This window comes from Erigeron canadensis, chromosome 5 (assembly GCF_010389155.1).
Source record: "Erigeron canadensis isolate Cc75 chromosome 5, C_canadensis_v1, whole genome shotgun sequence".
Classification (NCBI taxonomy): Eukaryota; Viridiplantae; Streptophyta; class Magnoliopsida; order Asterales; family Asteraceae; genus Erigeron; species Erigeron canadensis.
In genome coordinates, this window is record NC_057765.1 from 858,194 (window position 1) to 929,947 (window position 71,754).

Here is a 71,754-nt window from a genome sequence, read left to right on the forward strand (position 1 = left end):
GGAAGTTTAAATCCCCCAACGCCTATCAAGTTAAGAACTTGAAGATTAGGGAAGCACTTATTCAACTCGTTTAGGTCCTCATCATCTAATCTTATAAATTCCAGTGTCAAACTTGTTAGCTTTGGCATTGGATACAAATTCTCCACCGACATCCATGCATTCTTCACCTCTAATTTAACAAGATTGTGACCTGCGTCAGCGAAAAACGAAATTTTGAAATCCCAGCTAAAATAAACAAGCTGAAGAAAACTTCAAATATAACTAACAACGGCAATTAGGAACATTTGGAATTAGGACCAAGACTTTAATACGGTTGAATATCATACATCAGCTAAATAAACTACCAACCCCTCATTCTTTAAGCATAACCGCCAAGTGCACATATATACATCCAAGTAACTGTGTATCCAAGTGTGTGACATGAGCCCACTAATAAACCCTTAACTACAACTCCGTTTACTTATGTTTCTACCTTGAAATTTGACAACAATGTCGGGAAAGGGAAAAACACAAATATCACCTTATTTTAAATCATCAACAGACTTGGTTGGGACAACTATTGATAAGCAGAAACTCGCATCGTCACAGTCAGTATAATTGCATTCGTACAATATAAGTCGTTTGAACCTCACCAATTACCCTTAATCTCTCTTATTATTGTTTCTTACCTTTCTTTCTATAAATCAAATCACTAGCTAAATAAACCTTACTCGTAATTTGACAATTAAAAAAACATGAATATAACATTAATTCATCAAGAGGTTATGGGTTTTGGAGAAGACAAACATAAACAAGCGCCAGGCACAAACTCAAACGCTGACAGTTATGACCAACATTAGTTGGAGCTAATATTTCATCCGAGTAAACCAATTTCGACACCTTCGGTTCATCTAAGTTTGAAGTTTCTAAGGTCGCTAAAAATAGTCCAAGCATACAAAGATAAAGAATAACACAGCTAATATCAATAATTTCTCCTAGGATAGTATCATAGTAGCCTAATAATTTCTCCTAGGATAGTAGCCTATTATTAACAACAGCAATTAGGAACATTTTAACAATTTACTACTGTGTACCAAGACTTTAATACGGTCGAATATCATGTACTTCAATAGCTAAAAAAAATCCATCATTTTCCAAATGCACATAGATACGTACATCCAACTAACTGTGTGTCTTTATTATCTGTATGGCCAATTAGGATTAGGACAGCATGGCGGCTTATATAACTAGTATATCAACAAAATAGAAAGTTTCAGAAAACAATGGATTACGGAGTACTTGATAAAGGGATCACATGACATATGTATACATCTATATAATATCCAAAAAAAAAACGAAGATGATGATGATGCGACAAATTGGTGTGTAACATGAGCCCACTAATAAACCTTCAACTACAAGTCCGTTTACTTATGTTTTTACCTTGAAATATGATACCAATGTCGGGAAAGGGAAAAACACAAATATCTCTCTTATTATTGTTTCTTAAGTTTCTTTCTATATATCAAATCACTAACTAAAAAAACCTTAATCGTAATTTGACAATTTGGAACCATTTTCCGCAAAGAAAAAAAAAACATGAATATAACATTTTTTGCTAATAATTTGAAAAACTTACAATGGGTAGAAACAAGCGGCAAGAGATTGGACCGACGCCAACAAGACTGAACCCAAAAATCCGATATCGAAAGCGAATTCAACGATTCGGAAACCTTACCAATCCATTCCTTAACAAAAACATCATCGGTGAGATACAGGTCATCAGCCTCATCCTCCACGTCATCATACGACACATCCCTGAGAGGCCTATCAGTCCCCAACCATACCGATTCAATAACTCTCAAATTCGATACAAGATTCAAGAATATTCTCTTAAAAGGTGTATTATTATTATTACTATTGGTTTTTGAAGATCTGGAATTGATGTATCTTGTTAATGAGCATTGAAGATTGATTGATCGGAGTTCTGGGTATATTGAATTTATTGTTTTTGAGGTGACTCGGCATCGAGCTACGTCGGCTGAGTCACCGAGTCGACTCAGTATTTCTATTAGTAAAGATTCTGGGAGTTTGTCCATTGTTGGGATGAAAAACACACACAACAACACTGGTGTGAAAAAAGTCAAAGAAAAAAACAAAATGAATATATATATGGGATTTTAAGTGTCTTTGTGACTGGATGTTATATGTTTTAGTTTAACTACCTCATGTTTTGAGTTCAATTAATTGTTACCACTTTTTGTTTTAGCAAAAAAAATGATAAACGTTGGACTAACTTGACAGCTTACAAATATCTATAATGTGTAAAATTTGTATTTATAAGGGTTTATAAGTAAATTAGTATTTGATAAATAACATGATTAATGATTATTAATGGATAAAACTTAGTGGGAGTAAAATAATTATTTTAGTTTGGAGGAGGTTGAAATGATGACAATCTCAGTAACTCCGATAGTATTCTTCGGTCATAAATTAAGCTCCCAGAAACTTTATTTGTCGAAATACTAAGTCAACTCAGCAATTCAATTGACATAACTCGTTGTCGTCTCACTTCGGAGTCACTAAACAAAGCCTCTCACAACCTCTGATCCATCAATCTTTAATGCCCCATTAAATTGGTACCTCAATTCAAGATCATCTTCTTGGGTTTTTTCTTTTGTTACATTTACTGCATATCATACATTTTCAAAACTGAAAACAAAAACTTTCTTGTGTAACAAAATACGTGATTTGGCTACGATATATTATTTAGTATCATATTAAGAACAATGACACACATCTCGCCATGGTTGTGTTGGAAGAGCTGGATACCCTACATGAGAATAGAGAGAATTGTCACACCCCAGTCCCCAACAAAGCGAAAACATGGAATGCAACGATAAGCATACATGCACATGGATGTTACATAAAGTAACTACTTGATTTCATAAGATAAACGATTTTAACTAAAATAATATGGTCATTCTACATTAATCCAATGATGAGTACTGGCATAAATTAACTCCCACACAGGGGATAGTAGACATAATGTCATGGTCTAATCATAAAAGGAACATAAGATAAATGGTTAAAGCAGCAACGAATCCTAAGCTCTGAGTCTCCTACATGGTCACCATGTTACTCTCCTTAGCCACCTCTAACTTGATTCACTTGTGCACCTAAAAAGATAATCAAAAACGTTAACACAAATGTTGATGAGTTCGCAAGTTTTAGCAATCAATAAGTTTTTGTTGGGTCGAATTACCATAAGAAATCACACACAGAAAAAGTACGCTATTAACTTACTTATGATAGCATGAACATGAACAAGTTATCTCAATGTAATCAGCACTTACGGTGAACCAGACCCAAAATTTAAAGTCATCTAAAATAAACCACGATGCATACATATTGTACAACTAAATAGCAATAAAAGTGGTAAATGGAACAACACTAGAAAACGAGTATCCTTTCACCCCAAAAAAATATATAAAAATAGGGTTATAGAAACTCACCTGATTTCTAGAAGTTAAATTTACCCAAAATAACTCAAAGCAAAGTAACCAATATACAAACAAATCTGTTTCAAATTCATAAACAAGAATGTATTCATTATAGAAACGTTGTAGGAAGGACATTTAGGACACGACGACTAATACGCGACCTTAAGAGTCAAGACCTATACGTTGTAGGCTTTGACCAAGTTGACTCTCTTAAGACATTGGGTTTCCATTAAGGACATTGGGCCTAGATGGCCCAATTCTATGACCTTATACGACTATACGTGGTATTTATACCAGATTTTTGTTGTCATGCAATTCTCAAGTTTTCCAACGTTTTATCGAACACTTCTAATTTCTAAACCATTCAAGTCGCGCGTGAGATCATAGTTTCAATTTTAAGTTATCTGAAAACAAATAATTAAGGTTCACAGTAGCACATGAATTTTCAATGATCAAAGTTCTCGACGGATAAACACACTTAAATTATATAAATCACATAAAGAGATTTAGTTTGAAAATGTTGAAAATAGAAACAGCTGCGACTATACAATTGAAAACCTTAAATTAGAAATATAGACTAAAGAAAAACTATATAACAAAATGTATTATAGTATATATTTAGTTATGCTAAATGAACGATTTCTATGTTTACGTTGAAAAAAAATCATGTTTTTTGTTGATGCATATGACTATGCATCCAAGATGGATGCACAAAACAAAAAACGTGATTTTTTTGATTTTGACGAATCAATGTGTTGTTAAACATTTAAAGAATGATAATTAGTTATGCACTATGTTAGTTTAATGGATTTTTAATGCATCAAGATGATGGTTTTAAGTGTTCTCACCGTACTTATTTAAAAGTGTTATCACCGGAGTGTTACCATATATATATATATAGGGAAATGTTATGTAAAACATGCAGTACCTAATTTAGGTAAAGCAGAGGGAGATTATGTAAATTTCAGGAGGGAGGTTATGTAAAATTCAGGGGGCCTATGTATGTTTATCAAATTCAAAGGTTTAATATATAACTTTTTTTAAAGTGGCAGTACAATCTTAAGTAAAGTCTGCAGTACGGATCATTTGTTGAAAATTGAAGAGTTATTTCACGACTCGAACAAGACGGGTCGAGTCGAAAGGTTTAATTCATACGAGATATGTGTGGATAAGTCCTTATTCCCCAATTCCTATCTAAAAGTTGTTAGTAGGAGTTAACTGATTTTTAGGTTGTAGAGATAGAGTCAAACTCTAAGAGTATTTAGAGATTATCTTTACATATGAAGAGTCTATATATTGTATTCGTTGTTTTGAGTTATTTTCAATGAAATACAAGTTTTGGTGGGGATCTCTTTGTGTTCTGATCATTATACTGATTTCATATACTAAAAATTGGCATCAGAGAGACAGGGAGTAATTCCTGTAAATCGATTGAAGTGTTCGACCAATAAGACGAGGGGTTTGACGAGCAATCGAGAAGTTGGCAGCAGATCAGATCGAGACAAGGGATTGCGATGGGAGATACTAACCCGCCGTCGCCGCCACCAACACCACCGCCTCCGCCGCCGTTGTCTATGGCAAAGGAGAACACCAGTTTTTCTCTCCAATGCCCGGTGCTTACACCAACTAACTATACGGCATGGGCGGTGAAGATCAAAGCTATATTTAATGTTCATGGGTTGTGGGATGTAATCGAACCAACCGAGGGAACGAGTACTATAGATGTAAAGAAAAACGCCATGGCTGTGGCGTATCTGTTTCAGGCGATACCCGAGGAGCAGGTGTTGCAGGTTGCTCAACACACTAACGCTAAAGACGTGTGGGCAGCAATCAAATCAAGGTATATAGGAGCTGATCGGGTGAAAGATGCTCGATTGCAAACCTTAAGGGCTGAGATGGAGTCAATTCGTATGAAAGATAACGAGAAGATTGATGAATTTGCAGCAAAATTATCGGGAATTGCATCAACTTCTGCTTCTCTTGGCACCCTGATTGATGACTCTTCCTTAGTGCGAAAGTTCCTAAGTGCCATGCCAAGACGGTTCATCCACATCGTTGCTTCCATAGAACAGATGGTAGATATCAATACCATGAAGTTTGATGAAGTCGTTGGCCGCTTAAAAGCCTATGAAGAGAGAACTCGTGAACATGATTTCCATACAGAACTACAAGAGCAACTACTTCTGAACCAATCAGATACTTCCAGGAATAAAGAAAGAAGTGAAACAAACCGTGGAAGGGGTAGGGGAGGATGTAGTCGGGGAAGAGGTCGTGGAAGAGGTAGGACGAGTCAGAGATCTGAAAGTTCGAGTTCCATGTCCGAGAATCGAAAGAGTTCGAATGGCAAGGACAAGTCAAAAATCCAGTGTTATAGATGTGATAAATATGGGCACTATGCCTCAACCTGTCCTGATCGAACCAATAAAAAAGGGAATGAAGCGAACGTTACTGAAGCCTTCGATGATGAACCAGCCTTGTTCATAAGCTCGGCTAGTAAAGTGTTCTTGGAAGAGAAGAAGGTACACCCGAAAAAGTATGAACAGGACTCAAGCAACAACAATATGTGGTATATGGACAATGGAGCCTCGAATCATATGACAGGTAACAAATCTTTCTTCTCGGAATTGGATGAGTCAATTACGGGTAAAGTTCGGTTTGGAGATGGTTCATATGTAGACATCAAAGGAAAGGGTTCGATATTTTTGGAATGTAATAATGGCACACAAAAGGTACTCACCAATGTTTACTACATACCTAGTTTAAAAACAAATATTATAAGCCTTGGTCAAGCAACTGAAAGTGGGTGCAAGGTACTTATGGAGTATAATTATTTGGTGATGTATGAGAAAAATGGCAAAGTGCTTTTACGTGTGTACAGAAGCAATAATAGGCTATACAAGACACAATTGAAGATAGTTAGTCAAACTTGTTTTAGTCACAAAGTAGTAGAAGACACGTGGACTTGGCATGCACGATTAGGACATTTAAACTTTGATTCTTTGAGTTTAGTGTCTAAAAACTTATTAGTGGAAGGACTGCCAAAGGTGCATTCTGAAAACCGTTTGTGTGATGGTTGCCTTATCGGGAAACAGTCAAGGAACTCGTTCCCTAAATCTTCTTCTTTTAGAGCTACAAAAAGATTGGAACTATTACATGCAGATTTGTCTGGAGCTGTAACTCCCCCCACACTCGTTGGTAATAGGTATATTTTTGTTATTATAGATGACTTTTCTCGCTTTATGTGGACGTTTTTGTTGAAGCACAAAGAAAACACTTTTGATGCTTTTAAGAAGTTCAAGACGAAGATTGAGAAGCAAACAGGTTTGTTCATCAAGTCGTTAAGAACGGACAGGGGAGGAGAGTTCACGTCAAGCGAGTTCAACAAGTTCTGTGATGAGCACGGTATTGAAAGGCAACTTACAGCCCCGTATTCTCCGCAACAAAACGGGGTTGTGGAACGAAGAAATCAGACGCTCATGAATATGACTAGATGCATCATGAAAGATAAGTTTGTGCCAAATTACATGTGGGGTGAAGCAGTGAGGCATTCGACTTATATCCTCAACAGGGTACCGACTCGAGCCTTAGAGAAAAGGACTCCTTATGAGGCCTTCATGAAGTTTAAACCAAAGATCAAACACCTGAGGATTTTCGGTTGTATCGCTTATGCTAAGGTGACTAAACCTCACCCTAGGAAACTTGATGATAGATCAAAAACTTTGATCTACATCGGAGTTGAGCCAAACAGCAAGGCTTACCGTTTGTACAACCCGATAAAACGAAGTCTTGTGATAAGTCGTGTTGTAAAGTTTGATGAAAAAGGGGATTGGAGATGTTTTTTATCTGATGAAGAAAAGAAGAAGGTGACCCCTCCCGGGTCCATTGTAGTTGAAACAGAAGCCTCAACACAACACCAACATGAGCCCATTAATGATAGTTGCAATGATGGTACAACTAGTGAGCCCGAAGAAGATGCAGAAGAAGTAATGGGCGAGGAGCAGGCCCAAAATGAAGACGATACAGAAACAATACCTGAGCTGAGACGTTCTGATCGCCAAACCAGAATGCCTTCCTATTATAATGATTTTATTTTATTGACTGAACAGGAGGAAGAACCCACTTCGGTTAAAGATGCAATAAAGAGAAAAGAGTGGAGAGAAGCTATGAAGACTGAAATGGATTCAATAGTGAAAAACAACACATGGCGGTTGGTTGATTTACCAACAGGAGAAAAATGTATCGGTCTCAAATGGGTATTTAAAATTAAAAGGAATGCGAATGGATCTCTTAACAAGCATAAGGCTCGTTTGGTTGCAAAAGGTTATTTGCAGCAACCCGGGGTGGATTATGAAGATGCATTTGCACCAGTGGCTCGCCTCGAAACAGTCCGACTACTCGTAAGCTTGGCAGCTAAAGAAGGGTGGGAACTTCACCATCTTGATGTGAAGGCCGCGTTTCTCCATGGTGAATTAAAAGAGGACGTGTATGTATCACAGCCCGAGGAGTATATTCAAAAAGGTGAAGAATATAAAGTGTATAAATTATCAAAAGCACTATATGGTTTACGCCAAGCCCCTCGTGCATGGAACTCAAAGCTCGACAAAGTTCTTAAAGCACTCAAGTTTCACAGATGTTCTCAAGAACAAGCAGTGTACCGACTAATTGATAAAAACACCATTATAATTGTTGGTGTATATGTTGATGATATGGTAGTGACAGGGAATAATGTCGAGAAGGTTAAAGAGTTCAAAAACAACATGGCCAAGAATTTTGAAATGACTGATCTTGGGAAACTTTCCTATTATCTCGGTATTGAAGTCCAGCAAAATACAGATGGTATCTTTATTACACAACAAGCCTATGCAAAGAAGATGCTTAAGGAGTTTCAGATGGATACTTGCAACCCAACTCAATTTCCTATGGATCCGGGGTTGCAACTTGTAAAGGATGATGGTACAAAGCCGGTAGATGCAACATTTTACCGAAGACAGGTGGGAAGTCTGAGATATTTGGTACACACGCGTCCTGATATTGCATACTCAGTTGGAGTGGTAAGCAAATATATGCAAAATCCGAGTGAAACTCATGCTACAGCCGTTAAACAGATACTACGTTATGTGCAAGGAACTGTTGGGTACGGGATAAAATATGAACGAAGAGGAGGAGATATGTTGGTTGGATACAGTGATAGTAGCCACAATGTCGATAAAGATGATGGTCGAAGCACAACAGGTCATGTGTTCTACTATGGAGGATCGCCTATCACATGGTGTTCCCAAAAACAGCCTGTAGTGGCATTATCATCTTGTGAAGCTGAGTTCATGGCTGTCAATGCAGCCACATGTCAAGCTTTATGGTTGAGAAGACTGCTTGCTGAAGTAACGGGCAGGAAGGAGAAGAAGGTGCCAATACGGGTTGACCACAAGTCTGCTATAGCTCTGACTAAAAATCCTGTGTTTCATGGTAGAAGCAAACATATACATACTCGTCTTCACTTTATTAGAGAACGAGTCGAAGAAGGGCAAGTCTCAGTTGAATTTGTAGCTGGGAAAGAACAAAGAGCTGATGTGTTGACGAAGGCCTTACCGCGGTTAAAGTTCAAGGAGATGCGAGATCTTATTGGAGTTCAAGAACTCCCTAGTTCGAGTCATGAATTAGGGGGGAGTGTTGAAAATTGAAGAGTTATTTCACGACTCGAACAAGACGGGTCGAGTCGAAAGGTTTAATTCATACGAGATATGTGTGGATAAGTCCTTATTCCCCAATTCCTATCTAAAAGTTGTTAGTAGGAGTTAACTGATTTTTAGGTTGTAGAGATAGAGTCAAACTCTAAGAGTATTTAGAGATTATCTTTACATATGAAGAGTCTATATATTGTATTCGTTGTTTTGAGTTATTTTCAATGAAATACAAGTTTTGGTGGGGATCTCTTTGTGTTCTGATCATTATACTGATTTCATATACTAAAATCATTTTCCATATATATATATATATATATTCTGCAGCAACAAAGCAAGCAAAATAAAATATAAACAATTAATTAAAACGAACTTACGTTTCTTCACTTTCTTGTAAAACTCTTTTAAGTATCGGCTTTGTTTCATGGAAAAGGTTGGCTGACATCATCAATGAAGCCGCTAGCAAGGCAACAACGAGTAAGAATAGTGATACCATCAAAAACACTTGAGATTCTTCTTCGTGACATCTTTTGCTCTCCCTTCCTTGCAAATAAATACATAGATGGTGCAATCTATCAATAATTTCGTCTGCGATGACTGATTCGTTGGTTATCGACTTTTTGATGTCATCTACATGCATATAACATTTGGCACTAGTAATTGAAGCCATTTATTATAAGAAGTGTTTGTTGAGTGAGAAAACAAATTAAACTTTTAATAAGTCGGAACGTATAGATGGAAGATGGTGTTATATACAAGAAGTGGTGAGTAGATATTCAAACTTCAATCGAAGAATGGAATAAAAAGTGAAAGGGTACCAAGGCCGGTCCTCAGTTATCTGATGCTCAGGGCATGATAACTATAATTTGCCCAAATAAAAGTTTGTAGGTGGACGACTAAGTGTTTATAACATTGTCAAACTGAGAAGCTCATCCATACGCTAGTTTTTATGAAATACAAACTTACAACTTTGAGAAAAAGTTTCACACTACAATCACTTAAGATATTGTTTTTGTGTCATTTCGATAAAAAAAAAAAAGAATAACATTTATTATCTTGTAATAGACAAACCATCATAGTTTAATTAAAAATAATATAGTTATCATTTAATGGATTTTAAAGCCAAAACAATCATTAAGATTGTTATCGGAATGCATAATTAGTATAATAATTAATTATAACCTTTTGATTATCAAGTATTAGATTTTTTTAATCATAATTTATTAAACATGTAATAACATGTTGACAATAGTCTTACAACATCAAATCCTTTATTAATAGACAAATCATGAGAATGAAAAAGAAAAATTATAAGTGAAATAAACCATCAGTAGCCTAAAATACGGAACAATGCATAAATTGGAAATATCAAATATGGGCTAGTAAAAATGTAAAATAGCTTTGTTTTCTTCAATAAGAGAGTCACATGGTTTAGGGACTAATATTAACTTTTTGGCTATCATAAAGGGTTTTAGAAAAATAGAAAGAAAAGAGGGAGAGAGAAACGAAAATTGTACTGTGCGTCTTGTTCTTCGCCAAACCCATCTAAGAAACCTCCATTGAAACACAAACTCAAGTTCAATTTTCATTTTAAACTTCACCGTAACAAAATCAAACATATTTATATATTATAAACCATTGTTTAGTTATACTGATAATCCGAAATTTGTTTAATAACAACTCTAGATCTTGAAACATGTTCATATCTAGTTTTGATGGACCTCAAAAACTTATGCCCCTAATTACATTCTGCTCAGGGCTGTCGCCCAGCCTGCCCGTATGCAGGGCTGGCCCTGAAGGGTACCAATTTTTTGCTATATAAGAAATTAAATAAAAAGAAATAGAAAGTGAAAGGGTACCAAATTTTTGCTATATAAGTTAAAAGTAGAAGAGATAATTATGGAGTTCTCTTGTGCTAGAATTAGATAGCAAAGAGAGAAATAACTTTTCTATTATTGTGTAGTTGGTTCGCAATACTTTGTATCTATATTTGTTGGTAAAAACATTTCAAGTTTAGTAATTCTGATCATTGAATTCATATTCCGATTAACAAGCATGCAAATAAAAAATATTGGAGTCATTTGCAGATTTTGAAAAGATGCTTCATTTTAATTAGCTAGAAATTTTATTGTTAGTGTTTACTATTCTCTTTGATCCCCGTGTTTGTTTTGAAATTTTGATCTTGCTTCTTCGGATACAAATTAAATGGTGTGTTTGCTTGTTTGGTAGTGGCTTTTAATACCTTCAAGCTTCGGATTTTAGTGATTAGCTATGCTAGGATACAACATAAGATAAATGGTTAAAGCAGCAACGAGTCCTAAGGTCTGAGTTTGCTACATGGTCACCATGCTACTCTCCTTAGTCACCTCTAACTCGATTCACTTGCGCACCTAAAAAGATACTAAAAAACGTTAACACAATGGTTGGTGAGTTCGCAAGTTTTAGCAATCAATAAGTTTTTGTTGGGTCGAATTACCATAAGAAATCACACGGAAAATATACGCTATTAGCTTACTTATGATAGCATGAACATGAACAAGTTATCTCAATGTAATAAGCACTTAGGTGAACCAGACCTTAAATTTAACAGTAGAATATGTATGCATCGTGGTTTATTTTAGATGACTTGAAATTTAGGGTCTGGTTCACCGTAAGTGTTAATTACATTAAGATAACTTGTTCATGTTCATGCTATCCTAAGTAAATTAATACCGTATTTTTATATTGCTTACATGGCCCAACTCTATGACCTTTTACGTACGTATTGTCGTATAAGTTTCTTCACTTTCTTGCAAAACTTTTTAAGTATCGGCTCTATTGCATGGATAAGGTTGGCTAACATCATCAACAAGAGCACTAGCTAGCAAGGCAACAACGAATAAGAATTGTGATACCATCGAAAGTACTTGAGATTTTTCTTCGTGACATCTTTTGCTCTCCCTTCCTAGCTTGCAAATAAATACATATATGGTACAATCTATCAAGAAGTTCGTCTAAGATGACTGATTCGTTGGTTGACTTTTTAATCGAATCTACATGCATATAACATTCGGCACTAGTAGGAGCCATTAATTAAGAGATAGTGTTTGTTGAATGAAAAAACATAAAACTTAATTAAATTGGAACATATGTATCTAGATGGTGATTTTCAAGTACATAGATCGATTTGTGAACTTTATTTGATATTCAATCTTCAAAGTGTATTATTGAAGTGGGGAATCTCCGACAAAATTTCTTTTACTTTTACTCTATATGGTAAAAGATTTCTTTTACATTTTACAACATTTTGCTATATAAGTTCAAAGGAAACAAAGCTAAAGGGTCTCTTGTGCTAGAATTGAAAAGCAGAGAGAATAACTTTTTTATTGGTGTGTGTTGTTGGTTTGCTTGGAGAGGAAAAAAAGTTGGTTAATTTGTTTACGAGTAGTATGGACATTTTTTAAACTTTAAAATTAAAATACTTTGTATCTATATTTGTCGGTAAAAACATTACAAGTTTAGTAATTCTGATCATTGAATTCATATTCCGTTTAACAAGCATGCAAATAAAAAACATTGGAGTCATTTGCAAATATTGAAAAGATGCTTCATTTTAGCTAGAAATTTTATTGTTAGTGTTTTACTATTCTCTTTGATCCCCATGTTTGTTTTGACATTTTGATCTTGTTTTCTTTTGATACAATATGCAGTGTTTGCTCGTTTGGTAGTGGCTTTTAACACCTTAAATCTTAATCCATCGGATTATAGAGATTAGCTATGCTAGCATACAAAATTTTAGAAAAAACTTAAGGGTGCGTTTGGGTTGGTTGCAGAAAACACCCTCTGTTTTCCACGAAAACATGGAAAACAAAAACTGCATTCTAATCTTAGTTTTCCAAAATTGTTTTCCAAGAAAACACAAAACAATGTTTTTCACCTTTTTATGAAAAACTTGAAAATATCTTTTTCTTGTTTTACATTTTCATTTTCCATTCTTCCCCCTCTCCCCTAACATCTCTAACATGTTTTCTAGTTTTCTAACTAGAACGCCTTTCCTTTTAAAAATTTTTATTTGTTTTTCAGAAAATGAAAACCCTTTTTTTTTCTAAAAAATTAGAAATGAAAAATTTGAAAACATTTTCTGCAACCAAATACACGCTTATAGTTCGAAAAACTCTAAAAGGTTTCAAATAAACTAGTCTTTTAAATATTTGTTCATGATCATATATATATGACAATTTTTTTAGGTCTATTTATCATTACTCTTAAACCTTAACTCTAACATTTTATAGTTGTTTCAAAACATCATATACAAGATAAATAAATAAAGGAAATTGATTAATCAATCTAACTCATATGCCTAAAAATCCACCTAAAACCTTAAGAATTTAACATATGGATTCCACTGATTCTCTTTTCTAATTTTGCTCACTGATTTTTTCACATGTCATCATCTTACTATTAGCCATATTTTTAAGCACACCAATTAGGTTGATTATAAATAAATATAAAAAGTTTGAGCAAAAGGCGAAAGAGGCTTAAAAGGCTTTGGATTGGGTCTTAATCTATCGGGTCAAAACTGAAGGCCCATAAAAATAGAAAAATAAGACCCATAAACCCAAAAGTGAATTAGGGTTTTTATATAATCATAATTATATACTACATATATATTTATCATCAAACCTTTGAGCGCCTCTTCCATCTTCATCTTTCTGCTACAGATTTCAAAACCCAAATCAGGTTCCTTTTTTTTTTTCTCTCATAAATATTTTAAAATATATATACATACAGGATTTGTATATGTCATGTTATTTGTTTTTAAAAATTGTTATAATTTTTGACAGGTAAGGCAAAAAAGAAAAAGAAAATGGTGGAAAAGACTAAGGGAAGAAAGGAAGAAGTTGTGACTAGAGAGTACACCATCAATCTCCACAAGCGTCTTCATGGATGGTAATTTTTTTTACTCCTTTTACTTTACATTTTTTTTTTTTTGTACTTTTTTACAGTGGTGGGTTATGTTATTTGTTTTATAAAGTTTGTTTCTTTATAGTAAATTTTAATAAAGATGTGAAATGTTTTTGATATTTAAAAAGAAAGTAGAGAATTTTTCATTGATGTTTATTATTTGTTTATATGAATTGGTATAGTAGTTGGTTTTAAGATGAATGTAAACAAATTATGGTTTTGTTTTTTTAGGTTATGGAATAACATAGGTTTGTCGAAATTTTCAATGTCTTTTTGTTGCATTGTGTTTTAATACTATGTCACTAGGGTTGTTTGACAATTTGCTTCCTGTCTTGTTTGGACATGTATGTTATGATTCAATGCGTGCTTTGATTCACCTGTTCATTTGATCTTCGTGGATGCGTTTTGAGTTCGGTAGCGAGTTTATATATTACCATTTAATATATAGTAACTATAGTTCTTCCTTTGTATTCTTATAATAATATATATGCATTAAGCTTCCAGTGTCTTCACCAGTTAGACGCTTTGATACTTGTAGTTCTGTAACCAGTTTCAGTCATGCTGAGTACTGACATGTTTGTTTTAGATGAGGTGAAAGCCTGATAGTCTTTACTAAGGCATCTTTACAAAGTTCGAATTTTATTTTAATCTAGTTAATTTTGTAAAATGCAACATCTATTTTCACCTAGTATCCATTAATTTCATGACTTTTTTTGAAATCTGACTTTACTTTTGCATTCTAAAAATGAAAAGTCACTTGTTAGTTCGGTTTTGATTCGTATTTAAGGACTGTCAGCTAGACAAGTTTCCTGATCATGAAGAATTTCGAAGGTGGATGCCATAGTAAGCTAACATGTTATATTCGTAAAAATGGAAATACTTGCATTTCATTGGACTTTGAAATACTGATTTTGTTTCTTTCGTCAAAGTAATCTTGGAGTTTGTTAACACCTGTGGGATAAGTAGCAAGTTATAAACAGTTTTACTCATTTCCTTTTTACCTTCTTTAATCTGAAAAATGATCCATAAAGTATGGCCCTTTTTAACACAAATCAGGGTTAGTATTCATCTGGTTATTCTTATTGGGCTTTGCATCATTCATGTTTGTTATTGTCTATGTTGGAGCTGCATGCTTCGCTTAGTGTTATCCAACTTATATTATTGGAATTGCCATAGTTGGTCAGGAGCTGAATCTATTGGTAAATGGTAAAGACGTTTAGGGTTATCTTTGAATTCTATATATTTGGACTTATAACACCTTCTCCTCTCTTTTGCCCTGTTTCACATTTATGAATACATTGGTAAATGGTGGACATGTTTAGGGTTGTCTTTGAATTTTACATATATGGATGTTACAGCCCTTTTCAAACTGTAATCATAAGTAGTTTTGGATTTGTTATGTGTTTTAATTAACCTTGGACACCTTTTTCCTCCCATTTGACCTGTTTCACATTTATGTTTTATTTTTTAACTTGACCCATATGACCTGGTTGAACGTAACTGTTTTAAAGTTGCAATCTATATGCGTCTAGGGAAAATTATTGTAGTACTAAAATGGTCTAACTTTTAATGTGGCTGTTCTTGTTAACAGCACTTTCAAGAAGAAGGCACCAAAAGCAATCAAGGAGATCAAGAAGTTTGCACAGAAAGCCATGGGAACAACAGATGTGAGAGTGGATGTCAAACTAAACAAACAAATTTGGAGCCGTGGAATCAGAAGTGTCCCAAGAAGAGTCAGAGTTCGCATTGCTCGCAAGAGGAATGATGATGAAGATGCTAAGGAAGAACTCTACTCTCTAGTCACTGTTGCAGAGATTCCAGTAGAAGGTTTGAAGGGTCTTGGCACCAAAATCATTGATGATGAAGATTAGTTCATCAAATCGTATCTTCTTGAAATATGCAGTTGAGATTGCTTTTTCGAGTTTGGTTTTTGATCTTTGGTACCTTTATTATGATTGTAGTGTTTACATTTTCAGTAAGTTCACCTTTTTGGTATCTAGAACCTTCAATATGTTGCATGTGATGAAAGAATTTGATACTCATGTTCATGTTTTGAGAAAAAGATTTATGACGTTGTGTTTATAGCTGTTTGCCTGTTCTTGCTTTTGAATTTCTCACATATACATCTTATTAATCATTTAAAGTAGCTAATTTGATTGCATGTTAAAGTGCTGTAACTGTAGAAGCTTGTTTCTTGAAAGTGTCACTTCTTGAATAATACTTAATGTTTTACTGCAAATCTACCAAATGATATTCCCATCAACATCTTCATTTTTACACATGAAAAACAAAAAGTTGATAGAAATGTTGATCAACAAACATTTGTGTTCATTATAAGGTTGATATTAGAGTTTAATAGCTTTAAAAACTGGTTTATAAGGAAAGACTGGTGAGTGGTGAGCACAAAAACAGAACAGAAAAGAAGTCGGTTTATTTAAGCAAGCTACAGGAAACAAACTCTCGCTCTTTATTTCCATCTACATAGTATACAAAATTGTCTTTCAAACGTGAAACATGATCCTAACAACACTTTCTATTGGAATTTGTGCCTTTAATTAAACAAATTCAACAATCTCAGGTCGACTACCTTGGACTACTGTAAATTGCGAATCATCTCTTTTGCGGATCATAGTTCGAGTCAACGGGCTTTGTAAGCGTACATATAGCCTCTGAGTTTTTTTACTTCCTCGGATGATTCATTTAGAAGAGTGTCCACATAGAGGCAAAACCCAGCTCCACTACATGAGTGAAAATTTGTTCGTTCAGAAATTAAATATTTGCAATTTGTCCTAAAATATGGTATACAAACAAACAGAACACAAAAAAGACGAGAAAACAAGAAGGAAAATGGTACCTCAAGGGACCTAAAGGAAGCCATATAACATCCCATCGAAACTTTGGCAACCTACAAGCCAGACAATAACTTGTGACATTCAAATATAACAAAGACAACGAGGATATGATGTAAAATTGGATATTTAAACCCATTAATTAGTGAATGCACCAATCTGGGTTATATTTTATCGGAAAGGGGTCAAAATGGGGGAAAGGTAATTAGCAAAATCAGAAACGCATTAAATAGGTTGAATTGCTGAGCATACAAAAGTATCCCAACATGTATACAACATTTAAAGAATATCCTAAATTAATGCATCGAAAGAAAGATTATAATTGTACAACGACCGTTTCTATATAGTGGAATGAACTTTGACCATCTAAAATATTTTTCAAAAAAAGTATGGGGGAATTGGCCCGACAAGACCCATTTTGACCTGTTATCCAACATTCCAACCCAACCAACCAACTTCCCACATCTGGTGTAGTGTCTTTGTAGTTCTTGATAGTGTGTAAACTATAAAGAGTGCATAAGTGAAAAATGTGCAAGGCGTTCATACTTGAGCATATTATATAACCAGAAAACCGCTAGCAAAACACCAATGCAGCAGGAGGACCAAAGCCATTGTCGATGAGATCGTGAGCTATGAAGCAAGCCAGCAATGGCCAATGAACAAACTAAAACTGCCACCCAGTCTATCAAAAAGTGGATGGTGAGAATGTGAGATATCGATCGTAACAAATTACAAAATGCAATCTAATGGTTGCAATTGAAAGAAAAACATAAAAAAAAAACGTTTTACTACTTTCTAAGATATCTAGAATACCCTCAGAAAAAAGAAAAGAAAAAGATACATGCAGAGTTGCAGGCTCGCAGACCCATTTTTTAATTTAGTTGTACTAATACCAATGTGCAAATAGGTAAGTAGGTAACTTCAAGGGGGAACTTTTCTTAATATGATCTATCATAACCTCATGGGGCAAGAGTAAGTTAGTTGCGGATCAAGTGATTCAAAATGGATTATAAATTAAGAGAAGATAGATTTGGTGGTTAAATTGACCAGATTTGACAGACAGTTAAATATAATAAATTTTGTTACTTCTCTGCTCAAAGCATCAACTGGTGAAATCTACTGTGACCATGTAATGTACTACGTGACTACTCTAGTCAACATACTTTAGAATAAGACTAGAGGGACTGGTTTGTGCAGAGGGTCAAAACTAGTTTGGGTATAGATAGGTGAACTTCACAACAGAAAAAACGGGCCGTGTTGGGTTGGGTTGGGTGGACACATACACAAAATTTTGTCCATTTCCAAAAGAAAATAGCAGCATATCTTATTATAAGTATGATAACATATATATTACTATTAATATAATAGTAATCAATATATTCGTATGAAGAGAATTAGAAGGTCGTATACATTAATAAGAAGCTTCAAGGGCCATTCAACCCATTTGGCCCGTCTCATTTGTAGCTTAATCAACTGATTTGGCCCATTTGAAATTGATCCTAACCGAAGCTGACACATTCATAAATAAATGGCCAATGGGTCTAAAGTCTAAACTACCCACCTTTAAACAGAACTCATAAGAGAATGGGGATGGTGGCATCGTTTAAAGAAAGAAGGGACAACTTGGAACTTTATATACTGTTCTTTGGTCATCATATTCAGTTCAAAGTTTCAATTGTATGGTCGGTGAAAAGAAAGGGTGTGATAATTATGCAAGTATTTGTACCTGTTATCATAAATGGTGAGATGTGATCTGTACTCTTTACAAATGTAAATTTAATAAAACGTTAATTTCTACTAATTTTCCTTAAGACATTATAACCCATAAAATGTTGACTATGCAGATCTAAAAAACAAAAGAATAGCAAAAATATAAATTGTGGTTCTAGTTCAATGGTCTGGAATATAACAGGTTGGCTATGAAGATAAAACAAAAGTTAGAAGCATGGCAATACCTGCAGCAATCACAATCCATGACTCAATCTCGTTCATGAAGTAGGCATGGTAACGCTGTCATAATATAATGTCATTATTGCACAAAATATTTACATAATATTCATAGATAGTTGCAAAATCCAGTTTCCTAAAGAAGTTAAGGGTTGCAGAAAACAAAAAGCAGTGTTGTAAAAATCTGATTCCAAAAAAAATCTCCCTCCCCCTTGACTTGAGGGACAAAGGGGTTTGAGACTTTGAGCACTGGACTAGAAATCTTTGCTTTACTAAAGAGTATCTGATTACAAGGCCGAATACTCACTAGTAGGTCAGTGACCGAACGAGTTGAGTAATATCAGAGTAAGCGCTACACGGTTCAAAATTTAGTGAGTTGGTATCAAACTTGGTCAGCTCGGACCAAAATAGGCTAATTTAGTCGAAACTCGAGGTTAACTCGGTCAAAAATGGGTCCAAAAACTGTTAGAAGGATCTAGCACATTTTGTTAATGCTTCTATTCAATTCCTAGGATCCTATATTCCTATGAAGAATTCTATGTTCCTACGAACATGTTCTACATATACTCTTAAAAGTAATAAATAAAAGTTATAATCTGAGTACTCTCTGCCTATCCCGATTAATCGCTTCAAGGTCCCTGAACGGACCAGCCGCATATTGGTTAGTGAGTTTTACAACCTTTAAAAAAGTGTAAAGCGTTTTTTATATTTCTATGAATTTCTTTCTTTTTAATTTTCCTAATTAAAAAAGTGCAAATTGAACATGATTTTCCAGTCTTCCTGGAATTCCTTTCATAAAAAGATGTCCTTTTTTGGCACCTAAAGAGTTTAAGTGAATTTAAGCTCAACGTAATATACGAAACATACATATATATAAATATATTTGTATATGCTTCAGTGAAGATTCATCTAAACCTAAGTCTATATACATATGTTTGATGAAAGATTTAGTAATAATGCATACCAATTCCCATGGCATAGTTGTTTGTCCATGTATAGAGAAAACAAGAAACGCCGCGAAACAAAAAAGCAATCCCGCAAACACTCTCTACAAAAAAAAAAAAAAAAAAAAAACATATACATATACATATCAATACATAACATGTGTGTGTGTGTGATGTTTGCGTAAAATACTAAAATAATGTGCATAAATAATCATACCCTCCAAAGACGAGATTGTTGAGCTTGAGATCTTTCTAATGACCTAACAAGCTCCTCTTGCTCTGCCACCCAACATTCTTTCAATCAATCAGTAATTCAATATATACATACATATAGAAAAGATGAAAAATAAAGGCTAAAATTAAATAGATTTGGAAATGAAAGATAAATAAAAAAAGAAAAGACCTGACCTTGGGTATCAAGTGGATGAAAATCGGAGCTGGTTGGGAGAGATAAATTGTCGTCGCTATCGTCATCGTCGGAATTAAATTTCTTGTTCTTTCTCTTCTTCCATTTTCTTGCAAGCCTCTTCATCCTCCCTCTGAATTCAGTTCTTGTTTGTTTGTTTGCCTGCCTCTTTTGTGTTCCAACTGTTTTAAGAAAATTTGCACAACATGTCCTCCTACTTTGTAACATTTGTCATTTACCACACAATCTCATAAGACAACTCCTATACAGGCATACAGTGCTATTGCCTATTTGGGTGTCCCGATTGGAGGCGGAACCACAGGAAGTTAGAGGATGCTTGAGGCCATCCAACTAACACAACTTCTTATACAAATTTTTTTCTGTAAAGGTTAACTCGATGTTAATTTTTCTATTTGGTCTCTGCCGATAAGCAACCGATCCCTTTTAAGCAACTCCGCCACTGTATGGAATTAATATATAGTGGCGGATGTAGCCAACTAAGGTGGGTAAAGAGGCGCCTACTCGCACACAAAAGTCCGAAGTGATTTATTTCTTTTTACTAATACGCATCAATTCAAAATATATCAAGCCCCTCACCAAAACCCCGAAATACAAAATAGAACTGGGTCAGAAAACTTTTAGTCAAATTTTAGGCGTCTGTCATCTTGAATTCTTGGATCCGCCACTTATGTCCAAAGATAAGTAGGTCAATAAGATCAACTAAGCTGTTTTCAATCAATGAGCCTTTGTCACAGGATTAAATAGGATCTATCGGTATCGTTATGGTGGTATGTCCATGTAGCTAAAACGAAGCCAATTGTTCAAATACGTGTTCTCTTTAATGACGTGACGCTACAAACTCAATTCAAATGCACACATGACACAACACAATAGTAAACTACGAAGTTGCAAATATCAAACTTCTACACTTCAACGCGACAATTTATAGGAAAACAAGACTTAAGGAATGAAAAGTTTCAAATTTTATTGTTTGTCATGAAAACCTTCGTTGAATCTTTTTAGATAAAGTAGACAGAGTAAAGTTAATATCAAGAAAATATGTTCAATTCATCAGGTTTTAACACCAGGCCAAATCATTGTCAAAAGAAAAATCCCAAAAGGAACAGATCAAACGAGCAGAACGAAGAGGGGATAGTAAATGGCTTGTTGAAATAACCTTACATTATATGCAAAGGAAACACTTACAATAATGTTTGGGCATAAATCCATTCCAAATTTTCATTGATACAAATATTTGTATATTATTGTGATTTCAAAACATAAGCTCAAGTGACAACTAAAGAACATTATATAATCTCATAGTTTCAGTTTCTTAAAAATTTCATTTTTTTTTTACCTTTCAAAAATTTAGAGTAATTTTTTTACTTGTTTCGTTGCCTGGTAGCATTTCTCATTGACTTTCTAGCATTTTGTTACTTAAAAGGGAATGTCATTAAACTGACAAGTATTGAATTCGATATTAGATCGACGATCTTAGGAAACGGTGCTTGGTTGGGATAGAATGCAAGATTGGGAACAGATGCAGATGGTCGTCGTTCCCATAAACGAATGAACGAGATGCTTGGTCATGATCGAATCAGAGATTCTGACAACCCAGAGAATCGGCAATTTTATGTGACAAACATTGTATTAATAATTACTGTAGTTTACCCTTAACATAAAACGAAACGATATGAATTTCAATAAAGAATAATAATTAGGAAGTACAGATGATAACAAATCTGAATTTGAGAAATGAACCAATGGCTAGAAATGGGAAATGAGAATGAATGAATCTTTACAATACAAAAGAATAAATTAAGTTGACTCTTAAAAGAACATCAAAATACAACCCAATAAATAAAAAGATGGGAAATATAAGAAGAATGGAAAAGCTAGTGCATAATGTATGTCAAGGCCAAAGCAACCATCATGAGCACATAAGCCACCCCTTGATCAATTGTTGCCCCTATACATTATCACAACAACATTAGACAAATGTTTTTATGGAAACCGAAGATTTCATATAAATGAAATAGAAACTAAAAACTAAATAAATAAAAGGGTTTTGTTAATGACAGCCCTTAGGGTTGTCGGTAAAAACTAATTGGATGCATTAAAATTTGTACCTTGCTGTTGTTAGTGACAGACCTAAGGGCTGTCATTATCATTTTCCCAAATAAAATACGCCTAATGAAATCTGTATATATCTATCGGCTATTCTTATTGATAACCGTATATGCGTCCTAAAGATACAAATGCCAGGACAAGTCGAGAAAAAAAGAAGCCCATTTCATATATACAAACAAAAAACTTGGTGAATAATGACTGAGGTGATCAACAAATTTATTTATTTTTTCCTCAAAAATTGGGCCTAGGACACAGGTCGGGTTTGCCCCTTTCAAGGTTTGTCTGTGCATATATATATATACTAGATTTATGTCTGTGTCATATACAACATGACACGATTTATTGCCTAAATGCACGTAATTAATATATAGTTCTGACAAATTAAAAACAAAAGGAGGAAAAGTACCATCACTTGTAGGGGCTGGAGCTGGAGCTGGAGCGGGAGATTGAGCATTGATAGTTGGAAGAATCAAGGACAAAAACATGGCAAACATAACGATAAGAAAGCTCATTTTCACACTCTCCATTTCGAAATAAATATTTTTTTTTCTTCTAAATAAGAAACAAAAAAAATAAAAGTAAAAACTTGAAACTACTCAAAAATCTCTAACGTTTAAAAGAATTTCATGTAAGGCCATAAATGTGTCACAAGAGGCATATATAGTGGGAGAAAAAGAGGACAAATAATAATTGATTTTTTATTTTGAAACTTGAAAGGTAACGGCCACTCTGGATTCATTGTGGTTGTTGATTAATTTTGAATTTAGATTTAAGGTTGGCCGTTGATTTGGTGCCACGTGGAGGGTGGAAAGTGGCTGCACGTTAAGATGGCCAAGCTTTGTTGCTAGAATTGAGCTGTTTTAGCACATGCAAAATGATTTGGATGCCACTTTGTCGAATATTCTTTGTTTTCTTGTTCATGTAGTTGGTGTTTCTTTCTTCAAAAATAATTAAAGAAAAAAACCAATAGAGTTTAGAGAATATAAATAGTTTTTAGAAACATTTATTCTATGATGAGTTCAATTTGTGCGTAATCAATAATAGATACACGAATTAAAAACTTTAATTCGAGAAAAATGAATCTTTAATTCTATATAGGTTAATAATCTAATATCGTGTAATTATTTCCGAACCATTGTCTAGACGTTTCAAAATGCTTACATAGGAAAATTCAAAACTAACAATTTTTTGTCAGTAGAGAAAACATTGTCTAAGAATTATGCTTTCATTTTATTGTCCTTATTATCATTTGTGTACACATTTACAGATGGGTATACAAAATTTCATAAGATTTACCATATGCAAAACTTATAATTTGTTGAAAGAGCTTATGGTTACATCTTTATTTCATGTTTTGTTTTTTTTGAACGGGAATTGCATGTTTTGTTGAAAGCACTCAAAGCACTTATATAGTTACATATTTTATAACAGGCCCTTTCAATTATAATTTAAAGGTTTATGAATATTATCATATAATATGACTCGATAATCTTTTGTTGTTAAAATTAGCTAGCTATATGGGTTTCGTCATTTTGAGGAACATCTTTTGGCTGATAATCTTTTTTCTTTCATGTTTTATTTAGAAGGAATGGAATAGACATTTGAATAAAACATGTTACATCTTTGAAATCTTTACATGCGATCTATTTTTCTCTACAAATTTCACTAAACAAAAATTCCACGCAACAATAGATTAATCAAGTTTCTACGTATATATACATACTGAAACTAGCTGGTATCAAAGGAGGAAAAATTATGATTCAAAGATCTAATATTTATCAGTTTAGATTTGAGACGACAATGAAATGACTACCACAACAATATTCAATGCCATAAAAATTAGGGTATGGAGGGTGGAGATGTAAACAACTTTATATATCTACTCAAATAATAACAGAAAGAGAGTAGAGGCTAAAGTGATTACATCCAGATTTGAGACAACAACTTAATAATGAATTTGATTGAGGTTTATGAATATGATTTATTTATCTTTCATATATGACCTTTATTTTAAGAACCCATAGTTTTTTGTAAAAACTGTGAAAACTCCTAAATGTCATATTAGATTACATGTTTTTTTTTGTTCATTCACATGTGAAACGTAATAAAAACATATATTGTAGAAGATTTTTTTTTCCAAAACCTTATATATAGCCGTTTGTCACATGTGGAAAAAAAAAGGTGAACAAATTCATTCACGAGTTCACAAAAAGGCTATTTTAAAGGTTTCTTAAAAAAATTTTCTTCCATAACATACATTTTTATATCATTTCATATATGAATGAAAAAAAAAACATATAAATAAATATATATTTAAAAGTTCTCACAGTTTTTAAAAAAAATGGTTTTCTAAAATAAGAAAACTTTCGATCATATAATATATCATCCAAAATAAGTACATGATTTATAAACACCAAGTAGAGCCGTAGAGGTATGTGAAAGCCTTGTTTTCATATTTTGTTACATGATTATATCAGTTTAAAATAAATTAACATCAAATAATTCCATTGTCGTCCAGCGGTTAGGATATCTGGCTTTCACCCAGGAGACCCGGGTTCGATTCCCGGCAATGGAAATTTTTTGTTTCTATTTCATTTTGTAAATTGAGAGAGTTTAAGCAAACTAGGATTTTAGCCCCTTTGGTATCTCACTTATATCTTGGAAATGGAAATTGGAATGCCTGTTTAGTTCCAAAACCTTACACCATGGTCCCTACTTTCAAAGTTTTCTTTCGAGAATTTGGTCCATGGTTTCGACACCTTCACCGGCCTCTTGTCCCCTAAGTCACATCACATGGAACGCAAACAATACATACATCATTTATCCATTTTTCTATTCATGAAGTTAAACGCGACATTTCCGAAACATTCATCCCTAGATAAACGAAATGGATAACTTGAGTTACTGTTGAGTCATTTACCTGTTTTCTATAAACGAAGTTAAACATGTAGAACATTTTCGAAACAACCAATTTTGTAATAATACCTGATTTTCTACATAAGAGGTATAGTTTGGGAATAATACAACCAATTTTGTAATTTTTAAACTTATATCATAGATAGAATAACTTAACATGTAAATTACCCAAATGTGTACTTCAAACTTTTTGTTGATATAGATAGTTTTCTTCAATTCCCACTATTGTTGGCTGACTTGTTCCATTTTTAGGATAACTATCTTTCAACCAATTAATAATATAACAGAAAGTTGATTAAGTTGGTGGGTATCGACTTTCTTTGAGTTGAATTTTGGTTGCCTCATTGACACAAATATATTATTATTATTTTGATTTTCAGAAGATTATACAAATAGAAAAATGATTGAAGTTAGGCTAAAGTTGCCACTATTACCTTCAATTTTATATCAAGTGGTGAATTCAAAAATACACACAATTATTATAAGTGTGTATACAATGGGTGAAAACACTTCAATGAGAGATCATGCTAGCTAGTAACTACAATGTGTGTGTGTGTATAATATCATGTATGTCATTTTCATGGTCGGCTGCTTGGCTTAGGATAAGTTAATTTGACTATAAGTTGTTCCATACCATGCACTAAACATGTTTTAATTAGCATCATCTAATTAGTAGTTAGTTTGGATTGGCTGGCATTTTTAACAACTTCAACTTTTTTGACTTGTTATCTGTTTGATAGTATAGCAACTTTGCAAGACTCTGAATCATAAACTAATTAAGAACAAGTCTATGTCACCTAATTAAAGTGCTCAAAACATAAAGAGAGAGAGAGAGAGAGGTTAATTAGTAGCAAATCATGACATTCTTTCTTCATCTGCTTCTTTTCGGCGTTGCTGCGTGGTTTGTTCATGTTGATGCACAGGTTCAAACAGGTTAGCCATATCCAAATAATACTTTCACTTTCCTTGTTGTGGACTATTAGATGATATACTTATGTACAGCTGGCTGATCCGGTGATCCTAAATGTATATACAGCCTTAGCCAGACGGGCTTAGGGTCCAGTAGCGTTTAACTAGCTAATATAGCATTGTATTGTATTATGATATGATCAATAATATAGTTATTCATATGGTTCACTGACTAAATAACTTGTTGAATGTAATATGTGGTTTAGGTTACATAAGCATTGATTGTGGATCACCGGAAAATTTCAACTATGTGGATCTTGATACGGGCATAAGTTATACTTCTGATGGATCGTTTGTAAGCACGGGAGTGAATAGGAACATTTCTTTAGAATATGCATACCCGAACAACCCAATGCTCCCACAGCCTCTTTCAGATCTTAGAACCTTTCCTCAAGGGAACAAAAACTGTTACACGTTAAGACCCAATGGTGGGAAAACCAGCTTAAATCTGATTCGGGCTACTTTCATGTATGGAAACTATGATGGAGAAAATAAACTACCAGAGTTTGATCTTTACCTCGGTGTAAACCTTTGGCTATCAGTTAAATTTGTAAACGCTTCTGATGTTGTTACCACGGAAATCATTGGAGTTGCATTACAAGATACTTTTAGTGTTTGTCTTGTGAATGTAGGACAAGGTGTTCCGTTCATATCAGCATTGGAGTTAAGGCCACTTCATGGGTCAATTTACAACATTGAACCTGGGATTTATGGGTCATTAGTTTTGTTCGAAAGATTGGACATTGGCTATACTAATGGGACGGGTCGATATGCAGATGATATATATGACCGAATCTGGTCTCCTTATAATTCTCCATTATGGGATTCTTTGCGCACGTCTGTAGCTATAGATATAAGTGGAAATGGTTATAGTGCACCAAATGAAGTCATGCAAACGGGCTCCACACCCAAAAATGGAACCGAGTCTTTAGAGTTTAGCTGGAACGTTTCTGACCCAAAATCAAAGTTTTACATCTATATGTACTTTGCTGACTTAGTAGTGCCAGGTAGGAATCAGACACGACAGTTTAATATTTCTTGGAACGAAATTCAACTCTTTGGAAATGTGAGTCCTCGTGCTTACTATGCATCTACATTTTACAATTCTAGAGCGTTGGTGGGAAATGATCACAAGATTTCCATTCAAAGAAGTGGTTCTGAAAATGTGTTGCCCATTCTTAATGCTATCGAGATTTATAGGCTTCAGGAGTTCACAGAACTGGCAACAATTAGTAATGATGGTATGCTTTCTCATTTTCTTTGCCAAAATATTTTGTTCTAGCAATCACAATTCTATAATCCTTGTAAAATCAAGAACGGTTCATGTTCTGCCAACGAATTGCTAATCTCACTTTTGGTTGTTTCTATTTAAACAGTTGATGCAATACACAATATTAGAACAGCTTACAAAGTAAACAAAAATTGGGTAGGAGATCCCTGTGGCCCTAAAAACTACTCATGGGAAGGTGTAATTTGCAACTATACTAATTCGAGTCCCCCTCAAATCATATCCATGTAAGTTAGTTATTTATACTATAAGATCTTCACCATTTTATAAAAAAAAACTTATATAAAGCATTTACTAGCCTTTGCAATCTGAAACCAGAAATCTTTCTACAAGTGATTTAACCGGCCATATAGCTGCCTCCTTTGCGAATCTTTCATCACTTGAAACATTGTAAGTATTCATACATGTATACATTGATTTCTATTATATTTCCTTCCCTTGTAATTTGTAGTGAAATTTTGCATGTTGTGTTATCAGAGATCTATCGAACAACAGTTTGACTGGGCCAATACCCGACTTTCTGGAAAAGCTTTCATCTTTGAAGTTTTTGTAAGTTCTTTAACGTGATGATTGTTCAAATATATTTGGTTCATTCAAATTATGCAGTTCATGTAATGGTTGCAAAATGGTCGGTTGGGTAATGGGTAATTTAGTGTGCATTTGAAACTTGCTGGGCTGGGTTGACCTCAAACACCTTTAATTTCATGAGCCCTCTGTCTAAGGTGTGATACACATTCAATACTTGACCGGGCTCTTGCAGAGAATATAGATGGGATCCACAGGAAGCCGTTATACAAGTATTAACCTGAAGTTACATTAACATATATTATTTTTTTACTTTTAGGGACTTACGGGGAAATCAACTATCAGGCTATGTATCACGGTCTCTTTTGGAGAGATCAAGAGCTGGGTTACTCATATTAAGGTTCGGTCCATTCTAGATCTAGTTATAATTGGAATTGAGCATTATGTTAACTAAACTTAACTTAGTACAGTGTGGATAGCCAAAACCTTTGTGACTCGGGCTCTTGCCAAAGTAAGAAGAAAAAGGTTGCAGTTCCTATTATTGCATCACTGCTATCGTCTTTGGGGCTCTTACTTCTATTATTCATCATCTGGAGATACAGAAGCAAAAGAAAAACCAGTAATTTGTTTTCCTTTCTAATTGCAGTAATTTATGCGTCATCTAACAGGATTTGCAATTTTTATTTTCTTTTCTTGTTGCCAAATTGCAGTAAAATTTGTAAAATTTAATAAAGCCAGTACCAAAACTAATTTGGAAAATTTGGTTACTTTAGGTATATTTGAATGAGAAACTTGTAAAATGCTGCCTGAATACCTTTTATAGCCTTTTTTTTGAAGATTAAATGGTTTTTAAAACACCACTAAAGTCCAGTGACCAAATTAGAAATGAGATGAAAATCATTCTGTATTCTTTTTCATACATAGTTTTCGAGTACAATTCACCTATTTTTCTGTTCTGTTACTTATATATTAGTCAATCTTGTTTCTGGATATAGTAAAAGGAAACACAAATGAAGAAGGTAGAGCTTTGGAATCCAATAACAAGCAATTTACGTACACTGAGGTGGCTAACATGACTAATAACTTTCAAACGGCTATTGGAAAGGGAGGATTTGGAACTGTTTATCTTGGTCGCTTGAAAAATGGCAGTCAGGTTGCAGTGAAGTTACTCTCTGCATCATCGTCTCAAGGATACAAAGAATTTCAAAATGAGGTATTCTAAACTGGCTCAAACTCTATACGATGAAACAGATTTGATACAGTTTGAGGGATATATACACTTTGATGCAAAATGTACGGTTTGATAATTGAAGATTATCTGACAAAGTAAAGGCCCTTATTTCTTGTGTGCTTGTCATGCTCTTCAATGAATGTGTGCAAACTGCTAAATCTACTGTGTAATATAATTCTATATGTGAAATCTATTTTGAAATCTATGGGTCTAATGCAGGCTGAGCTCTTGATGAGGGTTCATCACAGGAATTTAGCCTCTTTTGTGGGGTATTCTCACGATGATAACAAGATGGCGCTTATCTATGAGTACATGGCTAATGGAAACCTCAAAAGTTATATATCGGGTATTGTATATAAAGTAAATTTTGATATTTTATGGTTTTGAATTGTTGATTTCATGCTATAATAGCGTTGATATGTTTTATCGCAGACAGAAATCTTCACCCACTGAGTTGGGAAATGAGACTCAAGATAGCAATAGATGCTGCACAAGGTTCATAGTTATTCAACTTGACTCTAAACTATTGAAAACCGATGGACTTTTTTTTTCATTTTATGGTGTAAAGATTCTATTTCTTTTATGGTCAAATCTGGATATAATTTTATTCCATTCAAAGTAGTCATATAATATAAATAAATTTGCAACTGGTGTAAACGTTGATTGCAGGACTGGAATATTTACACCATGGTTGCAGACCGGCTATAATTCACAGGGATGTGAAGTCAGCCAACATCCTTCTTAGCGAAAATTTGAATGCTAAGATAGCAGATTTCGGTCTTTCCAAGGGTCTTCCCGATGATCAAACTACTCACATCTTAACAGACGTTACAGGCACCACCGGCTATCTTGATCCAGAGTAAGTTTGTTTTTTCTGCCATAAATTCCTAAATTTTTTGAATTTTATGCTAACCACACATATTAGAGGGATACCTTCTTCTCATTGCCATCCATGGTCCATTGTTGTTTACATATGACACTGGTTTGTTATATGTGGGCAATTTCTGTGAATGGATCACTTTGGGTTAGGTTATATCTTAACAACTGAAACGGATTGAAGTTTTTATAGCTAAATGGTAGGGGGGACAAAGCCCAAACAATGCGACCTACTTTGCAAGCCGGCTAATCCCATAGCGATCATCCACTTTGCGAGTAGCCTAGAGTGTGACCTTGTGGTCACAAAGGGGTATATTTATTTGATGCTTGAAATAGAACCTAGGAGTTCCATGTATTTTCACCCTTACAAAGTAAGCCTTTACCACTAAGTCACTAACCTTGTGGTTAAAAGAAAAGGTATGTAAGGGTGTATCCAAAAGTTCCTAAGTTTTTACTGTAACCTTCTATAGTGTTATCCAAAAGTCCACAAGTTTTCGTTGTAAGCCTAATAATATTCTCCTTTTGTTTGGTCTAGCCGAATCGATCAGACTCAGACCTATCGTAGTATGGTGGATAATATATATAGAGGTCCTAAGTTCAAATTTTAAGAGCAAAAAATTATACCCTTTTATGACCACGAGGTTCATATGACTCTGGGCTACTTGCAAAATGGGTGGTCCCCCTGAGATTATTTTGGTTTGTAGAACCAGGTTAAAAAATAACCCACATCTTTAATTCATGTAATTTTCTATAGTATGTATCCAAAAGTCTTTTTATTGTAAGCTTAATAAAATAAAAGTAACTCCCAATGCCGTCTTTCACGGGTTTTGGGTCCCAATACCGTCTTCGACGGTGTATGGGGATGTTAATATGTAGACAGCCTTACCCCTAACAAAGGTAGAAAAAGACCTCCAGCCTTGCTGGGCATGAGGATCGAACCCATGGCCTCTGTTTTCAGATGTATGAGTTCCAACCACTGATCCAACCCAGTTGGTTTTTTTATATACTGTTAACTATTTATATGAAAAAAAGTGGTAAGTGATTGGATAAAAAAAGATATAAGTGATTGGGTCCATCCCGTTGGTCGAGGTTAGATCCTCCTATGTAGCCACTCTCGTCACTGTGCGTTTTCACCCTGACCCAATGGTTCCAACCAGTAAAAATTTACCTCTTTTGACACTATCCATTATGCTACATCTAGTGGTTGTTTTATAGCTGAGCTTATCATTTTCTGGTACTAAATTTCATCTGTCGTATCCATATAGGTATCGAAAATCTCACAATCTCAACGAAAAGAGCGATGTATACAGTTTTGGGATAGTTCTTTTAGAGCTGATCACAGGCCAACCTGCAATAATAAAGACCACGTATCATACACACATCTTGCAATATGTTAGCCCGTACCTTGAGCATGGCGATATCACAGGTATCATAGATGAACAAATGGAAGGTGATTTCAATTTAGATTCTGTATGGAAAGCTATTGAATTATCGGTTGCATGCACACGAGCCAAGTCTACCCAAAGGGTGACAATGAGTGAAGTTTTGACTGGGCTAAAGTCATGTTTGGAGATGGAGTTGGCTTGCGTTCCCAAAATTCTGGTGAACCATGGGAGCCAGAAGATTGTTGGGTTAAGAATGGACCATTCGCCCGAGGTCTGTTCAATGGATTTTGAGCTAATGACTGCCCCCTCCGGAAGATAAGGAATCAAAAAACCTTATTGTAAACTATAAACAAATAAAGTGAAAAGACCATTTTTGTTCAAATGGATTAAATATTTTTGCACTTTTGTTCTTTTCCTTTTTATTTTTATGTTTATGTTGGATGTAATCACTACTAGGAGCTACCATCAGTGGAATTATTTAATAAGCCACAATCGTCTTCATCTATACAATTTCAAGTCATTTTATAATAATGATAATTGATAATCCTAACTTTGCATTTGAGAATAAATTATAAAGTTTGGTTCATCCATTTTAAGATCAAGTTCAAAAATGAAAAGTAATGGTAATCGTATTAAACTCGAAATTAGTATCATCACTTGCGAATTAACTAATTGGATGACTCAAATGCAGGAGTTTCATTTGTTATTAACTAAACTAATTCAATGGCTAGAAAGTAGGAGTTTAATTGTTGAAATCTCTCTGTTAATGATTCATACAGTTAGGATTGAAATTTGATACAAATGAGGTATTCTAAATTGGCTCAAACGCTATACCATGAAAACAAATTTGATAAAGTTTGGGGATATATACAATTTGATGAATACTGTACGGTTTGATGAATGAAGATTAACTGACAAAGTAAAGGCCCTTATTTCTTGTGTGCTTGTCATGCTCTTCAATGAATGTGTGCAAACTCTTGAATCTACTCTGTATCATTATTCTACATGTAGAGTTTTCGAAATCTATTGTATAAGAAATCTACTCCGTATCATTAATCTAATGTAGAGTTTTCGAAATCTACTCCATATCAGTATTCAAATGCAGGCTGAACTCTTGATGAGGGTTCATCACAGGAATTTAGCCTCTTTTGTGGGGTATTCTCACAATGATAACAAGATGGCGCTTGTCTATGAGTACATGGCTAATGGAAACCTCAAAAGTTATATCTCAGGTATTGTAATGTTGATAATTATGGTTTTGAAGTGTCGGTTTCATGCTATAATGGCATTGATATATTCCATCGGTGATAGAAATGTTCATCCGTTGAGCTGGGAAATGAGACTCGATAGAGCAATAGATGGCAACTTGGACAACTTATAATGATGTTTACATGTTCATAGTTATGGTTTTGGAGTGTCGAGTTCATGCTATAATGGCATTGATATGTTTTATCGGTGATAGAAGTGATAAAATCATAGAAATGTTCATCCGTTGAGCTAGGAAATGAGACTCAATATAGCAATAAATGCTCCACAACGTTCATAATTAACTTAATTTTAAACTACTTAAAATCTCTGGATATATATTAGTCCTATCCTATCTTTAGAAATAAAGTAGAACCCACAATATAAATAAATAAAGTTGGATAGAAACATAATCATACACTGCCTGACTGTCATACTACTTACAATTCAGCAAAAAATTTGCAAGTTATACACATTACTCAAAAGGGTTTGAAGTATGTTATAAGAACCATTTGTCTCCCTAACATAAACTTGCTCTTTAGTTCCTTGTCCAGTTCATATCCACTACAAAAAGTGCCCCGTGTTCTTTGTCCACCCAACTTTCCATCTTTGCGTTTGCATAATCTCTCTTGGACAACTTCCTTTTCATCTTCTTTGGTCCATAACCTTCCAAGACGTAAGCTACCTTGAGTTTGGAGTGCTTATGGATCGTAACACTAACGTCTCCCACTACTTTTCCCTTCTCCAACGCAAACAAGTATCTCACGTGATCCTCTTCATTAGAAATTCTAAAGGAAGACGGGATCAAGGAGATAAGGAAGCCTCCAATTGCCAAGGCCACCATCAATGCCTTTAGTATCTTACGAGTCCATGAAAACGAATTATATTTCTTCACATTGTTTGCATGAAATTGATACACTTTCTCAAACTCTTCTTCGGTTGAGATAGTTGTTTCGAAGATTCTATTGTCATCATTCTATCTTGATGATGTCTTGGCACCTTCTTTTGTAGAAGTCTAGAATATAATCAAAAATAGAAGTTAAAACATATAAGAGAATAATTGAATACAATAACTATATTAATTAAGAAAACAAAACATCCCAATTCGTAAAAGCGGGATCTAACGCAATGAATATCAAAATGGATGGTAATGATAACATACTCAAATATTTACTTTTCATACGGAACTATAAAGTGTGTTGTTGGTTATGTTGTTGTTTTCTTTCACACATTTCACTTTGAAAACACAAAAGCTTCACCTTCTTACTCACATATACCTATCATTCAATCATAACTTTTCTGTTCTACCAATCCATCAGCCCCTTCTATGCATCAAAACCAAATTATTTTTGCATTTAAGTACACTGTTTATATAATTCAGTGGAGCGCATCATTGAGATGGTGTTAGATGTGGTTATTGAGGAGGATGGAAGTTGCAACGTGCACAATACATTCAGACCGTCAAACACATCTAATCTAGAGTCAATATATAATTGTTGAAGTTAGTTCGATTCTTCATAACGAATGACACGATGGAGCGCATCATTAGTTGTTTTATTTCTAAATCACAATATAAGGAACAAAATGTAACCAATTATTAGATAAATGTTTTTGTTAAACAAACCTTACGGGTTGTAGTTAACGTGTATTAAATAGTTGTACACTTCTAAAAAAATTTAGGGGTTGACTTTTGGTATTGTAAAATATGCTAAATTGTGTAATGAACCTTTAAGATGAAATAGAATGTAGGTATATAAGGAGAATGTAGGTATTAGAACATGCAATAATAAGTTGGTCAAAAGGTTATTATTTCATTCCATGTGAGGGTTTATATATGCTTATAATTTGCATATAAACCCCTTAACTAATTACAAGCAAATACATGGCTAATTACATGATAAACCATCACCAAATCTTAATAAACATAAAGGACAAGACAAATGTTAATATACAAAACACGCACTACAAAATATAAAGCTAACAGGTATGTAAGGTATAATTTTTATTCACATAAGTACAGTCCTAAATGCTTCAAACACTTGTGCTAAATTTTTGTGTAGCATTTGAAAATGGATGATCATATTAATAACTCATAACAAGATAGAAAGAAAGACCTACTTTGATACCATTTTATTTGTGCCATTTGAAGTCGACCACCAAGAACATTCTGGAATCTTTATCTAGCCATGCTCTACACTCGGCATCGGTGTATCTTCTATCGGGCAACTTCCTTTTGAGGGTCTGTCGAGGCTGATCTTTAGACTTCTAAATGACCTCGAGCATGTTGTCAACGATGACAACTCGAACCGTCTCAGTCTCAACCTCCTCTTTCTGAAGGATGAAGGCATACCTCACATGATGAGGATCATCAAAAACTTGTATTGAAGATGGGATAGTTGAGATAGCAAGACTTCCGATTGCTAGACAGGCTATGGGCACTATTTAAAAATTTTTACATAACTGATTAGTATATATATAGAAACAACTAGTTACAAATTTTAATGAAACTAGATAGAAATGTACCTTATTTCATTTTTTAAACGGGGAAATCATGATCGAAACTTGATGATAGATCGATTATAAAGAAATCAAATGCCATCAATTCTTGTTGTTATATATGGTTTAGACCGAAGAAGGCTTTCTTGGTTTTATGGAATCCAATATCCGACGAACTTTAAAGCTTCATCAGCCCTACAAGAAGAATAAAATATATGAAGTTTCAATGATAAACCGTTTACATTATTTCTTAGCTATTCCGACCTGATATAAAATGTTATTTTTAATCTGTAGCTAAAATATTCAAGAAAAGACTAGTTTATTTGGCTAAAACAACATATATTAAAATGTTTATTTAGTTTATAAATTATAATCCACTAATAATACAATACAAATGCCCCACTATAACTCATCGTTCCAGTACACAATCAATACGTATATACAACAAATCTTACGGTCTTACCTTAGTGTCGTTACTGTGTGGTGTCTTTCTATTCACGCTGATAGAAGGTGGGGTGGTTGGGTTCGTTTGTTTTATTTCTATTTTGTAATATTTTGTATGTGTATGGGTAATGGGTGTGTGCTATGATTGATTTTTGAGGTTGTAGAAGATAGTCAAATACATATCTGAATTTTGTGGCTGTGAGAAAAGAGAAGGAATAATCTTTTCAATAGGTATATACATTGTATATACATTTTTGAGGTTGAAGAAGCAAGTCCTCTAACTCAAATTTACAATTATCTGTTAATATCTCACACTTCAATTTCATTTTTTTATATTTAATTCTTGATCATAATGCATTAGTTTAATTCTACTATATTTTGAGTTATACTTTCCTGATTAAACTTGTTACTGTATTTCTAAAGTTTCAAATTACACTCAAAATCGATTTAAGATCTCCATTCTTTATTTTACCATGGCTGTATTTCTCATATCTCATTATACATATACAATTTATCATCCTTATATTCTATACATCTTAAATGAACTTATTCATATCTATCACCATCCTATTGTATTAATTTGTTACCACTATATGTTTTTGCATTTCAATATTTATTACTCGTATTTTATGCTCTTTTAAGTATTTATAAGTTTGATCTTCACACGATAGGTGACTAATCAAATTCAGTAAATTACTTTGCTTACATTTTACCATTTCATTATAAATATTTAACATTAGACAATTTCTTTAAACTTCATTCCTTTAATTCGCATAATACCCGTACTTAACTTTTAGCTCGAAGCTTTAGTCACATTTATCATTTTGCACTTACATATTTCACTCCCTGAAAGTTTACTTCTTGATTTTAATAATTAAAAATTATTTCCACTCACTTCGTTACCTATCCTTATATCTTTGTCTTAATTGGTATATCTATCATTTCACAATTTTGATTAATGTCATCCACCTCTTTAAATTAATTTTCATCCACCTCTTTCAAGGTCCTCTGGTCTTTGTAGATTTATATAGTGTTTGGCCCAAAATCACATTTATCATTCAATTAACTCGTTTTTCAACCATATGACCAACTTCTAATAGTTTCTTTTAAAAATCTTGTCAACCCAAAATAAAACCCCCAACAAATTAAATATGAAGAACCTAAACTTTATTTATAATAACAAAATGGATTAAGAATCATACCTCAAATTAAATAGGGAAATTGTTAGGTTAACTTAGAATATCACCAACACCTCTTTTCTTTTTTTTTTGTTGCCGCCACACATACACCGCTTTATTTGCTAGACTATGAAAACTATAAACATGATTATTATCAAGTTAGATAACAATCTTCTCTTTTTTATTTTTTTACCTCATTTAATCGGCACCACCTCACCACTCAATCTTACTTGCTAAAATAAACTTTAATGTTATCTTATTATTATAAGTAGATAGAGATTCTTTGAATTGCTATTGCTAGAATCGGTTTTTGAGAAGAGAAAGAGAAGAATAAATGATGTGATAAGTGAAGAATAAATACGACAGGTGAGAAAATCTAGCACCGATTAAATAGTTCAATTTGTACCAAAAAAAATATATATATATAGAAAAATAGTAAGAAGATATGATAAACCAAGCCACATTCTTTTTATTGTATGTTTTTAAAAAATTTCACACTATCTAGTTTTTCTAAAAAAATAAAAAGTAACATAATTGTTAAAAAACCTATATTAGTGTTTGTGTGACAAAAATACAACATATAATTAACTTACAAAAGTAAAGATGACATATATGGTTATAGAACTTACAGATTTTTGTAATTCTTGGTTTGTGAAAATTCGATCCGGTATATAGCTAGGACCGGAACGAATGGCAACGGAAAACCACTAGCTTTCAAGTGAGTGAGTAAAAGGAGTGGTTTTCAGGCAGAGTGTAATTTTAGTGATGATCTCCAGATTTATTAAGGAGAGAAAGAGAAGAGAGAGGATGGAAAAAGGAATTGAAGAGGTTGGAGCATTGAATTGAAGAGATGCCAGCCAAAGAAGAAAGGAGTTAATGCAGAGAGGATGTGCATATGTATGCATTTATGAAAGGATTACATTGAAGCTTTTATTGCTTGCTAGCTTATTTTCCTTATCATTATTATTCTGAAATTGAAATACATACATATGGGGAGAAATATTATTAATTATATTATTGGTATCTAACTTTCGTATAACATAAAATATGAGATTACATGTACATATATAATGTTTGTTCTAGCTAGCTAGCTAATATAAAACCAGGTTAATTAATTTATTCATTGATCGATGGCATTAAACAAAGGTCATGCATCCTGGTATATATGAAATTATTAAAAGAGATCGAGACAATAGATAGATATATAGAGTTAATAACTAGTATTAAGTAGAAGATATGATTTGGTTGACCGTCCCCACATACACACATGTGAATATTATTTTTTCCACCAATCATATAATTCCAGCTCTATATAACCACTTAAAAACTTTAAGGGTAATGCTAATAAAAGCCCTTTAGGCTCTAGATAACAATTTTATTTACGTTAACTTTAGTTAAATATTGATCAAGAATTTCATTCAATAATTGCTTATAACTAATAAATTATTTGTTTTCATTTTTGAATCATGTTTAGCCGTAGACTTCAAATTAACCCTCCTGAATGTTTTTTTTTTTCTTCCAACTTCTAGTTTTTAATCATATAGTACATGTTGTCGACTACTTCTTTTACAAACTAGCAAAATCATATCATTTATAAACTATCATAACTAGAATAGATTAAAAACATAATCTGTGATATGATTAGCGGTATTTGTGTACACTACTGCATAAAAAAATGAAACAAAGTTTTAACATGTAAATAAAAAAAAGTGTATAAAACAAAGTATAAACCGTAATACAAAATAAATGAAAAGACGAAATAAGAGCAACATGAAATGGATATGTAACAATTTTTTATGACACAAAATAAATAAGAGATGCAAAGTAACATTTATTAATGACACAAAAGTCAAATGGATATGTACATCGAGTATAACAAAAATAATGGATATATTACATTGAGTTGCAGATATAGCAATACACACAGAATAGATTTACAATGAAATTAAATATTAGAGAAATAATAATGTAATATATTGTTTTAAGATTTTTAATTGTTTGACTTGTTAATTAATAATTAATAATGGAATAAAATATGAGAGTAAATTAAAATAGGAGTTAATTGTTGATGAGTCATAAGCAATTAATGAACGATATCCTTGATTTATATTTAATAAAAGTTAACATAATTAGGATTGTTATTTAGAGCCCAAAGGACTTCCATTAGCATTACCCTAACTTTAAATATTAAAAAGTTTTACTAAAAGTAAAATCATATAAAATACCCATTTATCTATCTTTTAAAAATTGGGATGTTACAATATTTTACTTGTGTAGGTTGGGTTGTTAAGACTAAAGGAATAGCCCTTTCTTGTAATGCCTTTTATCCATTTAAAATATGCCTTTGTGTAGGTTGGGTTGTTAATGTTAATGTAAAATTAAGTTTAGCTGGGTCGGATAAAAATACTATTTCGTAAAAAGAAATTAGCTTTTTAATGGATAATATAATTGGGTTGGGTTGTAATAGGGATGATCCTAGGTGCTTTTATACACTATAGACTGAGGTATGTTGTGATTGGTAGATATAATTCACACGAATTTAGGCCGTTGGATGTAATATGAGTGAATATTGGATTGCTTTGTTTTCTTTAAAAAAAAATTAATGCAAAAGAAATAAGGTTTTTTAGATTTTTATCTACCATGTGTATATATAATATGTCACAAGAAGATTCATAAATATTTTTGTTAGACAATTCTTTTATATACTCTTTTATAAAAAACTTGACTCTCTCCCATAATTTTAAAAACTTGAAATGATAAATTTACCCTCCATTTTCTTAGTTCCTATTTTTATTATATATGCTGAGACAAAAAATGCTCTTGCAAAAAATCAATCTTCTATACTCCCTAATTAATAAACTTTCATGTTTTTTGTTGACGATATATCATTGTAACTCTACGGATTAACATAAGTGTTTGTTTTTTAATTATCGTCGTCGCCTCATCTCACATGTTCTATATTGTGATCACCTTTTAAGTCGCAGCAATGCATAGACACCAGCTCGTCATATGATATTCATTTGACAACCAAGCAGCCACTTAAGACTTAGAAAGGGCCACGACCCATCCCAAAGTGCTAGCACATTTAGTAATATATAGAACTTATATTATATTTTTATCCACTGAAATAGAATGAAAATAATTGTTTATCAATTTACTGACAATAATTGGTATTTGTTGCTATATAGGCTATTTGTGGATGGCTTATTAGAGTATTTTTTTTATATTTAATCTTACTATTTTTTTTATTAGCTTGTTTCTACTGTAATAAATAGATTATAACAGTTTAACCTTATTATCAATTATGTTAGTCTTGTAGTATATTATATATTTTCATAGATTGTTGTCTTATAAACCTATGATTTTATTTTGACATATTTCTTGTCTTATGAATCTATGATTTTATTTTAACACTAACTTATTCATCGTTAATTATTGATTAATGAAGTTGATAAGTTCTCATTATCCTCAATACCTTATATAGTTTAGTGTAAGGATATTATTGGTTTGCTAGAAATGTATTGCGTTACTCTATAACTGTTATTTTAATTCAGAATCCTGTGAATTATACGTCTTTTGTTTATGAGCTAAATTGGTGTTATTTCCCTGTTATTTTCTAACTACTGTTTATGCAAAAAGAAATTTCTTTTGGCCCTTCCTAAATTAATTTTCTGACTTCGCCACTGCAAGTTTGTGTTTTGCTAGTCTAATATTGTAACATTGCTATTCTACTTTAATATTGTATGGGTATAAGACTAACACCTTACATAAACTTAAAAGAATGAAACATTCTATAAAAATCACTAATTAGAACCGAAATTTTTCGATTGAAAATTCAGTTGAAGAATCATTTGTATTTATGCAAATTATTTAATCTCTTTATTATGTCTAACGTATTTTGAATTCCTTGGTATTATTAGTCTTACACAATCATAGCTCACCATAAATTTCTCGATCATATCCTTTTGTAATTATGTCATATATATTCTTGTATATATGTAATTTCATTCATTGTAACAAACATGCAATTGACAGTCAACATTAATATCTCTTCCGCCCTCTTCTATCACTCTCTTCTTCGTACATTGCTACCTGCAAAAAATTAATGAAAGCATTTAATTAAATCAACCATACACTGACTCCAAACTGATGCATGCAGACATTTATGAAAACATTGAATGACTCCAACCATTGAGTGAAAAACAAAATTTGAAATGAAATACAATATGCATATATATCATACACTCTAAAAATGAACAAAAAATAAAACAACAAATGACTTTCAAACGTACATATATAACTATGTCTTCGAACCAACTAACCAGCTTTATTTATGGAAAGAGAAGAATTAATAAACCATAAACTCATTCTTCATGTCCTCTATCCATTGACCCAAGTAATTAGTACGGATTATACTATTATGAAATAGAATAGGTCTCATGTTCGAGTCCTACCCTAAATATGTTTAGGGTGCTATACATGTATTCAATTCTCACCTCTGATGGATTCAGGTGAGTTTTCTCTTCGATCTTCTGAATGATAAGGGTTTAGTTTTTCATTGAAAGATGTAAACCGGGGATTTATAGAAACTTGCATTACATAAACTTCGTGTCGCGATTCGACAGCAAGAGGTCTAGCATACGTTGTCTTTCAACGTAATAAAAGTAAACCCTGCCCCTTCAGACTTAAACCTAGGTAAACTCAAGCCAAGCCCTCATGAAAAAACTTCTTTATGTCCTCCCCAAGGTTTGAACACAAAATCTCGTGCATGGAGATGGTCTTTCAACCATTGAACAATTGCTCAAGGACTCCATCCAAACCCTTGCTTTTCCAAATCCACCCCGCCAATCCGCCATGAGTCTTGCATTATAAATAAATTATAGTTACATATAACTATTCAATAAACATAGCAACTTCTAAACAATCGAAAAATATAAAACCAATGAGTGAACTAAATATGCAAAATAACAAGATACGTTTGTATTATTTACTCATTGACGAAATAGTCATGATTCATCTTAAACAATTAATGGGTAACTTAAAAAAAATACCAAAACTCTGGTTTACCGATGCAAAGCTATGCGCCTATGCCAAATAACAAACTAAAAATGTTTCTTTAATACTTACCCATATTTCGTTTGCCTCGCCTAATAGTGGAAATATAAAAAATTCTTGAAATAAAAAAACTTTTATAATAAAAAACAAAAAAAATCTGTAACAAGCATTATAAACAATTATAGAAAGAAAAATTCCCCAATCATTAATACAATAAAAAATAACTAAAATTCTGATACTAACCTTTAAAGATTAAAAAAAATGGGAAATGAAACATCTTGAAACAAGCATTGGCATTCTTAAAATAAACATCAAAAACAAAATTAATGAATGATCCTAAAACATTCTTTGAAATAAAAAGTTTTTTGAGACAAGTTTTGTTATATAGAAAATACAGTTCCATTCTATTCGAGTTCTAGAGATAAACATTTACAAGAAAAAATAATAAAGTATTTTCCAAAAGAAATAACAGTTACGTAGATAGAAAGGTAAAGAAATGAATCAGGTATATTTACCTCAAATCTTATCAAAGGTTACTGGTATATTCTTCGGTGTTTTTGGCCCGCCAAAACTCTGAATAACCTGTGGCCAGATGATTCCAGATCTTGAAGTGTTTGTTTTTCTTTCAGATCAACATCAGATTCGGTAAGAGGTTTACATACCTCTTTTTTTTTTACCTCTGACTCTCTTATTATTGGAAAAAAAAAATGAAAAAAAAAAAAAAAAACTCAATCCCCTCAGCTTCTTAGCACCTTTTGATTATTGTTCAAATGATTATGGGAGAAAGCAAAACATAGACTTGAAAAATCGGAAAAATGATTACTGTTCAAGCGATTATTGATGGTGAATTTGTGATTGACGGAAAAAGAAAAGAAAAGTTAAAAGAAAGTGATAATAGAGAAAGGGTAGCTGTAATTTGGATAGGGTAAAAGTCATGACCGTTCATTTTATTGAAGTGTTTTGGATTTGGATGGGGTAAAAGCAAGTTGGGTAACTCGTGACTTAGATTCGACTTGGCGAGGGACGAGGGAGGAGGGAGTTTTTGAAGACCCGGACTCGACTCGTGGAGAACTAGGATGGTAAGTTTATATGCAAAGATAAATATTTTTGAAATTATATGTAATATCACTTTAAAAATATATTCCAAACTTCAAATATAAACATAATTGTTCAAAAACATTAAAATAATAATTCAAACTTGAAGATTAAACGCTAGATTAGTTGTTAGATTCGCATTTCATCATCATTTTTCCGTATAAAAGATGGATAATTTATGACTTGGACTCGGCTCGACGAGGTGGGGAGTCAGCAGTTTATTTTGGGTACTCGGCCAACTCGAGAGAGTTTTATAACCTTGGGTAAAAGTAGTTGTGATTTCTACATTAATGCAGTACTATATTGTTTTATTATCAAGAGCATGGTATACGCATAATGGAGCGGCGATGGTAAAGAACGCTGTCTAGTAATGACGGTGATGTTACTATTGGTGGTGGCGGTGTCAAATGGTGTAGATTGATGTAATTGTAATAGTGAAAATTTTTAAAAGATAAAACTTAAATTGTTAATTATTAAAATAGAGGTATAGAGTGTAAATTAATTCATTACGAGCACATTTGGTATTTTATAATTTTTTTTTTCATATTGGGTGTTTATTAAGGGTAATTTGGTAATTTCATATTTAACAATTGTGTAACTATTTCTAAAAATGGAGGGTGTGATAATTTTTATAAAGGAGTATAGATTATTGACAATTACCATTATTATTCTTATTATTTTGAATGAAAATTATTATTATTATTATTATTATTATTATTATTATTATTACTTGTATATAAAAACAACACTTTTATTAAATTTTTATAGAAGTTACAAGAAATTAGTGGGGAGCCGCGATACTATCTGGGCTCCCACACCTCTAGCTATAGCAAAGCTAATTCTATTAAAAATATGAGAAGAAGCATGTGCCCCAATGTCTTGAGTCACAGATAACTTTCGGATTCGTTTCAGTAAGGCTACTGCATCCTTCTCAAGTTCTTTAAAGAAAGAGAAGGAGAGAAACTTAAGTACAACATAGGTGAAAAACGCATCACATATCAATTTTTAGTACATAAAAGTTGGAGCTCAATCATTTATTCAAAATATAAAAAAAATTAGCGTGTGAGGAGTTTTTCACCAAAATTGGATACATAAGAGTCTCATACTCATTTTTCCCTTATGCTTTATTCTTGAGTTTTTATTAAAAGAAAAAAAAAAGGGAAGATTGGATAGGGAAGAAAGGATAGAAAATTATATGAGAAAAATGTATTCTTGAGTTGAAAAGAAAAATTAAAGAAAAAAAAAGCTCAACAATCAGATTGGATGAAACCACCACCTTCCACCACGCAACCACCACCTGCAACCACCCCTTCCACCACGCAACCACCACCTGCAACCACCCGTTCCAAAATAAGGTAGTAGTCTAGGATAAAGGTTTAAGTCTCCATCACGCACGCAACCATGTTAACAGCATGTTCATCCACTACTACAATCAGTATTGCATCATCATCATGGGTTTTGTGTGTGAGCTTGGTTTAAAGGGTGAGAAGATAATCATAGAACTTTTCCATTCAAATCAGGCCAAAAATGGCCAGAAAGTTTTTTGATGAAAAAACCCTAACTTTTCTATTAAGAAAAAATCTCAAGAATGCAAAAAGATAAGATTTCTTATATTTTCTTTTCCTTTCCTTAAAAAAAAAAAAAATCTCAAAAATGCCGTGTTAGTATCATTATTATTATTATTGAATGATAATTTGATATTATATAATTAATAGTGTTTATAAGAATAATATTAATAATTTAACTAATTATAAATTGATAAAAGAAAAAAATTATCAACAAACATATAACTTATTTTTTTATTAGCTGACATAATTTAATTGGTGTATATAAGCATTCAGACGTTTTATAAAAACAAACAATAATTTTTATCAGGATTTCAGACTTTTGAATCACCTATTAATATCCAGAAGTGATATTCAGATTCAAATATCAAATTATTAAGATAAATTAATATGGCCTATTTTTGTTTGTGTTTTTCCGTGGAATACAAAACGATTATATGGGATTGTTGATTTTTTTTTTTTTTTTTTTTTTTAATGTATTGCTTTTGGTTGCTTTTTGTGTGTTGCAGTGATACTTCTTCAATTGAGTGAACAAAGGGGCAAGGGTGTTGGAGTGATAAGTCTACAATTGAGTGAACTAAGGGGCAAGGTGTAGTCGGCTTGTTTTATCGGCAAAAAGCATCGGTAAATATCGGTAAATCAGCAAGCCTATAACACTTGTATCGGCTACTTTTGGCAAGTTCAATTGGCTAGTTTTTGGCAATTTCTATCGGCATGTTTTGACCGATGCTAGTGAACGTTGAGAACAATTTTCATAACCTTTTTTTTTGTTTTTTTGTGCATGGCAAGTTTTTCATGGCAAATTTAATCAGCAAGTTTTGGCAGATTGGCAAAGCTACACCACATTTTTTGCCAACAAATTGGCAAAAATTGGCTTGTTTTTAGTTTGGATACATGGCTCTTTCTCATTGGCTTAAAATTTGCCAAACTTACCAATTTGCTAAACTATTGGCACTACACCCTTGTCATTAAGGGATAAGGGTGTAGTCGCTGATCTATCAATTGTTGGCAAAAATGTACCCAATCAAACTTTGACATGTGTGAAGGTTAAAATGTGTCAATACTTATTCAATCAAATGAAGTAGTTACCAAGTGACGCCTAATGTTGCCACAAACACGAGATAACAAAAAAAAGACAAAAACAAAAAAAAAAAAAAAAGGGAATTCCTACTTTTTTTTTTTTTTTTTTTAAATAATTGAATGGTAACAAGTAGTTAAATGTCACTAAATCCAAAGTTCCAAACTAATATGGTAGACTGGTAGTATTTTGATAAAAAAATCTTCATGCTGCGAAATGTCTGTTTCTATCATTCTATTAGGTAAAATACATGAAAACAATGACTTAAAAAGATTGTAACATCTTAAACATTAATTTATTGATAATGATAACTAAGTTATCCTTTGAAAACGATATTGAGTTAAATGGATGTAATATATTCTATTTGGGTCAACTATATATAACTAGGAGGAACCAAGTGAACAATTGACTAGTTTTGAGCCAATTAACACACTGAATAAATGAATAATTGATCAATTGATACGACGGACACCATATAACTTCTGGAAGTAAACGAACACAAAATGCACATTGATACAAGTTTTAATAATTTGACAAATAAAGATGTTAAGCTTGTCTACATCTAATTGATAATAATCGTAAAACTAGTTTTTTTTATGGGATATTCTTACGATGATAACAAGATAGCACTTGTCTATAAGTACATTGCTAACAGAAATCTAAAAAGCTACATCTCCAAGTATTTAAAACGTTACATTTTGGTACCAGTAAAAAAAAAAATTACATTTTGGTGGTTAATGGTTTTTATTCTTTTTACCATATGCCAGTTGGATTAAGTAACCGTCAGTAATCACAATTTTTAGTAATTATGAAAAACATGTAGTTATTATCAATAATTTTGTATTTTGGTTATAAAGTCTAGATTGCAATGAAATTTGTAAAAATATAGTTATTGCAATCATATATTACACACTAACTATATAGGGAGTGCTAAATATACAACATTATTTGGACATCTATAACAATGTATGTTCTATACAGTTGTACACTACGAAAATACGAAGTATAATATGTATATTTGTTGTAGATGACCAAAATATGTTACAGATATCACTTCCCTAACTATATATATTATATCCGTTTTGACCCGACATGTTTCTTGAGAAAGGTGATATCACAAGTATCATAGATGAAAGAATTGGAAGGGGATTTCAACTTAGATTCTATTTGAAAAGCTATTGAATATTTGAATTATAAGTTGCAGTCTTCATTTTTCCTTGTTATTTTTTTTTTTTTTTGAACTTTATGGTTAAAAAAACCCATTAGTAGTGATTGATTGACCAATACACATCCAACATGAGATAAAGTATAAAGATGGTACTAAACATATCATTTGACAGTTAGTTTCTGTATATAACTTCTAAGGTTGTAAGAGTTGGCACGAAGAAGTCTAGTCCTGCAAATCAACTAACCCCAAAATTTTATCACATGATGTTATCAACCATAGGTATAATCTGCCAATAAAAGAAACAGATCATTAAGATATTATGTTTATAGGTTAGAAAATTCATAGTTTTAAAATTCTACTCGTTAAAAAAGAAAAAGAATTATACATATCAACTAATAGATTTTGTTCACAACTAGTACTAGCTTCCTTGTCGTCTTGAGAGGCCGGAATGAACTTCTCTGTTTGTTGCTTGTGCCCAAAAGTGAAAAATGCAATGGCTCTATAATTACCAAGTTGTAGACACTATTAATGAAGTTATAACATTGAATGTTATAAAACAATAAGTCGGTTTTAAATTTGGTATTCTTCATTGATATTTCGGTTGTAAATTTGGTATACCAACTTGTTGTTTTATTATGTTCAACTTAATGATCTGTTTCTTCTTGTGGCAGACTATGCCTGTGGTAGATAAATCTGATTATTTTTGGCGGGTTTGTATATTTGCAGGACTAGACTTGTTCGTGCCAACCTCTTGCAACCTTTGAACCATATAGAAACTGTCAAAGCTCGACTAGATTGGCTGGACAGTTTTTTTTTATTGCTTGTCATGTATGTCAAAATTTCATTGGACTTCATGACAATCCAGTGAATTTGGTACTAGATGGGAAAATACTGAAATCCCGATCCCAATACCAGTACCTATAAGGTGTTTTTGGTTTGGTGTTCAGTTCCAACTTTGGCTTACTTCGGTTTTGATTTGACTGTAACTTTTTTCATCCCATGCACTAACCATGTTCAGTTAGCATCTTGTAATTAGTACTTAGTTTAGATTGGCTGTCATTTTAACAACTTCCACTTTTTTCAGTTGTTAACTGTTTAATAGTCTACGTCCCATATAGTGCTCAAAACCTAAAGGGAGAGAGGTTGGTAGCGAAGAATGGCATTCTTTCTCCATTTGTTCGTTTTCAGTGTTGCTGCGTGGTTTGCTCATGTTCATGCACAGCTTCAAACAGGTTAGCCATATCCAAACAATGTTTTCGCTTTTCTGTTTTTTAGATTCTCCGTAATATACTTTTGTATAGTTGGCTCAGCTAAAATGTATAGACAGGCTTAGTGTCCAGTAGGGTTTAACCTAGCTAATGTAGCACTGTATTATGATTTGATTAATAACATAGTTATCCATAAGGTTCATTGACTAAATAACTTGTTCAATGTATCTTTAACGTCACTAGTGAAATTTTGACTATGATGATGTAAACATGTGTTATCGACTAAACTAATTAAGTTATAGTCTGTATGCCAACTTTTTTATATCTTATATGGTTGAATTGTCATATTGTATAGGTTTTATAAGCATTGATTGTGGCTCACCGGAGGATATGAACTTTGTGGATCTTGAAACGGGTATAAGTTATACTTCTGATGGACCATTTATAAGCACAGGAGAGAATAGGAACATGTCCTTAGAATATAGATACCCGAACAACCCAATGCTCCCACGGGCTTTTTCAGATCTTAGGACCTTTCCTCAAGGGAACAAAAACTGTTACACCTTAAGACCCATTGGTGGGAAAACCAGCTTAAATCTGATTCGCGCTACTTTCATGTATGGAAACTATGATGGAGAAAATAAACTCCCTGAGTTTGATCTTTACCTCGGTGTAAACCTTTGGGAATCAGTCAAATTTGTAAACGCTTCTGATGTTGTTATCACAGAAATCATTGGAGTTGCGTTCGAAGATACTTTAAGCGTTTGTCTTGTGAACATAGGACAAGGTGTTCCCTTTATTTCAGTATTGGAGCTAAGGCCACTTAATAGGTCAATTTACAATATTGAACCTGGAATTTCTGGGTCATTAGTTGTGTTTCAAAGATTGGACATTGGCTACACTAATGGGACAGGTCGATATGCAGATGATATGTATGACCGAATTTGGTCTCCTTACAATTCTCCAGCATGGGATTCGTTGCACACATCTGTAGATATAGATATAAGTGGAAATGGTTATAGAGCACCCAATGAAGTCATGCAAACGGGGGCCACACCCAAAAATGGAACCGAGTCTTTAGAGTTTAGCTGGAACGTTTCTGACCCAAAATCGAAGTTCTACATCTACATGTACTTTGCCGACTTAGTAATGCCAGGAAGGAACCAGACACGACAGTTTAATGTTTCTTGGAACAAAGTTCAACTATTTGGAAATGTGAGTCCTCATGCTTACTATGCATCTACATTTTACAGTTCCAGAGCGTTGGTGGGAAACGAGCACAAGATTTCCATTCAAAGAAGTGGTAGTGAAAATGCGGTACCCATTCTAAATGCTATCGAGATTTATCGGGTTCAGGAGTTCACAGACCTGGCGACAATTAGTAGAGACGGTATGCTTTCTTCTCTAGTCTTCCTGAAATCTGTTGCAATACTTATATGAAAGTGAAATTGGCTTTTTGAGACCTGTTTTTTCTCATATATGTTCAAACTTCAAAAAGACCGAAATGTGTATTAAACTTCAAAAATACCGAAATGTGCTAATCTCACTTTTGGTTGTTGCTATTTAAACAGTTGATGCAATTCACAACTTTAGAACAACCTACAAAGTGAACAGAAATTGGGTAGGAGATCCCTGTGGCCCTAAAAAATACTCATGGGAAGGTGTATTGTGCAACTATACTAATTCGAGTCCCCCTCAAATCATATCCATGTAAGTTGGTAATTGGTTCTTTGATAATCAAACATCTTCACCATCTTTTAAAAAACGCATGTAAAGTATTTACTAGCCTTTTCAATGTGATATCAGAAATCTTTCCACAAGTGATTTAACCGGCCAAGTAGCTGCTTCCTTAGCAAATCTTTCATCACTAGAAACATTGTAAGTGCCCATACTTCTATAGCATATATGTATTTTCTTTCCTTGTGTTTTGTAGTGATATTTTGCATGTTGTGTTATCAGGGATCTATCGAACAACAGTTTGACTGGGCCAATACCAGACTTCCTGGAAAAGCTTTCATTTTTGAAGTTTTTGTAAGTTCATTAATGTGATGATTGCTCAAATATATGCCTTCAGAATATAGGATCGTCGTTTGTTTCATTCAAAGTATGTATTTGATGTAATTTACATACATGTAATGGTGGCAAAATGGTTGCGTGGGTAATGGGTAATTTAGTGTGCATATGAAACTTGCTGAGCTGCTTTGACCTCAAACACCTTTAGTGTGACATAACTTGAATATATCAATCCATTCATAAGTAAACGGGCCAAATCCCACATGAGTTTCATGAGCCCTCTGTCTATGGTGTGATACACATTCAATACTTGACAGGGCTCCATAATTTTGCGAAGAATATAGATGAGATCATCCACAGGAAGACGTTATATAGGCATTAACCTGAAGTTACATTAACACATTGTTTCTTTTACTTTCAGGAACTTACGGGGAAATCAACTATCAGGCTATGTATCGCGGTCTCTTTTGGAGAGATCAAAAGCTGGATTGCTCATATTAAGGTTTGGTCCTTTCTAGATTTAGTTATAATTGGAATCGAGCATTAGTTACAGAATAAAGTTTCCTTCAAAAAGAAGTTACAGAATACCGACAAACTGTTTATCTTAACTAACCTTAACTTGTGAGTTTTAACGTGTTCTTTTCTTCCAAATGCGCAATTTACTACAGTGTGGATAGCCAAAACCTTTGTGACTCGGGCTCTTGCCAAAGTAAGAAGAAAAAGATTGCAGTTCCTATTATTGTATCAGTACTAACGTCTTTGATCCTGTTACTTCTATTATTCATCATTTTGAGATACAGAAGCAAAAGAAAAACCAGTAATTTGTTCTCCTTTATCTTATAATTATGTATTCATGCAAGATAAACAGCAATTTTATTTTATTTTCTTGTTGCCAAATAACAGTAAATAGCAACATTTTACTCATTATATCTACACATCATCACTGGACTTTAAAATACCGGTACTAAAACTACCTCATTTGTAAAAATTAATTACTTTAGGTATATTTCAACAGAAACTTGTAAAATGTTGCCATTTTACAGCCTTTTTGATTACTTTGAAGATTGAATGGTTTTAGAAACACTACTGAAGTCCAGTGACCAAATTAGAAATGAGATGAAAAGGGTTTCGTGTTCTTTTTCAAGATACTTTTCGAGCAAATCTTGTTTTTGGATATAGTAAAGGGTAACTCAAATGAAGAAGGTAGAGCTTTGGAATCCAACAACAGGCAATTTACGTATGCTGAAGTGGCTAACATGACTAATAACTTTCAAACGGCTATTGGGAAGGGAGGATTTGGAACTGTTTATCTTGGTCGCTTGAAAAATGGCAGCCAAGTTGCAGTTAAATTACTCTCTGCATCATCGTCTCAAGGATACAAAGAATTTCAAAATGAGGTATGCTATTTGTTGACTTCCCTTGAAAACTAGTAACTTATATTAAGACGCAAAGGCCCTTATCTCTCGCGATCATGTAAGCAATTCTAATTGTATAAATGCAGGCGGAGCTCTTAATGAGGGTTCACCATAGAAATTTGGCCTCTTTTGTGGGTTATTCTCACGACAATAACAAGATGGCGCTAGTCTATGAGTACATGGCTAATGGAAACCTCAAAAGCTATATCTCAGGTACTTATAACATTACATTCTGGGTTTTCAAACTTTTTATGTTATGCTAACAACTGAATTGTTATGTTTTATTGCAGATAGAAATCTTCACCCATTGAGTTGGGAAATGAGACTCAAGATAGCAATAGATGCTGCACAAGGTTCATATTTATTCAACTTAACTCTAAACTGTTGTAAAGCTACTCATTTATACTTTTCTTTTATTTGATGGTGAAAAAGGTATAACCCACAATATTAATTGTAGGATTGGAATATTTACACCATGGTTGCAGACCGGCAATAATTCATAGAGACGTGAAGTCAGCCAACATCCTTCTTAATGAAAATTTGGTTGCTAAAATAGCAGATTTCGGTCTTTCCAAAGGTCTTCCTGATGATCAAACTACTCACATCTTTGCAGAGGTTACTGGCACGCCGGGTTATCTTGATCCTGAGTAAGTTTTTGACCTGACACAGATTTAGTTTACAGTTGAATTAGATTACTATGGGATATGGTTTACATTCAGTGACAAAGTTGGAAACTATACACACGAAAGGGCAAATAGTAATTGCTAGTATTCTAAATTTTTTAGCATTTACATTAATTAGAGGGATGTCTTCACCTCCCCGTCCTCCATGATTCGATTCTGTTTACAATGCCATCAAATGTAACAATTCTGGCCCGTTTACCTGTAAGCGATCATTTTGGGTTACATTTTATCTTTACATATGAAATGAGTCAAATGATTTTTTCTTTTATAAACGTCAAATAGGAGAAAGGGACCGAGACATGCCAAAAGTTCATCTTTTAGGCATATAAATATCTATATTGGCCATAAAGTTTAGATTGTATTGAAATTGTAAAAACAATCATACTTTACACACTAACTATCTATAGAGGTTTTAAGTAATTCGGTAACAAATTAGAAAGTATTTCGGGCTCACCTGACTCTACTCCATCCGTTAATAGATTTATCTGTATAACATGTTTCAAGTTAAAGCATAGGCATCACGTTGCATTATTAATAACATATGATATCTTTGTATTCATTTAGGTATCGTGAATCTCGCAATCTGAATGAAAAGAGTGATGTATACAGTTTTGGTATAGTTCTTTTAGAGCTCATTACAGGCCAACCTGCAATAATAAAGACCACTTATCATACACACATTATACAATATGTTACACCGTATCTTGAGCATGGCGATATCACAAGTATCGTAGATGAACAAATGGAAGGTGATTTTAACTTAGACTCTGTATGGAAAGCCATTGAATTATCGGTTGCATGCACACGAGCCAAGTCTACCCAAAGGGTGACAATGAGTGAGGTTTTGACTGGGTTAAAGTCATGTTTGGAGATGGAATTGGCCCGTGGTCCCAAAAATCAGGTGAACCATGGGAGCCAAAAGATGGTTGGGTTAAGAATGGACCATTCGCCCGAGGTCTTTTCAATGGATTTTGACCTAATGACCGCTCCATCCGGTAGATAGGGAAACCATATTGTAAACTGTGAACAAAGAAAGTGAAATGACTATTGTACGTTGTCCAAAAAAAAAAGAATAAATGTATTTTAATCTTATCTGAGTGAAGAATAGATAAAGAATAAATGTATATTAATGATAATGATATATATCGAGTGATTTTTGGAACAAAGTTTCTGTCGTAATATCTTCATAATGTACTCGAGTTTTTCACCAGAACACAAGGTTGTTTATTTATATTGAAAAAGTGTAAATGGGCCTCACACAGCTAGTAGGCCTTAGTCATAAGGTTTCAGGTGTTAAGAATGGCCTTGGCTACGCTTTGCAAGCCGTTGACAAATGACAACTATCTACAATAAACTAAAACAGGATTAACCTATTATTTATATTAATTATAATAAGTAATTAACATGAAGACTTGAAAATTTTGAGTTTACGATCCGGAATCACAAGGATATTTGTCATCATCCACTATGTTTACAAGTTTCGATTTTGATGTGGTTGTAAAAATTCAAGGTAAATCCAAAATTCTAACTACACATACATTATATTTATCATTAGTGTGTATTATAATTTAATTACCTTCGATCATCAATTTACTTTAACTATAAAATTTATTTCATACTCACGAATCATGTATAAGGCATATTCGAGTTTATTTATGATACAATCTATATAGTTACCGTACATCGTACGAGTATTAGCATTAATGATTTTATATATATTTACTTTTGCTGTAAATTATATCGACTTAAAAATCGTCTAGGTTATCATATCGCGAAATCTTTAAATACGATAGAAAAATGTCATATAGTTCAATTCTATCTCAAGATAAAGAAGTTCGAGTCTAAACGAAAATTACAGGTTGCATATTTTAGTCACGTAGTATAGGTTTTACCTTTTGGCTAGCGTATTGTTAGATGTACGTACATTTAAAGTAACAACTTGGCTAGTGAGAAACCAAAAAACACAACATACAACAAACCACAAAAATCGAACTTATTTTGATCCTAACTAATATAAAATACAAAATAAGAGGGGTGGCCATTGACGGAGGCAAACCCAATTAACACCCGTCCTCATTTTTTTGGAGAAGTAACAAAAAAAAAAAGCAATAAGTTTGGTCGTCATATATAAAAGTTCACTAAAGGTTAGAGACTTTTAATGAGGATCAAGAACACATTAACCAACAATTGCAGAAGTTGCTACAGAATTTTTTGTAGCAACCCGCATATATTTAAACATGGGCATACGTACACATTAATAGATTACACCTATTTCAATTGTGATCATTTTTAGATGGATATTTACTTCTTGAAGACTACTAAAAGATCGGCAAGACACATGCATTACGTTTGTATGGGCCGGGGATTGTAACTTCCACAGTTGATATACGGGCGATCGAAAGACTATCGAATTGGACTCAACTAGACATCTCGTCAAATCGAGCACCTTGATGTAGCGATCAAATAATGGATCCATGGTCTCCATGTTACGACATAATAATCAAATGGTGGTCGGTTCTCTGTTTTAAATTAATGGTGGTCTTTTTGGAAATTTCGAAATAAGAATCAAATTAATTCCTAGCAGTAATAATATTGTGTTTTCTTCAATTGTATCAAATGTCTTAATTATACATGGAAATCTAGTACTCGTAATTAAATTGTCATTTCATATATGACCTTTATATATGACAAGCTAGCTAGTACTGTATTTTTTTTTATTATTTTTTTTGTCTCGAATTAAAATTTTTATCTTTGTCACACGGAGAATCAAATATTGTAGCAGAATAGCATGCATGTCTCCATATAGACATATGTTATTGTACCTTTCAGTAGGGCTGTAAACGGTTCGGTTCGGTTAGTTAGAAATTTCAAACTGTTAATTTCGATTACCCGAAAAATCGGTTAATTTTGGTTTCATTTTCGGTTAACCATTTATTAAAGTTGTACTAATATAAAGTTTAAGTTTTCAATTATAATAGTCAATTTACATTGTATTACTTAATATTTTGATGTAAAATAGTTATTTAAATATTTTGTTTTATAAATAGTATACATTATATCTAACTTTGAATTACTTTTTTTCTAACGTTATATTTATGTAATACAAGTTTCTATTCAAGAGTATTATGATTTACTACTTAAAATGTCTTCTATATGATATTACTAATATTTTTGATAAATATTTTAAACAAAGTTAACAACTTTTTATTAAAAGGAGTACGTATACATATAACAAAATTACTTAGATTATCCAAAACTAATCATAGATTGTGAAAAAAAGTTAGTAAAAATTGTTAATATTTTAGGCAACAAATACAAAAGATTAACTAAATAGATATGTAAATAATGTATTCATATAATACATATGTGTAAATATACATATATATGATTATATGTAGACATATATAAAAATTTGGTTCGGTTCGGTTAACCGCAAGAATATTGAAAACATCGGTTTTTTTGTTTTCGGTTTTTTCGGGTTTCGTTTTTTTTAGTTTTGAATTTTTCAGTTTCGGATCACGCGGTTTGAACCGGTTTTTCGGTTTTCCGGTTCATTTCTTACCCCATACCTTTCATATTAATAAAAATATAATTACAAATAATTTTTTTGTACAATAGTACAAAACCGCATGTGGGACCTTGAGGGAGTAAATCTTGATATTATGTAGTTTGTAGTACATGGTTTTTCATCGGAAAATCTTTGAATATTTCTAGTAAATATTGGACCACTTTGACTGGTCTAAAAGAGTAAAGAAATAACTTTTCTCATTGGTCATCCATCTCTGGCCCCACAACTTTTTTTTTTTCAATATATATGTTTCGTTAATCTTTACTATTTAGAAAAATTATATGTATATGTTCCTTAGGCTCCTTGTCTCTATATTATTTTTTTTATGAGTGAATTTTATCTCAGATGTGTATTATGTGTGTTAATTGTATAACGAAAGGGTCCCGCACTTATTAAATAACCTTTCTTATCATACCACATTTTTTATTGGAAAATACCGTCGAGAAGAACCTACCAAGGCTTGAACTTGAGACCTTGAAGTAAACTCCCCCGGGGCCCCGCATAGCAGGTTTAGTGAAACATTCTTGGCCACTCGAGACTAAAACTCTATTTTATTTCAACATCTTTATATCATCATATGGTTTTCTTACTATGTAAATAAAATCTCATTTCATTATGTTAGGAAATGCTGTTTAAATAACAGGAGCAATTAATTTGTTAAATCTAGAGTGAAAATTAAAAATGATAAATATTACACGAGGTTAAATAATTTAATTACGAAATACAATTTTTTGTACATAGAATATATTTAATAAATTAGTTCTTTTAAATTTCCTTAATTTCAGTCGAGTTTTTATTGAGTCATTTGAGCTTAGATCGAGCTCAAACTCAATCGGGCTGAGTTTTTATCATTTTCGAGCTCAACCTCGAGCTTATAAGCCGAACTTCAACTAATACCAACATCAACAACCATTTCACATCAAAGCTGACACGTTTCTACAAGAACTTTTGTAAAAAATAATTGCAAGAATTCATTTTGAACCTCGTCTCTAGTACAATGACAATCAATATCAAGACATTATTTAGTTTAATCATGACAACAAGGAATAGCTGCAAGCCTACAACTAATTTGTTTGGTAACTTTTGTTTCTATATATATATATCACAAAAAAAAGAAATAGGCACTTGGTATTTAGTGTAAATTCCCTAAGGATGTTTGAAGCTAGCTAGGTAACAATTCGATCGGCGGGGTTAAGTTCTCGAGCAAATTTTTTAGAACTAGTCACCAGTAAAAAATCATTTTATATGTTCATTTCAAATATTTAAAGGGAGGAGAAAAAATCATTTTACCTTCACGTTAAATGCACGTGAGAAAGTTGACAAAGGCCATTTAACGACAAATAGACGGAGATCGATATATACCAGGACGACTGATATATAAAAGTAAAATTTAGGGATTAACTACACGTATTAAAAGTGAGAAAATAAGTGTATACGATTACAAGTGAGAAAATGATAACCACAAAATTAAACGATTTGTCATATACGATTACACTCAACTTTATCTATATAAATACTACTCCTATATATACATTGGTATATATAATCAAAGCTTATAATATAAATATAAAACAGTAATACTACAGAATTAAAGCTGTAAAAATGCCTAGTGGTCTCATATATATATATATAACACTACGTATAAGTGTCCATCTAATTAAACATATTTTATCCAATTTGAGATGAATAGTTAAAATTAGCAACTTCACCAAGCAGTTGTCTGAAATCAAATCCTGTAAAAATATCATCAATGGAGTCCGTCGTCGTCGCTTCACCACTATTTTCAGACCAAGTAGCATATTCATTTTCCATCAAGAATGCACTAGGAGATGACAGACCGTGATTCTCTTGAGAAGACGATGAATTAACATTAATTAAACCACAACTATATGAACTTGATATCATCGGTTGTTGATAATCCGTTGTCATGTAGTAATCCACAATGTGGTTATTATTATTTACAATGTGTGGAATGTGATCGACTACTTCTTGTTTTGGTAGAAACGTTGGAGTTGAGCCGAATTGCATTGGATTGATGGAGGTAACGCTACTTGTAGTAGTAGTAGTGATGGTAGAGTTATGTGATGCCATTAGTTTCTTCTTTAATTTGGTGTTCCAGTGATTCTTGACATCGTTATCGGTCCTTCCTTCTAAATGAGACGCTATGACAGACCACCTAAAAATTTAAATGAAATCTTCAATATATAATAATAATCTTAACATAATACTCCGTATGTAAGATATATATAAAGTTAAGGGAGAATTTCATACGTCTTTTCCTTATAAAGGCATATCATGCATCAACATTAATATTATGTATATATAGCCAAACATGTTTATTATTTGTGTCTAGCTAGCTACTTATGCCTTTCCATAAGGTAGACATATAGAAAGCAGAAACTTTGTCACCAAGTGATTTAGTGTTATTTCTTACAAACCGGAAAAACATGTCTACTACTTACGGTGAGCGGTGAGTTTATTTGCTTATTAATTAGGATGAATTCACAAATTTGTGAAATGTATTGATTTTTTAACATTAATTCTTGATTTTCTGCTTTTACATAACTTTTTGTGTAAATTGTTTTCTTTATATGTTATATGCCAATTAATATAAGTTTTCTTACAAGGTACGTAAGATACATTGTAATCCTATTATTGTCTTAGTCAAATGTAAAGTACAATTGTTTGTTTCAACATTTGCAATTCCTAGCTAGATTGTCAATACCAAGCAATCATTTTTCTAAATTTTAATAGTATTACGAAGAAAACAAACAGTAACTAGTAATCTAAAAAGTCTCCCCTTAAACTAACAGTCTGACGAGACTATAATTATAAGAAACAAACACCAACCTGCTTCCAATATTCGCATAGAGAGATGAGATAATATCGTCTTCTTCTTCGGTAAATCCTCCTAGCTTTATATCGGGTCTTAGATAGTTTAGCCATCTCAACCGACAGCTTTTCCCACATCGTTTAAGCCCTAACACGTCAAAAAAAAAAAACCATTTTACTTGGGAGCAGTAGAAGGCAAGCAGACAACAAGTTTCGCCACTAGCTATAATTAATAGGATTAAAAAATGGATGAAAAATATAGAAATGACAACTTTATACATAAGACTAGCTTAGCGTAGCTATAAAAGAGGTACAAGATATATCCACATTAATAATTCAATCAAAGTATGAAAAAAACAAATTGGACTTTATAAAACTTCATCATCAAGAACAAAGAAATTAATTAAGGATTTTGTGTGTGTTTGAGAAAGAAATCGATAGAGTTCGAGAGATATATCACCTGCTTTATGAGGCAAGGAAATCCAATTGCCACCAGTGCCATGGTTTTGAATATGATTTCTAAGGATGGAATCTTCTTCAGGTGACCATGGTCCTCTCTTCAGTTTTGTTTTATCACAACATGGAGACCTACCCATCTTGTATATTATAAGCCCTAAAATCTAGCTAGCTTATATGGAACTTTTTCTTCAAGATGAAGTTATAGACTTATATAGTTACCACTTCCTATATATATGGCCTTGATAGTTGATACCACTGTATATATATATATATATATATGTGTGTGTGTGTGAATGTGAGAAAATATTTTATCTATATAATATGTTAGAAAATGAACAAGTGAACTTGGTCTAACCTTTTTAAAAATGAAGTAAAAATAAGATATGGTGATTGGTGACTTTGTCCAATTACTAAAGTGATATTACTGGTTGACTTTTTGAAACGTTATACTTTGTCTTTGTTTTAGGTGGGTCATCTTTCGTAAAAATTAGAAAAAATAAAAGGTAGGGATATTGTTATAACAATAGTTAATCTACGACCAGTAAGAAATTTATTTTACGACTGTATAATGCAGATATCGGTGTGTAGATCGCAGCAATATCATTCCACAAGTAGTCATATATCCCAAAAGGTGATATCAGTTTCTTAAGTAACTTTTCATCTCATAACTCAATTTTACAAAGGACTTCTAATCGGTACATCAAGCAACCATTAAGCTAGCTATATCAAGAAAATAAAAAATAAAAAGACAATAACAAACAAGTTTAAATCTTAATGACCATAATTATTCGTTGCTCTACATAAATGGGCATAGTAATAGGAAATAACAAACGGGAAAACTTGAAAATCCATGTAATATAAAATTCAAAATGGAAAAAACTTAATTATTTTTGGCAAACGACTTTCGAATAAATACATATCGATCACTGTTGTATGGTGAGTTTCTAACCCAACAACGGTTGCGGTCAGTTATCTAAACAGGATGCCGCTTAACAACAGTGTCAAATGAAAAAAAAACCACAAACTCCCGCCTAAACACAACTTGATGATTTGTAGGAATAAAGCTCGTACTTGGCATGTAACAATCGTCTTAAAAATGTTCTAAATAAGTTCCTCGAATCGTACTTTCGCCATTAGAACGGCTAGACAGTTCAATTTATTTAAGTTCTTGACGTACTTTAGACCCAATTATGTGCTTATATGAATGTCAAATTGATCTTAAATCTTGATTTATATGACGAGTTTACAATTAAATACTATGAGATACTAAAGTTTGGTTCGTAAATGTTTGTGTTCATGAAAGTTCTAGTTTAAAATGTTCATAAGTAGTCCTTGCACTTATTAAGTTCATTTATTATGGGAAGACTATAAATAGATGAGTTTAGAGAAAGAAAACCCTAATTCATCATCTTCTCCATCTCTCCACTCTCTCACTAAAGCACACACCAAAACACCATAAAACACACACTAGAGCATCTTTTGATTTTGAAACGTTTAATCAAAATCGTTTGTACTTTTAGCATCCTTGTGTTAATCAAAACACACTTCTTGAATCATTTCTCAAGTAACAACAACATTTGATGGGTTTTTAAGCAAATTAAAAATGTACTTTTTCAAGTTCATGTTCTTGATGATTTGGTCCAATTTTTGAATGAAAATCTTGTTAAAAGTTAATGGGTTTGTGTCTAAATGTATTTAATAACATTTGTATGAACAAATTTGGGTCATAACATGCTTTAATCTACAAAATCCATTTTTGAAAATGAAAGTACAACTTGTTCTTGAAGGCCACGAATTGTTCATGTTATATTTGATCTTGAAATCATTAAAAGTGTTATTGGTTAGTGTTATTGAGTATATTGTACTAGTTCTATGTCCCAACAAATCCTGAAAATCGATGTAGACATTCATTATTGTGCTTGTACTTATTAAGGTTGTTCTTGAGCTAGGACGATCTCCCTAAGATCGTCCCAGGCTCTTGGTGTGTTTGGTTGTTCATTCGAAATTGTTGTGTTTGGGGAACACACACTTCTTGGGTAACTAATCTTCTAGATTAGTTTTGCTCAAACAATTGATCTTGGCGCCAAGAAGATCTTGGCGCTAGGAAGATCTTGGCACCAGGAAGATCTTGTCCCTAGGACGATCTTGGTCCTAGTGTTCCTAGGACGATCTTGGTCTAGCGTTCCTAAGACGATCTTGGTCCTAGTGTTCCTAGGACGATCTTGGTTCAGTGTTCCTAAAACGATCTTGTTCTATAGCTTGGCATTCACGAACTTAAATCAACTAGATGTTGTACTTAACCACTAAACCAGTTCTTAGCTTCATTACATTGCAATAATATACGCCAAAGGCTGTATAAACATCATTGCTCAATCCTTGACCAAAGTACATTAAAGTCATGATTCATCTTAATCATTAAAGTGCAAGTTCTATGAACAATCAAACTAAGTTCTTAAGGCTAAAGATCGTTATTAAAGACATGTTCAACTAATTAACATTATAATTACATATGTGTGAGTTCAAAGACGTTCAGATCAAGTCCAGTTCAAGTACCTAAGTTCATTCAAACTCATTTTGAGTCAAAACGTTCAAAGATCATCGTGGGCCAAATCATCAGTTCATCAAGGACATTTCAATGAATAATTAATCACATGAACTAATATGCGTACTTATTTATGATCAATGACTTATACTTAGGCTTCCATCAAGACGTACTTGGATTTTGATAGATATAACTTATCTATCTCTGTGCTTGTTCTCTGTGCTTATAAACTGTGCTTGTACCAAATCACTGTGAGTTCACTAATCCCCCTTTCGTACATTTTAAGTTCTTTTATCGGTGACTGAAAAGCATGAAAACTATTTTGTACTTATATATATGTTCTTAAACTATGTTACGTACTATCTTATGATCTTAAGGGATATGTATGATATGATTCTTAACTATTTAAAAAGGGGTATTTAAGTCTTGAATGGGCAAGATCCATAAATACATTTATAATACTGTACTTGTTCTTTACCATGTTCTAGTTCTTAATTGTTCTTGTTCAGTTCTTATTCACTACTATCAATTCATATCCCAAAGTTCAGGGATTGAACTGTAGATAATTATGGACAGCGCTGTTTAGGGTAGGCCCACTCTCATTCTCCGTAGTTCTGGAGGATGCATATTATCTGTTCTTGTTCTGATCTAGATCTTACTTGATTTACTTGATTATTATGAGCATATCTACACATTACAGTTCAGTTCTGGCCAATCGGGTTAGTAGTGAAAATACATTTACAGTTATTATTTGTTCTTGTACTGTTCTTACTATTACAAAGTACTTTTGTTAAACGTACAGATCTTATGACCTTGTTCTTACTCTACGTATTATTTATATGTATACCAAATAGTACTTTATGTGAATCTCACCAACTACTTTCGTAGTTGACCTTTTGAACTTACATGCTTTTCAGGCTAGACTAGTAGATCTTTTAGCATAGGAGTCTTCCTCTTGTAAGCTCATCTCATTTGGCGACTGTTCGAGCATGCAAGACCAGGAGCTGTGAAGACTTTCCTTTGCTTATTCAATTCCAGACTCGGTACTTTAAAACAATTGTTCTGTCTTTTGAATATTATCTATTCTGGGTATACCCCATGTTCTGTAATAACTATTATACTTCTTATCTTCTTAATGTTATTGGCTGTGTTGGAACTTGTACTGTGTACAATTATGCTTATCTGTACATCCCGTATATTCCGCTTTAGCGGAGTGTTACATGACAAGACTCGAACTCGCACTTTGATATAATTCCAGGTACCTTAGCATTAGGCCAGTGGGTCATGGGATGAAAAAAAAAAACAAAATGAAAGTTATAAAAATTCATAACAAAATTTAAATTTTCAAAAGGATGCATGGATGATACGTACCACCCGTGTCTATATCTATTTCGACGATTTCTACACAAGCTATTATTGTCTATAATATGTTACTCGTTATTGACAATCTATTATATCTTGTCTTAATCTTAATATATATTATAAGACAGTTGAACTAATGACTTATTAACCAATCAAATCACTCAATTTCATCAAATTGACTCTCACTTATGTTATCATTTAGATTAACTATAACTTAAAAATCATAATAATCATTATCCAAATATATTATTATATTAGTATTTATATTAACTTGTAGAAAAAGTCTCATTAATTTACACATTTTTGTTTTTCATCAATAATTTATACTTTTTAGCCCTGAATACTTAATTTACAATCATTTAAATAATTAATTGTCTAAAAAAACTATTTCAAAACCTAATGACTTATTAGCAAATATTAGATTAGATTTTTATAAATTATAAATATTAATATTTAGTTTAATATTTAATATAAACACAATTTGAACTCTAGATACATATCCCAAACATAATAACAGATGACGATATACAACATTCTTCTCCTAAACACAATAAGAATTACAAAACATGGGACGATCACAGAAGAAAACATGATTTACAACAGAAGGATACTTGAATACTAAATCTTAATCAATATGAACTCCATGCAAGATTCATTCTATCTCTGGATCAAAAAGGTACATTATTTTCTCCTTTTTTAAATATTAGTTTTGCGTAAAGTTACAATTTTCACTCAAATCAAGAGTCCTAATTGTTATCAAAAAATATAAAAACAATCCTAATTGTTATCTAATTATCATAGGATATGTGATAAAAATAAACATATGCGTGTTATAGGTTTGCATCATGATCAAGTACATATACGTGAATGTCAAGTACATGATCACAAGTAATTTTATATTTTAATTCTTATATATCTATCATAATAATATCACATTATGAGTACAACTGGTTTCAAATAAATCTATTATAGAGAAATTATTATAGCATGTGCCATGTGGAATGACTACGGCAAAACAATTCCATCAATATGTCTCAGCTAATAATGACAGTGACGAACCTATGATTATTGTACTATAACTTACAAAGTATAACAATTAGAACCGTATATATTCAAAACTATAAGTTTTTATGACTTAAACGTATGAAGATCTAATATTGATAATATCGTAAATCTAACATTCAACTGTATATATATGAATCCGGTTTTTTAATTTAATGTTGTATATCCTAGCCTAGTTTATAAAAAAGAAATTAAGTGTTCGTATATTAGTATATTACAATGGATAGAAACACTTACTTTTAAATAAATGAAACCATGCAATTATGCAAATATAAAATATATGATACGATAAGAATACTTAACCTTGTAAAAAGTTGTTTGTCGCAACTCGCAAGTTCTACTTTTATGTATATAAAAAAAACAATGTGTTCCACATATATATTTAACTTGGATGGGAACAAGAGAACCTGGTCAATGTGGATGCTTGAAATGTCAAATGTTCGTAAAGCTTTGTTTCGATCATTTGGTCAGAGAACACATGTGTTCATACTTCATACACTGACCACTTAAATTTTGTCCATAGAGTTCATAGACAATATGTTTCTAATATTATTTGAGAATTAATGTTTACCTTACTACAAATTGTTACTACCACTTACGTATATTTCTTAAATTCCACATAAAGCCCAAAACTGAAAAACTGTCTTAATTAAAATAGTATATTGTCTCTTTTGCTATGTTTAAGAATTATGAAGTTCCCTTTTTGATAACATTCTTTTTGAATTTACTCATACACAGGTGCAGGTAAATCCGAACTTAATCATGTGATGAATTTAATCATAACATTTTTGGATTTCTAGTCGTGATAAAAAGTCTTGTCTTTCGTGGCCCTTATGGGTAACAAGTCCAACTTTCTTATCGTAACTGTACTCTTTTGTTTATGTTTTGGCATCTTGCTGAAGCATTGTATTATTATTAATATTAATGCTAAAGCTGTTCAAAAAAAAAAAATAATCATGTGATGGGTCATGGGTAGGGATGTTATCGAGTCAAGCCGAGCTCGAGCTCGACTCGAACCATATTTGTTCGGCTCGAGCTCGGGTCGATAGCTCGACGAGCTTTCAGTGTGTAGGCTCGAGTTCGACTCGTTGGACCTACAACATGGCTCGAGCTTGGCTCGAAAAGCTCGAAAAAGGTTCGAGTTTGACTTGTGTCTATAAACATGACTCGAGCTCGGGTCGAAAAGCTCGAAAATATATATCACTTATAACAAAATTTATACAAATAGCCCTTGTAGAATTAGAAACTTACTATTTAAGAACTACATTGTGGTGGTGGCCGAAAATTTCAAAGAAGAAGGAAAAAGGGGATTTTCAATCTAAATCTTGGATTAGCTCATTTAACCTTGAGGTATTGAATTCCCTTGATTTAGTTTTTATCTTTCTTTTGAAATTAGGGTTCATGGATGAACCAAATTTGAGGTTTTTGCTAGAAAATGAATTATGGTTAATTTTCTCTAATTCCTTAGTTAAACTAGTTGTCATTGAGTTATAAGATGTGTTTGATTATGAAATTGATAAATTCATGTGATGAATTGAGTTTGTAAGAAAAGATGAATATTACTAGCTATTGTTATGTGAATGAAAATGGTAGGTTGAACTACCTAATGGTATGGTTAAAGATGAAAGTAACTCAATGACAAATGAGTTGGGTTTTGGGTTTAGAAAAGGCTAGTGATTGAGAATGGTTACGCTGAACTAGTCAAGTTGTGAATGTAAGCTTATGTATTCTACGATATGATTTTAGGATGAAGCTTGCTTGTGCTTGTTGTTTAGCGTCATTCTCTTTGTTGCGGAGGAGGTGAGTATATTTGCATATCTTTATGTTTATGTTGGGTCAATTACCATGAAATGTGAATATTCCAAGCATGGTAATTGATTTGGCATGAAGCCCATGTGGGGCATTGTTTATGAGGCCTAAGAACCTCCGGGGCCTAAGAATCCCGATAGACATCATTGTTTAGCTTATATTGATCTATATATGTATTGTTTGTGTGCAAGGTGAATGTGTAAATGTGACATGACGATGCCATAGGTTACATGTGAAAGTCCTTGTACTATGCCCTCCTTCGTATTCGTAAATGTATGCAAGTATATTCACTAAGCCTTTGCTTATATTTTAGTTGTTTACACTCTTATAGGTAGTTCCGGAAGAAGGAACTAGTGTTGTTGATTTGAAGAAAAATTGAATTAGAGCTTGAAGTAACCTTTGGAAGATCTTGAAGGTATTTAGGTCATCCTTGGATGGATGACAATCTTTTGGTATAGATACCTAGTTGTCTCTCTCCTTTGGCTCATGGTATATTTTGTTTTGGAGTCATGTTTCGGTAACATTTCTGTAAATGCTCAAGTTGTAAAGGTTTTTTGGAAGTTGGAATTGTCGCATTTGGACGATATTGTTGCCAAAACGGGTAAATGACCCGTTAGGGTTGATCATGGATTTATGAAACAAACCATGTTGTAATTGTGTTTAAAATGTATCTATGAAGTCGTTATAAATCTCTAGAAAGTGTCTTTCAGCTGTTGGTTCGAAATTTGATGGTTACGAGTTGTTCATGGTTGAAATAAGTTTTAGGGTTTCTGTCAGGTGGTCCACTGCGGCGCAGTGGGGGTGACTTTGCCCACTGCGGCGCAGTGGAATCCCACAGAAACAATTTTGGTTCATTCCACTGCGGCGCAGTGGGAGACGCGTCGAACCCACTGCGGCGCAGTGGGGCTTGTTCAAGTTCTGGCCGAGGATATCCACTGCGGCGCAGTGGGGAGTCCTCGACCCACTGCAGGACTCCCCACTGCGCCGCAGTGGGATATTAAAAAAAAAAAATTTACGTTAACTTACCAATCATCTTTTGTGTCATTTACATGTCATAACATTAACTTACCAATCAATATTAACTTAACTAGAGTTAAATATATTCTTTTTAATTTAATAACTTCGTCATTCTTATCTAATTGATATCTCCCTTTAATTTCAAAACTAGTTTTTCTCTTCCCAGAAACAAATCAAATATTTTCTGATCCAACCATTGGAGATCACAACAAATAGATTTGTTTTTAGTGAATTGATTTTGTCGGCTAACAATAAAATCGAGCAGGACTATATCATGGTGGTGGTCGGAGATGATCATGGTGGTATGTAAATTACAAAAAACACGAGTCCCTAATGGTCCCTAAAATAAGGAGTCCCTAAAATAACTTTTCCATATATATACATATATATACTAGATATTTTACCGCGCGCGATGCGCGGCTAATTAAAAAGGTTATTTTATGCATTAATAAATAGCTATTCTATAGGCTTATTATGTTGAAATTGATTATGTTATAGTTAATGGTTAATTCCTGGAATACTCTGGTCATCTTTTGTCTTTTCTGACATGTCGATATCACAGTCACTAAACCTACTATAGTGATTACACACCAACATTTAACCTAAGATATTTTGATATCATCAACGAATCAAACGTAAATCGATAATGTAGCATGATATTTATATATTCATCAAATGAAATAATATATACAAAGTAAAAAAACTAAACATGACAAAAATTTAGTCATATAAAATACACATAAGTACAATACGAATAAGTAAAAACTAATAAGATAAATAAGAGAAAATCATTATAGTTTTTGCTTCCAGTTATGTTGAAAAGATGGAGAAAAAACCTTATGTAGTGACGGAAAAAAATAATCCTAAACACAATTAGGAAATAAAGTATTTTATCTCCAACAATCAAGAAATTCATTCGTAAAACTCAAAATAACTACTATTGTCATTATAAAATAGACATTTTTGTGTGGCTAGAATAACCAATTTTGAATTGGTTAAGGTTTCGGCCAAGAGAACGAAGGAGAAACACCAAAATTGTTTGGTCGTGTAACCTAATAATATTTTTAAATAAATTTTAAAATTTGATATAGTCTTCAAAGTTGTATATATTTTAATAAATAATATTATTTATGTCAAATATCATTGCCAAATTAATAGATGTATTGGACGTCTTCTTATATCTTAATATAGGTTTTGAGTTTTTTTTTAATTTTGTGTATATAGTTTTGATTTAATATTTTATGTTATATTTAATAAAATAATTTACATTGGTTTGAGAATAATAGAGGTTATAAGATAAATATTATAAAAAAAGTATGGAGATGCCACGTAGGATACAATCATATGTGGCAATGTTTAAAGCTAGCTTTAGGTTGAAAGAAAGGTTTAAAAGGCTAGGATTTTTACTGTTTTAATATATATATATATATATATATATATATATAGATTGGTATACGACAGAAGAATAACTTTATAAATTAAAAACCAATTGAAAAATATTTCATGATTATGATAAATTAACAACGAAGAAAACTGTGAATCATAATATATGTATAGATAGATTATTAAGAATAACTTTAAAAATTAAAAACCAATAGAAAAATACTTCATGATTATAATAAATTAACAACGAAAAAAACTGTGAAACATAATATATGTATTGATAGATTATTATAAAGGGCTATGTAATTTGAGGTGTACGTGTTGAACAAAATATATATAGTTTGATTATGAAGTGTATATAGTAAATAGAAAATGAAAAAAAAAAAGAAAGAAAAGGTAATAAAATATCATGGATTATGAGTCATGAATTATGAAGTGTTTATAATTAAAATAAAAAATTTCAAAAATGTCATGCAATGTTAGTCGTGATTTTTTATATATGTTTGATTTATATAAATATAAATTATATATATATATATTCTTTTTCTATTTGTCATATTTAAAATATATGTATAATTATATTATTTATACTCTATATTAAAGAAAATACCCCCCATGTTGAAAGTTACACGGGGGGAAATGTATAAAATGCCCTCCTATGTAATATTTTCACCTACAAGGCTACAACCCTTTAAAATATTTTCACATACACTATTCTCTTAACATTAATAATTAAATTACACTATCAATCCTTTATTTTTCTAAAATATCTCCATTAACCTTTTAAATTAATTATTTTTATATGAATTATCTACGGCACTCGACGTCGCATCCACCACCAACACTCGCCTCCACCACCACACCGTCGCCGTCACGACCACCGTCGCATCGCGCGGGTACAATGCTAGTATTATTTAATGAAAATCTATTAGTGTGAAAAAAATATGGAGGTGTAGGATAAATCCTATGTGGCATGTTTAGAGATAATTTTAATTTAAGGTGAATGACTTTAAAAAGTCAGGATAACTATTGTTTTATTTATTTAATGAAAATCTATTAGTGTGAAAAAAATATGGAGGTGCCACATAGGATAAATCCCATGTGGCATGTTTAGAGATAATTTTAATTTGAGTTGGATGACTTTAAAAAGTTAGGATAACTATTGTTTTTATTATGTATAGATATAGATATAGATATAGATAGATATAGATATATATATATATATATATTTAAAATATATGTATAATTATATTATATTATTTAATGAAAATCTATTAGTGTGAAAAAAATATGGAGGTGCCAAGTAGGATAAATCCTATGTGATATGTTTAGAGATAATTTTAATTTGAGGTGAATGACTTTAAAAAGTCAGGATAACTATTGTTTTATTATGTATATAGATATAGATATATATCTTTGTTTGGCAGACAAAGATATAATATTTTATGTTACCTATTCTTTAAGGCTACAAAGAGAATTAAAAGGAGATTATGGGATTTTCTTATTTTAGTTTTTGTGTGACGATTGTTGCCTCTTTATCATGAAATGAAGAATAAAAAGATGAAAATAGATTCATGTTGGTAAATGATTTGTGTTCTGAAACAAAAGGTTGTATTACCAAATAATCTTACGAAGAAGTTAGGGGGTTGAAAAGAGAAAACAAATCTAAGTGACAATATAAGATAGGGAGAAAACTAATCACACATTATGTTATTTAACCTTAATGAATTAACTTTAATTAATATGTTATGACATGGAAAAGCCATATAAGGTGCCACATAAGTTAGTAAAGAAAATGTTTGTAATTTGTTAGTTATCATAGCATTTGGAAAACATTCAATTTACCAGTAAATTCTTCTTGTTTCCAAACACATCATTTTCCACCGTTCTATACTTAGAGCAGGTTCAGCCATATAGTCTGTACGCTCTACTGCTCTAGTAATGAAAATGAAAAGAGATTTTTTTATCTGAATCAATTTAGATTTACATTATACGCAACAAAAGCAACCGCTACACTTATTAGCCCATGTATCTGGAGAAGACAAGTTAGTTGGCATGCATGCAGCACAAAGGATTGGTGGGTCAAACTGCCTATTAATTGGTACCCAACCAGAACACGAACAGTATAAATTAACACACAAATTAACATGTTTAAAACTAAAAGTTAGATTACCCATACATATCCAAATCCATATTCTGGGTACATTATCTAATTATGTCTCAAAATCAACTAAGCAGCTACATTTATGTAAATCGGAGCCCAGCCTTCAATCTCTCTATCCATTGGCCCATGGAATTAGTATGTAACTTAACCTGCAGGGTCAATTCCGAAACTGAGCAGCTGCTATCATAAAAATAAAACTGCAACTTTAAATGTTTTCATATAATACAATAACAAATTACTTTCGAGTTTCGACAGAATTCAAAACCTAGCTTTATAAGAAAACTTACAAAGTAACAAGTTTAATTAACAAACTGTTAACTCTAGCTCATTTATATTGAAACTATACTGTGGGTTTGTATTGTAGCAGGTCGCATTTATCAAAATAGTGTAGGATTTCTATCTGTCAAGTAAAACAGAAAAAAAGCAATTGGCCGGTTTGAAGTGACTTTTGTAAAAGCCTACTTTAGGATGGCTTTTGATCACATATGGGTTGTAAACCGGCCGGTGGACACAACCACTAACCAGTTTATTAAATGAGTTGTGTTTAAGTTAAAATTTTCAAATGAATTGCTGGGTTGGGGAATCCTAACCCGCCAACCCTCAACCTGGATTGTCACCCATACACATGGGTAGCTCAACAGTACTATAGGACTAGGCAATCGCTTTAGGCCCCTATAAATTTAGAGGCCTCAATATTTTGTATATTAACCTTAAAGGTTGAATTTTGGATGAAATATCATTATATAATTTGCATTACATTAACACTTTTACGGGTTTTTGTTTACTTTGATATATATGCTAATGAACTAGGCCCCCAAAATTACTGACGGCCCCTAAAAACCTTAAGTCCCATACATCTAGACAACATTCACAGAGAAAAAAAAAAGCACCCCTAGACACGATATTTTCACATAAAGGAGTAATTAATTAAGTTGTTGAAGTACCAGAGAGCTGCTGCTTTTTTGTGGGTTCACGCTGAAACCCTGAGATATCCACCCTAAACACGTCAAATTTATCAAGCCAGCCTCTTAACTCTGCATCAGCGTAGTTTCCTTTGGGCAACTGCTTCTTGACTATCCTACGATCCGGGTCGCGGCGATACATATAAGACAGCTCAAGAATCGAGTTATCGACGATTTTATACTGGACATCTTTTTCACGAACACGCTTTTCCAGCTTAAAACAATATCTCACATGATCCTCACGGTCTATATCAGGGTCTGGTCTACAGTATGGGACCACGAAATTTTCTAGGCTGCCAAAAAATCCTATAATCACCGCAGGCACCACTGGAAACGAGATACTTATCGAATCAATATATCGAGATATATATATATATATAT

At 32.7% G+C, this 71,754-nt stretch overlaps 7 protein-coding genes, 4 long non-coding RNA genes and 1 other non-coding gene across 13 annotated transcripts in view; 5 read left to right on the forward strand and 7 right to left on the reverse strand.

The window, feature by feature from the left end:
- LOC122600233 (F-box/LRR-repeat protein At4g29420) overlaps positions 1-2,110 on the reverse strand; it is a 3,113-nt gene extending 1,003 nt beyond the window's left edge. Inside the window, exons 1-2 of the mRNA XM_043772917.1 lie at positions 1,619-2,110; positions 1-190 (exon numbers count right to left, since the gene is read on the reverse strand). The exon at positions 1-190 is cut by the window's left edge and continues 1,003 nt beyond it. Coding sequence (XP_043628852.1) covers positions 1-190; positions 1,619-2,078 — 650 coding nt within the window. The 5' untranslated portion in view covers positions 2,079-2,110. The remainder of the gene's footprint in view (positions 191-1,618) is intronic.
- An 11,668-nt stretch (positions 2,111-13,778) lies between these two features.
- On the forward strand, positions 13,779-16,186 carry LOC122600053 (60S ribosomal protein L31). The gene is made up of 3 exons (XM_043772704.1): positions 13,779-13,879; positions 13,984-14,089; positions 15,696-16,186. The coding sequence occupies exons 2-3, from the start codon at positions 14,007-14,009 to the stop codon at positions 15,973-15,975; spliced, it is 363 nt and encodes a 120-aa protein (XP_043628639.1). The 5' UTR covers positions 13,779-13,879; positions 13,984-14,006; the 3' UTR covers positions 15,976-16,186.
- Positions 16,187-16,552: 366 nt separating this feature from the next.
- LOC122600559 lies at positions 16,553-20,524 on the reverse strand. Its single transcript, XM_043773296.1, has 7 exons — positions 20,253-20,524; positions 20,062-20,123; positions 19,865-19,948; positions 18,909-18,963; positions 17,500-17,635; positions 16,959-17,009; positions 16,553-16,842 (listed from the first exon to the last, which is right to left on the reverse strand). Exons 1-7 carry the CDS (start codon positions 20,476-20,478, stop codon positions 16,743-16,745), a joined length of 714 nt encoding a protein of 237 aa, XP_043629231.1. The 5' UTR covers positions 20,479-20,524; the 3' UTR covers positions 16,553-16,742.
- A 1,405-nt stretch (positions 20,525-21,929) lies between these two features.
- On the reverse strand, positions 21,930-23,042 carry LOC122598793. The gene is made up of 2 exons (XR_006323725.1): positions 22,787-23,042; positions 21,930-22,219 (listed from the first exon to the last, which is right to left on the reverse strand). It is a non-coding gene; the product is annotated as an uncharacterized LOC122598793 (long non-coding RNA).
- A 1,841-nt stretch (positions 23,043-24,883) lies between these two features.
- On the forward strand, positions 24,884-24,955 carry TRNAE-UUC. The gene has a single exon. It is a non-coding gene; the product is annotated as a tRNA-Glu (tRNA).
- Positions 24,956-26,088: 1,133 nt separating this feature from the next.
- LOC122599761 (probable LRR receptor-like serine/threonine-protein kinase At4g29180) lies at positions 26,089-31,971 on the forward strand. The gene is made up of 12 exons (XM_043772326.1): positions 26,089-26,229; positions 26,472-27,506; positions 27,642-27,780; positions 27,872-27,943; positions 28,031-28,102; positions 28,398-28,478; positions 28,549-28,697; positions 29,074-29,291; positions 29,529-29,655; positions 29,742-29,804; positions 29,979-30,168; positions 31,451-31,971. The coding sequence occupies exons 1-12, from the start codon at positions 26,154-26,156 to the stop codon at positions 31,887-31,889; spliced, it is 2,661 nt and encodes an 886-aa protein (XP_043628261.1). The 5' UTR covers positions 26,089-26,153; the 3' UTR covers positions 31,890-31,971.
- A 2,734-nt stretch (positions 31,972-34,705) lies between these two features.
- LOC122600091 lies at positions 34,706-37,741 on the reverse strand. 2 transcript variants are annotated; one of them, XR_006323996.1, is made up of 5 exons: positions 37,563-37,741; positions 36,958-37,069; positions 35,775-35,951; positions 35,339-35,506; positions 34,706-35,253 (listed from the first exon to the last, which is right to left on the reverse strand). It is a non-coding gene; the product is annotated as an uncharacterized LOC122600091 (long non-coding RNA). The 2 variants fall into 2 exon arrangements; XR_006323997.1 differs by lacking the exon at positions 36,958-37,069 and having other exon boundaries at positions 37,563-37,729.
- LOC122600092 lies at positions 37,078-37,945 on the forward strand. Its single transcript, XR_006323998.1, has 2 exons — positions 37,078-37,299; positions 37,710-37,945. It is a non-coding gene; the product is annotated as an uncharacterized LOC122600092 (long non-coding RNA).
- Positions 37,946-41,141: 3,196 nt separating this feature from the next.
- LOC122602166 lies at positions 41,142-42,836 on the reverse strand. Its single transcript, XR_006324167.1, has 2 exons — positions 42,504-42,836; positions 41,142-41,793 (listed from the first exon to the last, which is right to left on the reverse strand). It is a non-coding gene; the product is annotated as an uncharacterized LOC122602166 (long non-coding RNA).
- Positions 42,837-48,050: 5,214 nt separating this feature from the next.
- On the forward strand, positions 48,051-53,216 carry LOC122599423 (probable LRR receptor-like serine/threonine-protein kinase At4g29180). The gene is made up of 12 exons (XM_043771933.1): positions 48,051-48,126; positions 48,458-49,492; positions 49,674-49,812; positions 49,909-49,980; positions 50,062-50,133; positions 50,537-50,617; positions 50,784-50,932; positions 51,295-51,512; positions 51,617-51,743; positions 51,821-51,883; positions 51,988-52,177; positions 52,778-53,216. Exons 1-12 carry the CDS (start codon positions 48,051-48,053, stop codon positions 53,214-53,216), a joined length of 2,661 nt encoding a protein of 886 aa, XP_043627868.1.
- Positions 53,217-57,399: 4,183 nt separating this feature from the next.
- LOC122600926 (transcription factor RAX2-like) lies at positions 57,400-59,280 on the reverse strand. The gene is made up of 3 exons (XM_043773705.1): positions 59,074-59,280; positions 58,632-58,761; positions 57,400-57,957 (listed from the first exon to the last, which is right to left on the reverse strand). Exons 1-3 carry the CDS (start codon positions 59,207-59,209, stop codon positions 57,450-57,452), a joined length of 774 nt encoding a protein of 257 aa, XP_043629640.1. The 5' UTR covers positions 59,210-59,280; the 3' UTR covers positions 57,400-57,449.
- Positions 59,281-70,451: 11,171 nt separating this feature from the next.
- Positions 70,452-71,754, reverse strand: part of LOC122600927 — a 1,558-nt gene continuing 255 nt past the window's right edge. The window contains exons 2-3 of the mRNA XM_043773706.1: positions 71,356-71,700; positions 70,452-70,560 (exon numbers count right to left, since the gene is read on the reverse strand). Of these exons, the coding sequence (XP_043629641.1) occupies positions 70,556-70,560; positions 71,356-71,700 (350 nt within the window). The 3' untranslated portion in view covers positions 70,452-70,555. The remainder of the gene's footprint in view (positions 70,561-71,355; positions 71,701-71,754) is intronic.

Excerpts from the sequence above, each read along its gene's own strand:
- LOC122599761 (XM_043772326.1), top strand. The coding sequence starts at position 26,154 with ATGACATTCTTTCTTCATCTGCTTCTTTTCGGCGTTGCTGCGTGGTTT. Across the intron at positions 26,230-26,471 it reads TGATGCACAGGTTCAAACAG|GTTACATAAGCATTGATTGT; the intron begins GTTAGCCATATC and ends TATGTGGTTTAG. Across the intron at positions 29,805-29,978 it reads AGCAATAGATGCTGCACAAG|GACTGGAATATTTACACCAT; the intron begins GTTCATAGTTAT and ends CGTTGATTGCAG.
- LOC122599423 (XM_043771933.1), top strand. The coding sequence starts at position 48,051 with ATGGCATTCTTTCTCCATTTGTTCGTTTTCAGTGTTGCTGCGTGGTTT. Across the intron at positions 51,513-51,616 it reads ACAAAGAATTTCAAAATGAG|GCGGAGCTCTTAATGAGGGT; the intron begins GTATGCTATTTG and ends GTATAAATGCAG. Across the intron at positions 51,884-51,987 it reads AGCAATAGATGCTGCACAAG|GATTGGAATATTTACACCAT; the intron begins GTTCATATTTAT and ends TATTAATTGTAG.
- LOC122600926 (XM_043773705.1), bottom strand. The coding sequence starts at position 59,209 with ATGGGTAGGTCTCCATGTTGTGATAAAACAAAACTGAAGAGAGGACCA. Across the intron at positions 58,762-59,073 it reads TTCCTTGCCTCATAAAGCAG|GGCTTAAACGATGTGGGAAA; the intron begins GTGATATATCTC and ends TTGACGTGTTAG. Across the intron at positions 57,958-58,631 it reads TATGCGAATATTGGAAGCAG|GTGGTCTGTCATAGCGTCTC; the intron begins GTTGGTGTTTGT and ends TTAAATTTTTAG.
- LOC122600053 (XM_043772704.1), top strand. The coding sequence starts at position 14,007 with ATGGTGGAAAAGACTAAGGGAAGAAAGGAAGAAGTTGTGACTAGAGAG. Across the intron at positions 14,090-15,695 it reads CACAAGCGTCTTCATGGATG|CACTTTCAAGAAGAAGGCAC; the intron begins GTAATTTTTTTT and ends TCTTGTTAACAG.
- LOC122600559 (XM_043773296.1), bottom strand. The coding sequence starts at position 20,478 with ATGTTACAAAGTAGGAGGACATGTTGTGCAAATTTTCTTAAAACAGTT. Across the intron at positions 17,010-17,499 it reads TGGTTATATAATATGCTCAA|GTTGCCAAAGTTTCGATGGG; the intron begins GTATGAACGCCT and ends TCTGGCTTGTAG. Across the intron at positions 16,843-16,958 it reads CTTCCTTTAGGTCCCTTGAG|TGGAGCTGGGTTTTGCCTCT; the intron begins GTACCATTTTCC and ends TCACTCATGTAG.